The 72,089-nt window shown below is 35.1% G+C and overlaps 4 protein-coding genes across 4 annotated transcripts; all 4 read right to left on the bottom strand.

Annotated features, from left to right (window-relative positions):
- Positions 1 to 29,660: 29,660 nt before the first annotated feature.
- LOC115230026 lies at positions 29,661 to 30,204 on the bottom strand. Its single transcript, XM_029800267.2, has 3 exons — positions 30,016 to 30,204; positions 29,807 to 29,981; positions 29,661 to 29,776 (listed from the first exon to the last, which is right to left on the bottom strand). The coding sequence occupies exons 1-3, from the start codon at positions 30,121 to 30,123 to the stop codon at positions 29,661 to 29,663; spliced, it is 399 nt and encodes a 132-aa protein (XP_029656127.2). The 5' UTR covers positions 30,124 to 30,204.
- A 4,067-nt stretch (positions 30,205 to 34,271) lies between these two features.
- LOC115230025 (E3 ubiquitin-protein ligase pellino homolog 3-like) lies at positions 34,272 to 34,969 on the bottom strand. Its single transcript, XM_029800266.2, has one exon. It carries the CDS (start codon positions 34,904 to 34,906, stop codon positions 34,487 to 34,489), a length of 420 nt encoding a protein of 139 aa, XP_029656126.1. The 5' UTR covers positions 34,907 to 34,969; the 3' UTR covers positions 34,272 to 34,486.
- Positions 34,970 to 36,387: 1,418 nt separating this feature from the next.
- On the bottom strand, positions 36,388 to 40,299 carry LOC115230024 (tigger transposable element-derived protein 6-like). The gene is made up of 2 exons (XM_029800265.1): positions 39,744 to 40,299; positions 36,388 to 36,731 (listed from the first exon to the last, which is right to left on the bottom strand). Exons 1-2 carry the CDS (start codon positions 40,297 to 40,299, stop codon positions 36,388 to 36,390), a joined length of 900 nt encoding a protein of 299 aa, XP_029656125.1.
- A 6,401-nt stretch (positions 40,300 to 46,700) lies between these two features.
- On the bottom strand, positions 46,701 to 47,586 carry LOC115230023 (radial spoke head protein 3 homolog). The gene is given in 3 exon segments (XM_029800263.2): positions 46,701 to 46,946; positions 46,949 to 47,149; positions 47,180 to 47,586. Coding segments are annotated over 3 exon segments (759 nt in total). The 5' UTR covers positions 47,492 to 47,586.
- Between the last annotated feature and the right edge of the window lie 24,503 nt (positions 47,587 to 72,089).

Genomic DNA, 72,089 nt, shown 5'->3' with positions numbered 1-72,089 from the left:
CGTTAGGAATTTTTTTCAGAAACAATTTTTTCTTGTCAATAGTATCAAAAGCACTGAATATTTTTAACCAGAGTATTTTGAAATCATTTTAGCGGTCTCTTGCTCTTTCCTGGTTTATGAAAAGGGATTAAAATTCAATCACCAAGCTTCAAAGGCGAGTGTGCTTCAAATACCATATTGAAAATCTTTGTATTAACGGCTTTCTCCCTGTATGTTGTCTAATTCAGTTGCCCTGTTTTTGTTTGATTTTTTGATAGCCAAGTTAGTTTTCTTAGTGAAGTTCGGTAAATTCAGACTTCTTGGTGATTTGTCGAATGGTTTCACGTCTGTGGAATCATTTCCATTCAGAAGTCATGAAAAATGTTTAACAATAATTTCAGTCTTTTCTTTATTGTCCAAAACAGTTCTTCCTAGGCTGTTATGAATACAAATATTTGTAGGTTTTGAGCTGCTTTCTACAAAAGGCGAACAGCACGAAACATTTGCGTTCTGTGCAATTTCACTGACACGTTCGTCAATTTTCTTAACATAGATTTCTTTTCCTTCTAATCTCTTAAACATGCGATTTTTTTCTCTTCTTAACTCGTTATAAGTATCAGGATTTGTGCACGGTCCCATTCTCGATCGTAATTTTTTTGTTTAATTGATATTGGTTCAATTCCGTGATCAAAGACTCCTTTGAATCCGACCGGGTTTTTTTCCTCAAGCAATCAGTACTTGCTTTCTTTTTGCTTCAGCCGTAACCAGTGTTCCCTCTAAGCGAGTGGTAGCTATGCGCGCTGGGCACATTGCATTGTGCAGCGTTATAAAGTGACGTGTGCAAAAAATTTTTGGGGGGGGGGAAATTTTACAATTAAAAAACCAATGGTTAAAAAAATAGGTCTAGTCAATTGGATATTCTCTTCTGTTTTTATTTTGTATCCAAAATTTGTATACTCGATCAAGATCCACTGTATTCCCACTTGTTAAATAGAACTTGATTCGCATGATCATCTCCAAATGGTCAATCTCAAGTCTATTACGTAGTTTAGTTTTGATACAGTTCATCAAACTAAATCCACGTTCAGCATCAGCACTCGACGCTTGAAATGTGCCACAAATATCCACAAATGTTGCAGTGGCTGAAAATTTTTTCTCCGCTAGTATATAGTAAATTACATCTTCAAATGTTTTCAAAGCACCAGAGTGCAGTTTTTCTTTTAAAATAAACTTGAGATCTGTATATTCCGACTGCAGTTTTATGAGTGGGACTTCTGAAGAGAGTAAATTTTCATATTTTTTCGCTAATTTAATTATCTCCTCTTTTCCAAATTCAAAGTTTGTCTGATTTTGAATTGCTTGAGTGTCAAATGCTACCCATTCTCTTAATTCGTCAGCTGGAAATCTTTCTTGTAAATGCAGATAAACATGCTCGATAAAGCATAGGATTTCATCTGTATTTGTATCTCCATAACCAGTTGTTGATAACAACATCTTCACACTGTCACTCCAGTAAATTTCATTTCCATCCAAATATTGAGATTTCAGCTTCGAAATTTTTGCTCTGGCAAACTGTACAGCTTCTATGGTCGATATACAGCTTCTTTGGAAGACTGTGCACAAATCTGCTAATTCAGCCAAAATTTCATTTAAGGCAGTTAAAGCAACATGAATAAGAGGATTTTGAAGTTGTTTTAAGCAATATTTTGCAATCGGATCATTATCATCTTCAACCTGTTTCTTGAAATATTCAATTAAAATTGTGTAGTTTTTTATCAAAGCTTTAACAGTAAAATGCCGAGACATCCATCTCACTTCATTTAGTGGCTTAAATGAAACGACATCTTCAACAACAACATTAGCCAGGTCCTGAAATGCAGCTTTTTTTATACTTGATCGACTGAAAACAGTATAAACAGTCCGGAGTAATATTTCAATATTTTTCACAAGATTATTTTTTTTCCATGCATCATCGATCCCTAGATCTTGTCTGTGAACGACGCAATGTTGTTCAGTAAGATGAGGAACCTCAGCACGGATCAGTGATGCCACGCCATTTCTTCTCCCTAGCATAACGGATGCCCCATCTGATGTAAACATTACCATCTTTTGAAAATCAAGATTGTTTGTCATGTAGAATTTCTTGATTGCAATGAAAATAGATTTACTGTCACAACTTGTAAGTTTCATTATGCTAGAAAAAACTGTTTTGTGATAATTTGTCCCCGTAGGACGATATTTAATATATATAATAAGCATTTTGGTTACGGATATATCTGTGCTTTCGTCCACAATGAGTGTATGGAACCGAGACTCTCTAATTTCCTGCATACATATCTCTTTGACCACGTAGTCGATGCATTCAACAAACTCAAATGCATAATTTTTACTTCGCCAGCTATCAGGAAGTTCTACATATTTTGCCATATGATCATGTATATTCATAACAGAAAGTAATGAAGCATTCATGGAGAGAGCCAAAATAACATTGTCAATGAGAATTTTCACTTTTTCAATCTTACTTCGTGCACGATCACTCATTTTGAATCTCATCTGTCGGTCATCCTTAGACTCTGTGAGCAAGCAGCTGATTCCAGTTCCTGCTCGAATTCTTCTTAATTTTATTATTGAATCTGAATGAATTTTATGGGTAATATGTCTCTTCAGATAATCCAATTTCCATATATCCCAGGTTTTTCCACTCGCAAAATCACAAGTCGCTTTAGCGTCGCCACATATTTTACAAACAACTCCGCAGTCTTCGGAAAAACTAAAAATATCACCCAGTTGCACATGTTGGGGAATTTTTAAATCTGGTGTTAAGGTTTCGACGTACTCTATCAACCATTCCGGCTTAAAAGAAGGAGAATTTTTCTTAAGTCTCATATCAATATTATAGACACGTTTTCGTTTTGAAATGAAAATAAGAATATATAAATTCATATAAAAAATTAAAAAAAATAGCAATTTTTAATATTATACTTTCTACTGCGCAGAAAAAAATTTCGCTGCGCAGCAAGGTGCAAACTGCTGCGCGGCCGCGCACGCGCGCAGCTTAGAGGGAACACTGGCCGTAACATCCAAAATCATTGCAGGGGGATTTTCCATATTTATGTTAATAATCTCTTTCTTAATTTTAGAAATTACTTTATTAAATCATCAAATTTTGGTTTTTGAAGTTTGTTTAAAGTTTTAAATACTAATAATTTTATGAATCATAATATTGGTTTGGCTATTAAATTAGTTTAGTATATCCCAGTTGTGTTTAGGATCAGATTCGTCCAAATACTGTTTAAGCTTTTTGATGTGATCTGTGTATATTTCTTTAAGTATTGCGTCTCTTGTTCTTTCCAATGACCTTTTTATCTACTAAATTTATTTATTCACTATATATAACAGAAAGAAAATTTTTATTCACTTTTCTTTCTAAGAGTCTTTGTTGTTCTTGAATATAACATGAATAGTCTTTTAATTCATTTTGCCAATTCATTATGTTAATAAAACTCTTTGATGTTTCTTTTACGTCACTTTCTCCACTTTATATAAATTTTTATATTATGTGGTCACCAATTGTAATGCATTTCTGATCTATCATAATGTTCGACTTCTTCAAAAGCAAAATTTTCAAATAAAATGCGGTAATATTTAATCATGTTTAAACACAGGTTGTAAACAATTTTGATTTGGTTGTTATCGACAGCGACTATTCGCTTTTTACTAATTTTACACAGTTCTGGGGATTCAAGCATATTTATTATGAATTTAAATATTCTTTATTCGTTTTATACTTCTGTATCAATCAAATATATCTGGGGAATAAAAGTTCATCATCCATTGAGAGTAGAAAGCAAATTTATCAATATTCTTCGAAATATATTATATTTTTGATGACTTAGTTCAATTCATTAAGCATTTCAGTTCAACACTAATCAAGATATTTTTTACTTAAAAGTGTTGGTACGTAAACAAGATTAGTGAGTTAGTTAGTTATGTTACCCCGGCTTCACTAACACGTAGGAAGCCAGCTGCAATCAGGTAGCGAGACGCGAAGATCGGACGCTCCCAGAGATCCCGAATCCCAATAGGCGGAGACAAGTGAGGCGGTCCAGGACAGGGGAAACAAGATTATGTCCCAATAAATAATAAAACTTAATTCGATTCTATTTAATGTTATAAAAATGATTTCCTGGTTAAATTAGCATTTACTGACCTTATCTTTCCAGGATTATTTCAGAATAAAACATTAAACTAACGGACAACTCCAAACATTATGAGTCATACTATTAAATAGTATGATCAAAAATTTCTTGAAAATTCTCATACAATTTGGAGTGTTTAACTTGCATGAGGCGGAATTCAATAATCTCACTAAAGATTATTTGTTCAATTTCGCCCAAATTTTAACAACTTCTCTCACCAGTCGAAGAACACACGCGCAGGTGTTGGCATCATTAGCATCATTCGTCGTCAAAATCGATGCAGAGACGGGCAAAGATTTTTTTCATACTGTTTGGATAGTCATACTATTAAATAGTATGAAAAAGGAAAGAGTAACCACCAGAGCCAAAATTAGATACATTATGGATTTGAAATCAAGTAACGAAACAATAGACATATAAAGAAAATTGAGTCTCTCGAACATAATGCAAAGTTTTGAGGCCGTTCATCAAATCAGAGCCAAGTTACTATAACGAGTCCTGATCTTAAAGAAAGACTCTTAATACCTATCCAGGAACTACAGAAGTCAACAGGTAAGGTCGAGAACTTTAAACATGTGATCGACAAGCACGCTTCGAAAAATACTAACCAATATCCTTCTCAAAAGAATGGAGAGTCACCTAGACTGGTACCTTCGCCCTATCAAAGTGGCTTCCGCGAATAAAGATCGACATCTGAAATTGCGCCGAAAGCAACATTGCCACTTATTCTTGACGAGAGCTTTAAAGCATTGGTAAACACCTTAAAGCCTGAGAAGATCTCGACATGTTACGCAAAGGAATAGAACGAAATAGAAAAGGATATGATCTATTGCGCTGTACATGCTTTGTCATAGCGATTTAAAGTCATATCCAATGTAAAGTGTCGTAGTGTAAACGATAATATCTTTAAATAGACGTAAATTTTTAGCTTTTTCAGTGTCTCAAATATAGGTGGAACCGAAAAAATAATGTAGAAGACAATAAACTAAAATTTTTTTAAAAAATGAAAGAATTTCCCAAAATAGATTTTATTTGTCATCCCCTACTCCAAAATCAGCCTTTATCCAGACAGGCTTCTGAAATACAGTCTCTACAGTTGGAGTATCTTCGACAATTAAAGCATCTTGCGTTCCATCGTCCAGGATCAGTGGACTCCCGACAAGAGAAGAAGAACACAACTGAAGAAATTGATCAGCTAATTGATTAGATCTATCTACGGCCTTCTGGACAAGTAGTTCCATCTATAATAAAGACTGTGAATATACCAGAGAGGGGGATACATTACCTGACATTTCACAGCCGCAAATCTGGCCAAGCCTAGTGGCACTGACCATAATTTTACCACTACTCAACTCCTCCTCAGCAGTAATTGGATCAACCAACAAAATATCTCTACTCAGTCAAGTAGAGAAAATACCCAATACATACAAATGTAGTACAGAACGAATAATTTGTAATAGGTATGCCAACCGTCTCAGATTTTGAGTACTACAAACATAGTGTCAAATCAGTACCTCAAGGACGTCTCCATTTAAAGAAACAACTCGTCTCCTGGAGATATTAGTCAAAACCACCTGAATGTGCGAAGGGCTGCTAATACACAAATACTACTCAAATCAGAGATATTTCCATCATTACATAAAACTGATACATCCACAAATATTTTCCACACCTGCACTATTATGTAATCGCTTACATGCTGGCCTGCTACTAAGCACAGTGACTCCAAGTCGACACAATTCGTGACAACGCCTTCTAATAAACGGCTAATTAAAGACCACTCAACATTTTGTCTTTGATAATTAAATGTAGAAATACCTTGGACCGTTGGGAGAGACGTTCAAGTAAATCATTCCTTGGTTAGGTTTGTAATGAAGAGGTGGCACCAATTCTGCGGAGACACACGCAAGTACTGAGGTTTCTCCAGCACAGACCTTGCATGTGGACGTTTCGGAGTTTTCATCGTTCGTCACCCACAAGCGAACTTGCCTGAATTTATCTAGGTCCCTGCCATCTAAACGCTAGGACTTATGAGGTCAATACTACTTTCTTGTTTAATAAACATTTGTTAATAAATTCCTTTTGCAGACTACAAATCATACAAAACGTGATTTATAAAAGAAAAATTTAGTAATTAAAAACTATAAAACATCAGAAGAAAATTAAACAGAAAAATCGTGAATTACAATTCTGAAAACATCCTTCTCAATAAGAACAGAATTGTTGATATTTTTGAGTGTGATCACTTGGGAAAACCCGAGAGGTTTGTCATCGTCGGTCTTTAAACTAAATATATAGACAAACTTTGAGAAGCCCTGTAATACAGACCATTACTCCGTTTTCGATTGGGACATTATCGACAGAGGATACGTTGTATTCCAGACGTTGAAAAGGAAGTGACTAATATTGGAGTTTTTACCCCTTACTTCAAATTTTTTCTTTATTTCCTCATGTCCCTCGTGTCTGGTGCCTTGATATATCATTATTGCATGTCCCTGTGTAATTAAGTTAGAATAAAACTACATGGTAAAACACGTGCATATTAGCTTTATTCGCGTTGATTCCCGCACAATAATTGTTCCAAAATTGTTGAATAAAATTCTCCATACTTTCCCACGTCAGGAATAAGAAATATCTTATTACAAAAATTAATAAAATTAATTTAAATTAGTAAAACAATTAAAGTGAAAAATATCTTATTCAGATAATATTGATTGCAGCTTCCTTCTATTTGTTTCTGATCCGCCTCCTGCTAGACTCATGGATCGGGATACAGCGTTTGTATACTCGACAGGTTCCATGTTTTCTTTGATCCAACGGCCTTCAGGATTCTATCTCTCCTAGAAAAATAGTAAGTCTTTAATGTGCTTGAGAAATTCGATAAGTATTCGCTCGCTTTTATGCACCACGAAGACCAATCCTCTTCCTAGTCGGTCTCTTGGAAGATAAAGCTTTTTTTTCCAGGTTTCATGTGTATCTAGCGCATCAAGATCCATCTTCCTGCGAGCGGTAAGGAGACAGACGACTTTCAGGAATTTCGATGTTGAGGGTCGAATTCTCCGGAGGGCTCAAATGCCAGAGGAACAAATAAATGTTGGGCGGCGAGTTTTTGTACTTCTCGGTTTTGAGGGCTTCCGTCAAAGATGCAGGCGATTCAGGAGAAGATATGGATAAGAGTATCGCGGATGCGGAGCAAGTGTCTGTGCACGTTGCGTCCCAGATGAAGCATTTTCCACTGCGGAATGAGAAAGCCGCCCCCCTTTTCAAGACCGACTGGTTCAAGGAAGCCGGTAACATTAAGTGTTCTCGAGATGACGTTGTTGAGTGCCCATGACGAGGCAAGCGGCCTGCGCTCCCGCGGCACAGGTGCAAAAATTTCACATCCAGCATACTTTTGCATCGACACCGGTGGGGGATGCAGATGTCAATACCCAACCGGAGAGCAACTCTAATCGTGAGGGGACCGTCATCCAACCACGAGCCCGTTGATGACGACGGAAAGGCGACGAGCCAGGAGCCACTGTTTGTGTGTTGCGGAAAGCAAGTACGTTAGGCAGTGTTGATCCAGTAGCATGGAAAGGGAGTGTGCTGCCCAGATCTCGTACCAATCCCTCTGTCTGAACATCTCAGAAAGGATTGGCTGTAGTCCAAAATTATTGCAGGTCATCAACCGGTAAATCCAGAGAGAGTTCTTTGAAGACCATTGACGACTTCTGGAAACTGATGAGAAATAGGCATGCGGCCAATGCCTCCGAACCTGACAGGAAGTTTGCCTTGGGTTCAGCCAATTTAGTCGAAGGCAATGTTCCGAACCGCTTCCGTGCACAATTTCAGAGAGATTTTCATGGAAAATACCAGTAGGTGAGAATCCTTTGACATAATATATTCTCGTATCCATATGTTCATTTAGAGAACGCATCCGCGTTCCTTTATTATTGTCGGTTCTAACTCTTCGCAGAACATTGTCCCCAATTTTAAAGACATTTATGGTTCAATAAACATTTATATTATTGCAATTCATTTATAGTTGAGGTTCTCAGACAAACAGATGGAGGACAACATATTTCAAGGATTGGTTTAGTCTTTCTACCTGCCCCTGCACCCAAGGGCACCTTGTACTACCTGTCACATGCTTTATCCTATACTCATCACACAATCGGGAAATCCTTTCGTTGTTAGACAAATTCGTTCCCATTGTCCGTATGGGCTTAATTCCGGTCTGGTGTTCATAATCTTTCTCACCTAACATTAGCAGCATGATTTAAGAACTGACATAATCTCACTTCGACAAAATTTATAAACAGTATCTTTAAGAAGAAAAAGCAGTTTGTCTCGACCAGGATGTCCATTTTTAGATGGAGATTTTCGATAAAACCGCAAAACAACGTTAGTAAAGTTATCTCGCTTGTGCCACCCTCTTATATACGATTTTCAAGTCAATTTGTGATTACAAACTTCAAATATCAACCGCCAAACTCAATTTGTCAAAAACTCAATTTATATATACGTTTTGTTAATCGTTTCCACTCTCAAATTAACTAATTTTGATAAAAAATTTTACGAGACATATTAATAATTTAAAGTTTATAATTATCCTAATGATTTAAACTATTAAAACAAAAAATCAAATTAACTAATTATTACGATGTTAATCGACTCGTTATCTTTTCTGCTCATCAATTTATTCCCGGTCTAAAACCGCTATTTTCTACGAGGGGACTAATTATCTACGCCGACGACATTTTGGTTACTGATGTCTCGATGTGGGGATTCCGAAACGGGAGGAGGTTCTCTTGGAGTAGATTTGAACCGTACCTGGAGGTACTAGAAATGTGTTGTAGGGATAAAGGTTTGAATCGATTGGCCGAGACGAAAACTCACTTTCGAAGATTGTGGGAACCTAATTATATCGAGTAGCCTACACTACTTAAAGTAACAGTAGACATCACCAGGTCCTACAAACTAGGTATGGACGCCAAGCGTAAACAATATGCGAGGATTCTAACAGGATTGAGGGGTTTCCGCCTTAAAACGGAAGCGTTTCTTTATGTTTATCGAACCTGCGTTCGGCCACTACTATTAGATGGATCAGAGGGCTATTATCGAACGGACGAAAGTAACAGTCTAATCGCCAAACTCAAAAAAACTAGACGATTTGCCATCAAACTGTCATTCGGCCTGAACCTCATCAGTCCGCTGGAGGACTTGGAGTATTGACACGATAGACGCGATCCTATTTGGACTAATTTTTTGTTATCTCTTCTCTCGCTATTGTGTCAATAAAACCATATTCTTTTTCATATCTTCTTAATTTATAAAAGTGACGTAAATTGCCAACGTTTTGGATTTAATCAATGAGTCGATATCCCTTGCGATAGTACGCTCTAACTCTTTCTCGATCGCGTCGGTTTCCCGCCCTTGAAGCTTTTAATTAATTAACTTGTAGTTATTGGTTGGTTTATTAAAAAATTACTTTAAACAAAAAATCAATGAGTTAATCGCATAATATTAATTATTTTTTTGATAACTGTATGAATTCTTATTTCAACTAATTCATTAATTATCAAAAGATATTTCTTAATTATCAAAAAGTATTCAGATTTTTTCCAACAAGTAAACTTATCAATGTTGTTACGTTGTTATAGCTTCCTTACGAGAGTATGAAAATCGTGACGACTATTTTGGTTACTAAAAATAGCTATATATTTTATAAAAAAATCTGTATGGACGTGTAATAAATATTTTTTTTAATGATATTTTTATTATTTTTCAAATTTAGGTGTTAAGTGAATTTATGATGTTAATTCTTTGAGTGAGAGGACGCGCGAATAGATAGGCAGTTTCCACGCAATATCGCGAGCGAAATGCGCTGAAAAAGCCAGCTAGACTCACGTCTCTCGTGACTTTTCCTCGAGACTTCAGAGAAGGTTAGCACTTGCTTCCGGAACCACTGATTGGCAAATAATTTTAGCAGCAAGGCGTCTGAAGATGTTGCCAACAGCGATAGGCCGTATACCACCATCACTTTTGTTAAGAGCAGTCAGATTTGCGGAAAAAAGTACATCCCTAGCGAAAGGGATGATCGTACCAGAGATGATTCTTGAGCAGAGGGAAGTGATGGCCAACAATAAGCGTCTTCCACCCTCAGCAGTTAGAGGGGAAATCAGATCTTTTATATGAATCGGTTTCAAGCCATCGATACCCCCACTGCTACTGAATGGAAAAGAACTGAGGGCGGCAGTTACTTCTGTCGAAGAGACGGGATATACATAATGGGAATCAGTAATCAGATCTGGGATTTCAGATAAATCATCCGAGGCACCGGGGTGTTTAGAGCGCAATTGGTCGAGGACTTTATCAGAAGGGGCGGCAATTGTAGTGTTCGAGGAATTGACACGTACTGCACTGCGAACGTCGCCTTGCATAAGCTTGCTGCGGACCATTCGAGTAATGTCCTGAGTGCTCTGAATTGGACGAGGGAGCCTTTCAGCAGCATGAAGGGAAAAATAGCTGATATCAAATTCTGAATTGTTGAAAAACTCGCAGTTTGTTTTAATTTGCTGCGAGACGGACAAGCGGTCACCACGAAGAGGGCCGTTTAAAGGGCTGCCCAGACAGATGGGGACAAATGAAAGAAACTTGCACCAATCGCACCACGAATTCGAGGCCAGAGCCGGCTCAATAACTAGAGCTAGGGATTAGCCACTTGAATCCTGGCCGATTTAGGAATGCGTGACGGGATAGACTTCGATTTCCGGAAACGAGACAAAAGTACAAGAAATTCACGAGCCTCGGAACAAGATCGGTCCTTAGATATTTTGGGAAGAGACTCGATATACAGCGGAGTAAGAGCAGCGAAAACATTTCCAGTTTGGGATGCTTGCCGAGCTGATCTTCGATAAGCCGACACAGGAGAGGTGGAAGTAGAGTTGGCACGAAGAACAATACCTTCCCTTTTTCCGGGGACACGTAAGTCTGTACTCGCTGCAGGAAGACATAGGATTAGATAAGTCGCACCACGTCGCACAGTGGATTTGACCTGATGCTAATATGTCACATGCCTCAGCGATTACTATGCCCCACTCGTTACCTCTGAGAAATATGATTTTTAATTTTTAAGAAAAATTAAAAAATCAATCATAATGCAATAAAATTCAAATTATATATAAAGTTAATTAGAGTATAATTTAATGATATACTAAAAGATGCTTTAAAATAAATAAATTAAATAATATTTTTAATACAACAAAACATTATGACTGCTACGGACATTAAAACATATTTTAAATGATGTGAATTGTGTGAAAAGCTTAAAGCAACATAATTTGATAGTTTATAAAATTAAAATTAATTATTTTGTCCTTTATTTGATTCTTTTCATGTAAACTATCTTTGTATCTCCATTCGAAAATTCTACATTAACGCGGTTATAAGAAAGATTGATTTGATCGTGACAGTATCACAACAAGCACTTTCAAATTTTTTCAAACCCTAACCCCAACCTTTGCCCTAACCTTTACCCTAACCCTAACCCCAACCTTTACCCTAACCTTTACCCTAACCCTAACCCCAACCTTTACCCTAACCTTTACCCTAACCCTAATCTTTACCTTAGCCCTAACCCCGACAATAAACAGCATGCTTAATTTATTGTTTTTTAATTTTAATGGTTAAGCATTGAAAAAATAAAAATCCATAATATTATTAATTTTTAAATTAATAAGTAAATATATTTCAATCGTCTAAATATTTTTAATTGAAATTTTAGAAATTTAGAGCAATGGTAACGCGTGGGGCATGGTAACGCGTGGGGCATGTGACATAATATTTGTAATAAATATTAGCTGTTCATATCAAGCAAACGATGTTTTGGCCAGCGGATTTGACCTGATGGAGTAAATTTAATGATTTATTGACTAAATTTAATGCTAAAAGTAAGTTTATGGGCACTGTTACCCATAATGAATGAGTCACGTACTCACATAAATTGTAAAATAAAATGACAGCCGTGATAGACACAGCTACTCAAATGGCACTCATTAATTTAATTACTATTGAATACTGCTATTTTAATGGATTATTAATTGCATTGTCTCCTTCACAGAATTCTATCGACACAATAACCTGTCTCGAAGATAATTCGATTCCTTTAATTCTGATTTTAAATAAATTAAATAATAACAGAAAACAGTTATAGGACGTGGAAGCACCTGCTAACACTGGTCTAAATCGATTGCCACCCATTTATTGATTACTGTCATTACTATCAGCAATATAATCACATGAAAGAATAGGAGTGATAAAGTGCGTATGGCGTTGTTAAGAGTATTCAATTATCCAAATACGCATCGTGAAGCATAGGTGGCTGCTTGATGACGGTTCCATGAATATAATGGGAGGAAATCTTAGTCTCCACAGAAAACAGGGAAAGTCTCATAGTTTTCTCCATTCAGTGAATGAGGACGATGACAAAGTATCGAGAAATATATCATCCACGACATTTGACGTTGTTATTGTAGTTGTATTCTGTTTAGATACCAGACTGTGAGCATTATATCAGCATGGCTAGACACAGACATGTTTATGAGTTTGTGACAAAATTCCATTACTATCTCCCAATTGAACTCGATGAGAATGATATTCTCTATTCAGAGACTATGGAATCATCTCACACTCATTACAACAGTTCTCCAACTTCTGATGATCAGTCCAAAGTTCATAGTAATATTGAAAATCTTATATCATTAGAAGACATTCCTAAATATTTTGAATCAGAGATTTTCTCAACTAATTTCAAGGTCACCTCACTATGCAAAAGTTTTGATCCGAAGCCACGATCTCGGTCTTTTGATGAGACTCTGTCAGGAGTGAGTATTCGAGATAGAAAAAAGCGTGCAATTACATCACTTGTAAGATCTATTTCTCTCTGTGATGTTTCTTTTATTCGCAACGGATCGTTTCGTTTTCATAGTTCTTTTCGTGTATTAACTTTATCTCTATGAGCCTGTAGGATTCTTTTCCAAGGACATCTACTAAAATCCCTCTGAACCCAGATATTACAATCATACAATTGGCGAAAAACTCGACCTCGTCAGGAGTTACTTTACCCAATGCCTGGTTTCCGTATAAATAATTGGTTTCGCCATATTATCTCTATTGAATTAATTTTCCACCTGAATATTTTCTTATTTTATGAACATTGTGTTAATTTGTCGGTTCTTTATTATGTAAATTAATTAAAAATCTCGTGTATATACTTACAAGGTCAATTTACGATTTTCAAAATGGTCTGTTTTAGTTTGAAGGTTTTTATTCAAATTCTTGACCATTCAACAATATCAAAAATTGATCTTATTCTAATCTAAAAAATAAAATTTACAGTGAAAAATAAGTTTCAGAATAACTAAATATTTAAAAGACAATAAAATATCTTTTGAAAAACATAATCCATACAAAATTGAAAAATGGTTTTGATTAAAAAATTTTTGATATTTATAGAGAAGGAAAGCGGTGTGAAATAGTTTAAATTATCGTATTTGTTTTATGTGTCTCAAACTTATATGCACTTTTTATCATTTGTATATCGGTCGAATAGAAATATATTTTCCTTAAGCATAAAATTACATTTTCTATTAAGTTTTTTCCTGCTGTTTGCTTCAGGAATTAGTCTAGCGCAGTGATTTTTAACGGGATGCTGGAATTTTATTTTTCTTTATTATAAATATTTGTATTAGTTTTTGTAAATTATTATCACGTGCTTTTCTATGAATTCAAAATTCAAATTGTCTGGTGTTTACCTAAACAAAAAATTTCTAAATTTAATGGTTGATTGCGATTCTGAATAAATAATTTCATCAATTCCTTTGAGTAATATTTCAGTCTCTTCCAGAATTGATGGAATGGCATCTGATATCGAAGAAACTTTATGTGCATTCTTAAGAACAACAAAATATTAAATTCAAATTGATGAATCGACATTTACCGATAGTGTTGCACTTTTATTAATTTACATACGTTTTATTAATCAAAATGATCTATTTCAAGAAGAATTCTTATAGTTTGAACACCTTGAACTCGACACAAGAGGGTTAACAATTTTTAAAACTGTCGAACAATATTTGTGGAGACATGAAATACCCCTTAGTTATAAGCTTGCAAAGAAACAATATTAATCTAATAAATGTAAAAGGAATTATCATGCCTTTTATTGAAAAATTTACATCTCTATGAAAACATTCAGTCCATTGTTTGAAAATTTTCAGGATATTCTTTAAAGAGCAATAAAGGACCAATTTACATTAAATTTAAAATCATTTTGGTCTGTTAAAAAATGTGGAGTGTACTGTCAGAGAATTAACTCCGACTTTACAACTCAGTACGAAACGTGAATGTTATGTCAGTCTGTTTCGATTTGACATTCTGCATTACATTTTAAATAGATTAGAATTAAAATTTTTAGTTTATTTTTGAAAGTAACAGGTATTTCCGTTCTATATAAGTGTTGAAAATATCGAATTTATAATTATTGTGTTATTTTTGACGTTTATAGATTATCTAAATTAATTACAAGTTATTTGTCAAATATAAAAGTTCATTAGACAAATATTATTGCATTTTTTATTTTCTTGGTTTCCATATTTTTTTCTTTTCAAAAAATCTATTTATTCGCAAAACAGGTTCCACTTTGGCCAATCGAGGCATCGTTCGAAATTCTTGGTTAAACAATATTGACTCGATTATTGGAGAATGTTTTTTTTCTAGCTTTGACGAGTTGACTGATTCAATTAGTTTATTTTTTTCCAAGATTTTTGTTTCCATATTTTGAAGTTTACTTGTCAAATAATTATTTTTAGTTTTGCAATTTTCTTTTTGTGGAGTCTTTGATTTACTGGAAAAAATGAAAAGTTTTTTAGACTCTAGTAGGTTACGCCTCCATGTATCTGTTTCGGAATCAATTTCTGGTTTTTTATTTAAAAAAGTCATTTTGAGTTATAACTTCACACAATAGATTATCCGCTCAAACAAACACGATTATATCAATAAATACTAAATGACTTTATCAATACACGATTTAGATAAATTTTAAACTAATAAATTTGAAAATTTGAATCGTTAGATGTGAAAGATTTTATATTTATCGTTCAGGATCAATCATAAAGAACTATACGAAAATATTTGAAGAGTTCGTTAGATAGATATTGTGTTTAAAATAACCAAAAGATAATTCTTAATTGTCCTCACGAAATGTACTTTATGTAAATCAACTCTTGCATATTTAAAATGTTGATAACATAAAGTTCGTGACTTGAAGGTTTGAAAATGTTAGCATTATTTGTCGCAGTCCGGAAGCGTTACGGCGCCGGAAGCGTTACGCATGTAAACAAAAAAAATTAAAAATACGTAAAACAATAATAATTTCATTTGAAAAGAACAAATATCTATAAATATTAATAAATTATGAATAAATTTTAATCATTTTATTAAGTGTGTATAATGCTTTGTCGCAGTCCGGAAGCGTTACGGCGCCGGAAGCGTTACGCATTATTATTATTATTTGCAACATACGTAGAATCATATTAGTTATAATTTTACTCGTGCAGCATTAAAAACAATCCTTTGAACCAGCCTCCTCCAACCTCCTCTGTCGTGAGCGAGTTTCCTCAGCTCGTCCAGATCCTCACCACTCCTTAGCCTTTTCTTCACACATTTCAGGTCTCCGTCAAGTGTTTCCGGCAGCGTAACACGTGGACGTCCACGGAAGCTCGATCCCTCTTTCAGGAAGTAGCCCTCCATTGCTATGTTAGCTGGGGCAAGCATGTCCATTCGTAGAATATGGCCAAATAACCTCCACCGCATATTGACGATTTCCACACTCAGAGGGCCAGTTCTGCATCTATTGTATAGCGATTCCTGGTTGATTCTTATAGGCCAGTTCAATCCCAGTAGGGATCTAAGTTGCCTGCGGTGAAAAGAATCGAGTCCACGTTGTTCAGTACTAGACATTCCCCAGGTCGCCGAATTATATGTCAGGATTGGTTTGACAAAGGCTTCATACATCCTCAGACGAAGTGACGTACAGAGTCGTCGTTTGCCGATCCACTCTTTCTTTATCTTGTTCATCGTGGCCCAAGCGAGAGCCTTTCTTCTGACAATATCATGGCCGTCCCCAAGTAGAGAACCGAGTTTGTTCGTTTTGCGCCAGGCTTCACTTGAGCTGCTCTCCATCCTCATGATTTCAACGATGTCGGTTTTTCCAACGTTCATTTTAAGGAACCATCTGTTCAGCTCAGCAGGTGCCACTTCAAGGAGTCGAAGTAAGGCCGATTTGTCGTCTGACACGAAGTCGACGTCATCTGCATATACAATTTCGACGATATTGCCAGCATAGAATTTTCGAAGGTCTCGTAGTGCCGTCTCCAGATAGATCACGAATAGCAACGGCGAGAGGGCGTCTCCCTGAGGGGTACCGACGTTGCACGTGAATTCACGGGAAAACGCCGTGCCGACCCGCACCTTGAGCTTTGTGTTCGATAGTAGTACTCTTATCATATTGACAGAGTCAGGGTCCAGGAATTGTTCCAGTATTTTGAGGAGTAGACCACGGCGTACCGTGTCAAAGGCCCTAGACAGGTCTATTCCCAGGACTGTTGTTGCACTTTTGTATCTCTGGGTGATAGCGCAGTACCACTTGTGGGCCCAGACAGCATCGGCGGTGGATCTTCCTGTCCTAAATCCACTATGACTCGGGGATAGATAGTTGTCCACTTGTTCTCTTATTCGGTTCAGTGTAACTAATCCCAAAAGTTTCCGTAAGGTGTTTAGCAAGATTATAGGGCGTAGATTTTCGACAGGCCCAGCCTGCTTGTTAGGCTTTTGGATCGGTATTAATAATCCGGAATCAAGACCGAGGAATTCCTTTTTCATAAACATACATTGAGTAGCTCCGCCAGTTTGTCTGTTAGTGCAGGCGGTCCGTATTTAAACAGTTCTGAATTTATTCCATCCGGTCCAGAGGAGCGGCCATTTTTAAGTTTGGCTATTGCAGTTGATACTTCACCGGTGGTGATAGGTAGGCTGAGATGAGTGGTGTATCCGCTGGTGTAATCGGATATTTCTCCGTGAGCGGTTAATATACTCTCGAAATACGAGGCTATATATTCAGCCTGCTCTTTGGGATTTGTGATGAATCTTCCATTGCTGTCATGGATTTTGAGTTTGTTAGTTTGTTTTTTCCTGTTGAGTAGGCGGATTGCCGTAAACATTTTTGAAGAGTCCTTTAGCTGTTCAATTCCTGCAGCTATTAAGTCGAGTTTGTTAGTGAAGTTTGTCTTGTTCAACATTTTGATTTTTTTCTGGGTAGATGAACGTCTATTCTGTAAGATTTGTTTCTTCTTCGGATCAGATGTGTTTTCCAGTTGTAGTCTTAGCTCCTTTTGTTCTTTGATGAGGGCAGGGAGATCAGAGTGTATGTAAACAAAAAAAATTAAAGCGTTACGCATGTAAACAAAAAAAATTAAAAATACGTAAAACAATAATAATTTCATTTGAAAAGAACAAATATCTATAAATATTAATAAATTATGAATAAATTTTAATCATTTTATTAAGTGTGTATAATGCGTTTAGTGCAAATAACAAAAGAATCCCTACAGAAAATCAAAGAATTTCAAGAAAACCTCTGTGATCTTCTTTCGGAGGATTCATCGTCTAAGATGAAAAGATTTAGGCTAGCAAAATTGGCTATGTCATTTGTTTTTGAAGGCGAAACGCCATTCATTTGCCACAATAATCTAAAATTACGTTTTTTTTGTACGGATGAAACTGAATTGAGACGCAAATTTGTTGATGTATGTATTTGAATACAATATCAATAGGTTGAACACAATATTAATCACTTTGGTAAAGATCGCTTATTTTCTAAGCTCAGATCACGCTACTATGGAATTATAAGAAACGAAATAAATCAAGTCATTTCCCAATGTGTCCCTTGTCAGGTAACGATTTTTCCTATATTTTTAGTCTAAAAAGGCATTAGCAACAAAGCCACCTATTACGCCGATAATTGCAAGAAGTAGAGACCGGTATATCGCCGATCTGGTCGATCTCCGAAGATATTCGGAAATTAATGACTCATTTAATTGGGTATTTGCCTTCTCTTAAACGATTAGATTCTTGTTATTGTTGATTCTTTTTCGAAATATGCCATGGTCGAGTTAGCTTATTCAAAAAGCTCCGCTGAAATTACATCTCTATTTCAAAAAGTCAAAGACATCATATTTGACTACAACAATACTGTTCATTCTACTACACGGAATATCCCATTCTACATCTTTATGGGAATGCAATTTCCAGTAAGAACGAGTGATGAAGAATTAGAACAACTCTACTGTGTCACTGAAGAATTTGATGATCTAACGAATTCAAGACAAGAAGCATACTCAAATATTTTACAAGCTGTGGAAAAAATGGCACAGAGACGAAGATGGAAGTACGACGAAGAACCTTTATGCATAGGAGAGGAGGTAATAATTAGGTTACAATATTTAAACATGTAATTTATGTAGACAAGAAAATGATGCGAATGTAAGGCAATATCCATTATATGACGGATTACACATGGAAAAGTACACGATCATCGAGAGGGAAGGCGACATATGTACGCTAGAAAGTGAAAGGGGAGAAAAAAATGGAGGGAATTCACATCTACCGACTAATTAAAATCGGAATGCACCCTACAAATACTTAACTTTTGTAAAGTGCGTAATAAATATAATTTTTGTTGATTTTTAAATCTTTAATTAATTTAACAAATTATTAATAGTGTTAAATGGCTAGCCAATTATTGAATACATTGTACTTACGTAGCGACGCCGTTCTGATAATTATGTCTGGTTGGTTTTCTGCCTCGGAGTGATTTACAAATAGTTGACGTCGAAAGAGTAAAAAGTATATTTTTAAATTTAAAATACCTTGTTTACTACTAAATATTTAATATTAACTTATTTATTGAATATTGAAATGTGTAACGCTTCCGGCGCCGTAACGCTTCCGGCCTGTGACATTATTTATATCAAAAATCACTAATTCAATATCAGCCAATATTATTGGATTAGCTGATACTATCTCTTCACATATACGACGTCATCCTTGCTGTTGAAAAATCACTTGATACCCACCTTGGGACCATGTGCTACCCAAGCTAATGTGAAAGGGTTGATCATAGTACAAAAAGAGTCTGATATCTTCAAAGCCTAGGATAATCCGCATGTTGACGTCAAGTCGTCAATGACTTGCCTAAGATATGGAAATGACTTCTTTTGACCCGATTATTTACTTATATGTACGATCAAAACTCTTTCTGGAATCAATCTAAGGTCTGTTCTCATTGTAAAGAAGTTCTTCCCGATTTAGGGAGCGAAAAATTTTTATGAGGTGCCAGGAATGATTTTAATAATTTAATTTTTTCTAATTCTAATTTGAAACCATCAAAGCTAAACAAAGATTTTATGTCTATGCAGGGATAATAAAACGTTCAAGAAATGACTGTCTAACGTTTGAAGGCTAAAAGGGTCCGATACGATATTAAAGCAACGCCCCCGAAGCATGGATTTACCTCCATTGACAAACCGCTACTTTCAATCCAAATAGCATATGAAATTGCAAAACCGAAGAAGCCGCGTACTATTACGGAGACTTTTATTCAACCGTGTGCATCGGAAATTGTGAAAAGACTTTTGGATGTATTCAAGAAGATAATTTTGCCAATTTTTAACACTGGATCAAGTTGCTATTGATTCCGACTTGACTTTTGATAAAAATAAGCTAGACATTTTAGTACAAGATAAGGTTTCTGGCGAAATACTCATGATAGAAGTTGATTAAAATATTTTCGATCATGATTTTTTGAAAAAATTTTTTGGAATATGTTGTTACTTTGGAAATTTTGCCGACCGTAAAAAATAAGAATTGAATTGTGTAGATAAAAGGATTTTAAATTATTTTTAGCTTTTTATAAAACCCGTCTATCTTTAAGAAAACAACCAACTCATAAACAATAAAATAATAAAACGAATGGTTTATCTTCAAATAATGTCTCAATTTGTACAACTGATGTCAATTGACTAGTACATTTTAAGGTCAAAATTATTTTGCAAAAGAAATACTTTCTAAAATTAATTTTAAAAAACTGTCAAAAGAAAGTTTTCGTAAATTTAGTAAAATTATAAATCCTGTGCATATGAGCCAAACAAAAAAACCAAAATCTCATTTATAGTATCGTTTAGTTCCAAACTGTAACTTTTGTATCAAATTGTGAGTTTGGGTTTCAACAGAGTTCGCTTTCTTTTTGATAAAATATATAATCCCAATAAAGCCATTTTTTGGATGTCTGCCTCGATGAATAATAATTTTGATCTCTTGGAATAGGAATTTGTAAAGAGAATTTTATTTTGACTCTAAAATATTTTTGTTTCATTATTAATAATCAATTAAATACTTCCAAGGAAACAGTTCTCAAAATGTCACTCGAGTCTGCTAAGCCTCATCATATTTACGGAATCAACTTTGCTTTAAAAAACAACATATCATTCACAGACGAACAGACTTTAGTCTTTCCAGCCGGAAACAACATCGTTTTACATAATAAAGATACAAGAGAACAAAAAATAATTCAATGCTGTGAGAATTCTAAGGGAATGACAGCTGTGGCATTTAGTCCAAATAAGCGGTATTTCCCAGTCAAATGAGATTAGATATGTAGCTGTAGCAGAGAATTTGGATAGAACAAGCATTTGCATTTACGACCTAGTTCTTCTTCGACGCAAAAAAGTTTTGACGAGTGCAGAATTGATATCTGTTCCTGTCGTCTGCATGGCCTTCTCTTCTGACTCAAAGTATTTGGCGGTGGTTGGAAGTGGTCCCGATTGGACAATTCTGTATTGGCTTTGGGAAAAAGCAAAAGTTCTATCCATCACCAAACCAATTTTGTCAAAGATTACTGCGGAGATATCCCAGGTTGATACAGATTTTATTTCATTATAGATATCATTCAATCCTGAAGACAACACTCAAATATGTGTCAGTGGAATAAACATGTTTAAATTCTTCCACTACACCGAAGGAATACTACAAATCTTTAGTTCACATAAACTCGACTCTCTAAATTACACTTGTCACACGTGGATTTCTGAAGACAAGATAATAGCCGGGACGTTAGAGGGAAAACTCATTTTTGTGGAATCGGGCGAAATGCAGGGTGAATTGGTTCCCTACGATACTTCAGCGTTTTCTACTAATATTCTAGCAGTAGAGTGACCTTTCCAGTGACATCAATCTGCGCCTACTCAAAGGGAATCTTTTTTGGCTATGGAACTTCCCTGGTTCTTAACTATGAAAAGGGAAAGGAATACACTTTTAGTAAAAAAATAGAGGTTCTGTTTTCAATCATTTTCAGGTTGAATTTGACGAATTCAACGCAGAAAGTCGTCTCTCCAACCAGACATTTCATTCCTTGGCAATTAGTTCTGCAGAAGAATCCTTAATCTGCTCGACCAGTATGGGACAAATATTTTGGTTTTCACTTAATTCGACGACGATCGACAAAGTGTTTAACCTGGTTTATCTGTAGAAAGACGCTTGTCACTTTGAAAATTTAGGACAATTTAATCATTTTGAGGCAATTAAAGGTCTTGACGTTTGCATTCGCAAGACTCTCGTAGTGACCACCGGAAATGATCGATCTATTGCAGTAAGAAACTACGAGACCGAGTTGGTAGCTAAGAAAATTACTTTTCCAGCAATTTAGAATTCGTAAAGGAATTCAGTCAGGAAATACATTGCGTATCTCTTCATCCGTCAGGGTTGTACATTTTGGTGGGGTTCACCGATAAACTGCGGTTGATGAGTCTACTTATCGATGACATGAAAATTGTGAAAGAATTCCTTGTTAAGTTATGCCAAGAAGTTAATTATAATTGTTAAAGTATTCAGTGTCGCTTCAGTAATGGGGGACATTTGTTTGCAGCTGCAAACTCGAATGTGATTCAAATATTTTCCTCAATCACATTTGAAAATATGATTAATCTCAAAGGCCACAATTCAAGAATTACCTCTTTAAAGTGGAATATGAACGACCTCAGATTGCACTCCTGTGGTTCGGACGGCGCTGTTTACGAATGGGACTTAATTACAGGTTGCTCGTTCGATCATACTTTCAGGAATTCGAACCAATGAACATGTTCTCAAACATTGCAATTATTATGACTTGACTACTTCTGTAGATGGAAAATGCACGTGTGTTGTCGGGTCGGACAATAAACTGAGAGAAATATCAAATTCCAATGTGCATTCATTTATTACTGGATTCTTAGGTCAGCCACGAGGCTGATTCACCAGGAGTGCCATTCACGGCAATTGTTATGTCACCCTCTGGAAGGTTTTTGTACTGTGGAACCAGCTCTGGACAGTTTTCCTCCATAAAGTTCCCGATTATGGGCACTCCTGAATACACAATTCAGTCGGGACACTCCACAGCAGTTACTCGAGTAAGTTTTGGTATATTTACTTCAAGATTAGACTATCATATGACGGTACATCAATATTTACAACTGCGGAAGACGGAACTATGATTGTGTGGAAAGTGACTGAACCAATCATCAAAAAACAGTCAATTGAAATTGAATACTCAGAAGAGATTTTGATTACCAAAAGTGATTTAGAAGATAAGGTAGAATAATAGCATATCATTCAGAACGCATCAATTGTGGACCTCCAAACAAGAGTTAGTGAACTAAAGATGGAGAATGAATATCAACTCAGATTAAAAGATCTCATGTACGGAGAAAAAATTAAGGAACTGACCGATAAATTTTCTACTGAGACTGAAAACTGGAAAGCAGACTACCTCAAGTCTTTGAACGAAAAAGAGTCGTTAGAAAATCGGTATAAAGATATTATGGGAGTGAACGAGGAGAACCACATGAGGGAAATACAAAACATGAGTTAAGCCTATAGTTTTAATAATCAGATGATTCCCACAGCCAAAAGTTGTTGCTGGAATATGAAAAGTATCAACTTCTACAATCCAAGTCCCAGACAATTCAGGAAAACTATGAAAATCAACTAAATTCAAAAGAATTCGACAAGGAAGAAGCTCTTCACGAATTGGAGGAATATTACCAAGTCAGATTGGACGAGTTGCGGCGACAGAATGAGCGGGTATTCCAATTTGAGTGACTGTAGGCTGAAGGAGTCATCGCATCTCAGCAGGAAGAACACGAGGAAATGAGGAATCAGATCGAAGAAGACGCGGATCAGGAGATTCTCGAACTGAAGAATAACTTTGAACGCAAACTCAGAGACGAAAGGGAAATGAACACAAAACTCAAGAGTGAGTCGGGAATAATGAAAAAGAAAGTACAAGGTGATTGTAATTTTAGTTCTCGAGTCTCACTTCTGAAATTGACGATTTGAAAGACGAGCTGAAAGTTCTGCAAACTGAAAACGGAAAACAAGCAAATGTGATTCGCAACCTTGAACGAGATATTCAGAGTTTCAGAAAAGAAGTAGAAGAGCGCGATGACGTAATTCAGGATAAAGTAAACTTTTTTGATTACATATATTTTTATAGGAAAAAAAGATCTACGACATTAAAAAGAAAAACCAGGAACTTGAAAAGTTCAAATTCGTGTTGGACTACAAGATCAGAGAATTAAAGAAACAAATTGAGCCCAAGGAAAATTATATCAAAGCAATGAAGGAACAAATCCAGGTGAATGGAGGGGCACTTTGACTATAAGGAAATGGAAAGTGAGTTAGAAAAGTTTAACAAACAAAACGCTCAACTTGATCTCAATGCTGCTAGTCTCACGGAAAAATTAAAACAGACTCAGAAGGAAATGCTCAAAGAACGTCAATTCGTTAGCCCACATTCGTTAGTTCACAGGTGAGAGATAAGGATTTCGTCATCAGGAAATTCCAAACAGACTTACATCGTTGTATTGCCTACATACAAGACCCAAAAGAATTAAAGAACAGGATCAGACAACTCTACAAAAAACACGCTCGTGGGAACATTGTAAGTTTAAGAGATGACGACATTGACAGTTGGAAGTGGCGACGCTTGATTCTGACTTACAGAACGAGTACAATAGGCAAAGAGAACATTTGGAAAAAACGGTTCATTCATTAAGGAAAAAGCTTGTTAAAGACGTGCAACTCAATCGAGCCGATCATGTCAAGATAATTCAAGTTTTCTGTTTTCCTTTAGATTAAGGAAAATGTTTGTCTCATCAAGGAAATAAATGATTTAAGAAAAGAACTTAAACAAGCTCTTACTCAAATTCATGACCTTCATGTTGCTCTCGGAATCCATCGTAATCAGGAAAACAACGATTCTGCACAAACGCTTGCAATGATAGCATCAAATACGAAAAACGCAATTCTTGAAAAAAACCTTATCGAGGCACAAAGGCAAATTGATTTGCAATATTCTGAGCTTACTCGACTTGGATCTATGCCTCCTCAAGTATTATTTAATCCGCCATTCAATAGGAAGCAAAACTGCCCAAAATAATTCCTACTGATTGAACAGTAATTATTAATTCTAATCTAACAATTTCTCTTAATATTGTTCATTAAGGTTTTCGGAACTTTAACGTCGAAAGCACTAGCATTAGTGTTCACGTTTCAAGCATTAATGTCGAATTTCTACACTTTTGCTTTTACAATCAAGCATTAACGTTTTACGGGAAATTCTGTTTTAGATCTATATACAGTGCAACCCATTATTGTTGCGACCCCGGAAGTGGGGGACTTTCGGTTTTCGGGGCACTTATAGACTATGAATCAAAATTCAGGCCATTATCATAATCGATCTTGTTAGTGTAATTATAAGATTTTAAAATACCACTTGACAGTTAGCAGATTTTAAAGTACATAATTAAATACAAACATTCAGCTAAAGTAAAAACATTAATATTAGAGTAAGATTACAGCAAGCCAGGTTGTTTATATATCTACATAAACATATAGTTGTTTGATTAAACAAGCCCTGAGCTGCCGAATTAATAATTTAATATTATATTAAGGATATCTTAAACTGCGATGAGACTGGATTATTTGTAAAAAAATTTTTAATCAAATCAAATCAAAATTTATTCCAAAGACCACCGTTAACCAAAAGAAAAAAAAACTAACTAGGTGATCCCGACGAATTTGATCATTGCTCTCAGCTTCGCTCTGTGCTGCTCTCTTGAGCCCACACAAGATCGTTGAGGGCGGATCGTTTCTTTATACCATTGATGCCCTTTTGTATTCTTCTCAATGAGAGTTTCGAAAGAGATTGGTGGTTTGATAGCTTCACCTGTATACCACCTTTCGGTAAGTGTGAAAGCTCTTTATATGTAATAAATGTAATAAATGTTATATGTAATGAATGTTTATACAGTAGTCATCGGTTAATTGCATATCGGTTAATTGCATAAATCGGTTAATGGCATAAATTCATGTTTAAAACCATAACTTATATGGTTTCCATTGAAAAAATATCAGCTAATTGCATATCGGTTAATTGCATAAATCGGTTAATTGCATACTCTCATTGGGAACATTTACTATTTTTTCTTATAAAAATTTTCGCATAATTGCATAATTTTTTTTTTGAAATAAAACTTATCAATTCAAGAAAAAAAGCAAAGCAGTTATTTTGAACTGCCGGCGCATAAGATGGCCTGGCAGTTCCCTCGGACTCTTTGGAAAAGATGACGAGTCTCGTTGGGATCCTTGTTTCGTCTAGAATTTGTAATTATAATTATAATAATTATTGCATAATTATAATTTGTAATTTTAAAATTTAATTATTATTACACATGTCCCATACCCGTGAAAACAACCAGTTCGGAAGTTATGGGTACATGCAGATTAATACGCCAGTTTCTTACTAACAGCGATTTAACAAGTGAAATGGATATGGACAACTTCTATGAACTAGAAAAAAGCGTCCTACGCCTTTGCCAGAAGACTAGACAGTCCAAAATTAATGATTTTTTTAAACGTTTTTGATTATTTTCTTTTCTTGACTACTAAAAAAATTATTGATTTTTATTAAAACATCGGTTAATTGCATATATCGGTTAATTGCATAAGATTTTCCGTGGACAAATGTTATGCAATTAACCGATGTTTACTGTATGTAATAAATGAACAAATAAAAGATAATAACAGAAATATTTTATTAATTTTGAGAATCCAGGATGCCATAAGGCAGATTATTATAGGCACTTTCGCGATGCCATAGATCATGACAAAGCTTGTGCAGCACAGGAAACAATAAGAGTAATTAGTTTATTCCATTTCCCGCGATCTTGGGCGACGTCCCGTAGTGCATTGAGATCGTCCCCGGCCCTCAATTCTTTATTAACCCTCTTTAGGTCTCTATCCAGCGTACCCGGGAGAGTATTTCTTGGTCGCCCACGAAAACGATAACCCCCAGCTTCGAAATAGTCCTCCATAGCGGCGTTTGCCGGTGCATCTAAATCCATCCTTAGAATGTGTCCAAACAACCTCCATCATAAGGCAGACAATTATTCTAATATAAATTTTTTATGTTTGCCTAAAAATAAAATTAACGAGCAGCTTACAAATGATGTTCTAAAAATGTAATCAAATAAATGAAGAAAAAATCTAAGAAACTGTCAAGGAAGTTCGGTTAATCTGCATGCCCTTAATTGAGCCTTCTCAATTTTCCTCTTGTTTGTTGAAGAAAGAAGCGATTCCCGTAAAGCACAAGCGTAGGAAAAGCATAGTTTGATGTATTGACGATATTTGATTGCCAAGATCGAGTAAAAACCACTCTTCCATATTCCCAATAAGCTTTTCATCACGTTCATTTTTTCGCATTTCAGAACTATGTTATTTACATGTAAAAAAAGCAGAGATGCGTATAAAGAGTCACTCCTAAAATCTTCTGACTTCTGTTGGAAGATATGAAGACATTGTTCAGCTTCAAAGCAACTGTCTTCCTTCCCAATTTTCTATCAGGTATGAAGAGGGACGTAGATGACTTCTCAGCATTCACAACTAGCCAGTTATCTATTAGCTAAGTATTGAGCCGATCCAGGTTAAATTGGATCCTTTCAGTGACCTTCTGGATGTCTGATCCTATGAAGCCAATACAATGCCATCCGCATAACACAATAAAACATTATTATCGTCTAAAAGGTACGGGAGGTCTACCAAAAATAGATTGAATAGATCAGAGGATAAGGGGGAACCCTGAGGTAATCCGTTGGGTAAAAGACGTGACATAGATTTTAATTATCCAGGACACATTCTACTCCGAATCTGATTCTACAAATATGGAATATTTAAGAAGAGCTTAAATTGAATTATAATATAAATGATGATCGAACGGCTTTCCCTCATTGATGCCCACCTCGGGTTCTTTCTTCTGCGTAACTATTTCTCAACTCCGAGGCTTTTGTACACCCTAAGGAGTTCTCCTTGTTTTCGCATGCCTAATCTGTTATCCGATATCGATTCTATCTTGAAGTCTGGAGCCGAGTATCTGTGCAACATCCATTTCGACGCTCTGGGGTGGCTTCAATCTTCCCTGCCTGTTAATCTCGGGGGGATTGGCCTTCGTTCGCCCGTTTATCTGGCTCTTCCTGCCTTCCTCTCGTCCCTGGCATCATCCCGTGCCCTCACTGACATCGTTCTCAGAAACCTTCCCGAACGAAAAATGTCAGTTGATAACGTGGCCGCTCTGGACCTTTGGGATTCATTGTACAACAAAAGACCCAGTGACCCGTGTATCCAAGCTCAATGGGATGCCATTTCTTGTGAAGCTCTTGACGTACATCTACGCAAAAATTTCGATCAGCACAGACTTGCATGTCTCCGCGCAGGCTGCTGCACAGGGAGTGGGGCCTGGCTGGATGCTCTCCCTGTCCCTTCCACCGGTAACCTACTAGACAAAGATTGCCTACGAATTGGTTTATCATTGCGTCTTGGATTGGAAATCTGCGAAATACACAAATGTCGTTGTGGTGCTGTCATTGACCGTTTTGGTCTACATCCCCTTTCCTGTCGTCGCAGTGCAGGGCGCGCACCACGCCATGCAGCACTTAACGACGTTATTCAGAGGGGGCTCACGGCCGCTGGGATCCCATCAATCCTCGAACCCGTCGGGCTTGCGAGGGGAGACGGAAAAGACCCGACGGCCTATCGACTTTCCCGTTTGAGTTCGGCAAGTCTCTGTTATGGGATGCGACGTGTTCAGACACTTTCTCGGAGCTCAACCTTCCTTCTTCAGCTGTCGAGCCTGGCTCAGTCTCTCGCAAAACCGAGAAGATGAAGATTGGAAAGTACAAGGAGCTCTCTGAACGGTATCTGTTCACTCCCATCGCCGTCGAGACTTCCGGCGTCATCGGCGAAAAGTCTCTTCCTTTCTAAAAAAGCTTGGCCGCATGATCTCCCATAAACGGGGCGACCCACGCGAGTCCAAGTGGCTTTTCGAAAGGATTTCCTTGGCCATAGTACGTGGAAACTGTGTTTCCATTTACGATGCCGGGAATTTAGTTAGTTAATAACTATTTGTTAATTACATATAATATGTGAAAAAAAAAAAAAAATATAAATGATGTATAGACAATTGAGTAATTAAGTTAACGCACACTGCGTCCTTGCCGCTGGCACGTAACTTTCGCCTTTCATATTTTCTTAAATAATGTGATTATTAAAAAAGAAAAAAATATGTTAATTATAATTAACGCCTTTTTTCGAAAAAGATGAGACAATAACTTAAAATAACTTAAAATTGTTAGTCAAAACAAAAATTCGATTTTTTTGATTTTTAAGAGTTGCTAAATTAAAAAAAATTTCTGCATTGTTCATATTCAAATTAAGAAGCAATTATATTAATGACTAATCAGTCCCAGGGTTTGTCCACAAATTTTCGTCGTCCTCGATATTTGCTAGTGAGTCGAATTTAATGTTAAGTTTATTTGTTGGAGTATCACTAAATTTATTATTTTTGAATTTACAAAATATCATAATACTCTCCATCACATCCCAATACTACATGAAAATAAAATTATACTTTTTTTCCGAAGACTCTTCATTTGTTTAACTAATTTTTTCGTTGGAATAACAGGGTTTTTTTGTTTCTAAAAGCTGAAAAATAAAAGTAGACCTGAGAATCTAGATTATCTGTTTCTTCGTATATATCTGTAATAAAAGCTTCAGAGTCGTTTCTAGGTAGAGTCGAAAGTCCAAAGTCAAATTTGTCAGAATCTGCGTCAAATTCTGATATTTTCCAAAAATCAGACAGAATTTCGTAATCTTGTTGATCTTTCATTGAATTATTCGACATTGATAGGGCGGTAGCAGGCTGAAATCAGCTAATAATTAAATACAGATTGTGGGGCCTTCATTTTAGGACTTTTTAGAACTTTTAATTTAGCAGAATTGTCACAACGCTTGTTCTTAGGCAAATAATATTAAACTATAAACTTTTTGGTCGTCAACAAAATTTTCTAATCGAGCCTTTTTTTCATTTAGTTGAGTTCTAAAGGCTTCCAAACGGTTTAATAGTTTTGATTCTATTACATAACGACAATAATCATTTGTACGCTTATTTTTTTCGATGACGACCTTGTCGTTTTGGCTTTCTTTTTGAACAATTGGAGAATTATGGGGACAAAAAGTTGAGACATCTTCATGTTTGTAAATGTATTTCTTTTTGTTTTCAAAAGCATGTCTCCTTATTTCTAACTCGTATTGAATGTTCTCTACTCGTTTCCTTTCCTGTACGTCATTATTTAAATATTAATTAGATGACTTTTTCAAAATGGATTAAACGTTCCTCTTCTTCCCTTTTCGTGATTTTATCATGATATTCTTTTATTTCACGCAATTCCTTCTCCTCTTCAGCCTTTCTTTTTTCCATTTCCAATCGCTTGAATTCTTTCTGACCTGCAATCTGTCTTTCTAGGTCGATACGATATCGTTCCGCTGTCAACTTCTCCAATTCGGTCTAAAGGCTTAATAAAAAAATCAACTTTTGGAGTCCCAAAAATCGAGTTTCCACCACGAGCAAACGTCACTTCTCCGTAAAAATTAGTTTGTTGTTTTAATGGTTTCGTTGGTGGAGCATTTTCATTTTCACTAACTGGATTGTTGTGCTTGTTTTTATGTAGATCGTCTTGAATTTTATTTCTTGGAGCTCCTGCCCCTTCTCGACCCCACGGACTTTTGTTTTCATATTCTATTTGTGCCAAGATTTGTTCTCTAACATTGATACTACTCACTTACCTGATTTCTGTTTCCATCTGCTTCCTTTTTCGTTCATTGTTATTATGAATCTGAGTTATTGTGAATATCTAATTTATTTACCTGATTGAGAAGTTCGGTTTGATACTTTTTTTTGTTATCAACCTGCTCGATTTTAGTCGCCTGTGCACCTATTCCAGTATTCAGGCTAAATAATCGAGGCATGGAAGTACTCATTTGGTGATTCTTTGTTTGGATTTGTTATCTTATATTTCGGAATGGAACTTTTTTCTGCGACAAGAGATTCTTCTTTGGGGACAACACTGACACTAAAAGGGGTACTTATAAAGTTAATTTGGATATATACACGTTAAGTAACTCTGGAAAATACTTAATTCGATGTGGTCTATGTAGAATCGAAGAAAGTGAATTGGAAATCTCATCTCCTTGACGACATACTTGAGGGTTTGTAGATTCGAAGGTTTCAACGCGCAATGAATCCAATTCTTTTAAATTATTTCCATTCAGTTCCTCATTTCTGGTAGAAAAATCTTTATTTCCCTCAAATAATTTTATTTCAGCTGTTGACTCATTTGTCTGATATGGGTGGTTAGCCTGATTCGAATAATTAATTGGATTCCCTAAAATCCCAAGTCTGTTTGGAGATTTTTCAGGATCGACTGATCCTGTTAGAGCAACATTCATCTTTAATTCCTTCTCTCTGTTAATTACGTTTCAAATATATAACCTTCGCTTATTATCTCTCTGAACTGCAATCTGTTGCAATAGATAGTCGCGATATTCCTTTTGGTCTAATTTTGTATGAATTTTTTTTTCTCCGGGCACTGCAAATTTAATTATGTTTGTATTACTTGGTAGACTAGTGAATTGGTATGAGGTTTTTATTGTAGGATCCATTTTTATTACTTGCTGTTATAATTATATATGGTCCATTTAATTTTCTATGGCGACTATTATATTGGTGTATGTTTAATCAAAAATACAAATAGTATTATAAATAACTAAATTGAATATAAATATACATAAATAATCCTACAATAATTTTAAAAAATTAGCAACTCCCCAACAAAACCATCATTCTTTCTGAAGACAGTGTTTGGACAATGATATAATTGTCAATAATCTTCAAAATGTAGCTTAACGAACATCTCAGGACATTGAAATTTGTTTTCATAATTTTTTAACTGTCGATTTCATTTGTATTTTATGGGTTTGATAGTATTCTTTTTTTCGATTTTCTAATAATCTGTGTTTTGTTCTCAAACATCAGGTGAAGTAGTTATATACGTGTCAAAAATTGCTATCCATAAATAATTTTTTTAATATCTTCTGTAATAAATTTAGCTAAATTTTACGGTCTACTCATGAATTAGAAAAGTACAAACTAAAATGACTGTTCCGGTGATTTATGACGCATTTAGTATTTAAACAACACCAATTAAAATAATTATAGATTAAATCGACTGACCAATTGATGAAAGTTAAGAATAAAAATTTAAAGAACTTTGAGCTTTATACTCTCATTGAGATATTTTCCAAGTGGGCGAATCCAAGAAGTGGAAGACGACAGATTCAAAATCTTATGGATATAATTGAAGACCAACACGACTTAATAAAGATTCTATGGATATATAATCAGCGTTATGAAAATATAAACGGTAATAATTGAGTCAGTTTATAAACAAGAAAGTGTAGCAATCAAAAATGACTATCTTCGAACTAATTTATTGACAAACAAGGTAATTCTTATAATGAGTATGGTGTGCACGATTAAAAGAAAAAAGTGATTTTAACGATACAGAAATACTCTCCCATCTCTATCAGACTGAATTAAAATTAATTGAATTGGAAAACATAGTGCACGTTTAATTAAAATTGTAGATTTCTCGATATGGAGTAAAATTCAGCGACTTTTGGAAAATATGAAAATTAAAATTTTGTATTTTCTAAATAAAATGTTACTAATAACGATTTTATTTTTTCTATCGATAGAGATACCTTAATAATTTGATGCCTTCTGTAAGTAAACCTTGAAATTGAATGCCGAGTGTGGGCATTATATTAAAAATTATCATGGAATACGAGTAATACTCTTCTTAAAATTTATTTTCATTAAATGAAAAAAAATTTTCATACTTTAGAAATTTTTTAAAGAACCAAACTATCCAAAAAGAAAAATTACGTGTTCAGAGAGAATTGCTTGACTCCCGCGGGAATGGCAATTGAAATTCTTTTTAAAAGGCACGATAATTTGCGTGCCTCACTCCTAAAGATAGCAATTCTTCTCTAATGTTAAAAGTGAAGGACCTCGTATCAGTGGTAGCCGGCGCGCTGCGCCGGTAAGAGAAAGAGCGAAGTTTTTTCTCTACTACCGTTCTCGTACTGCTGTATAAATGCCTTGTGGATTGATTCAATCCGAGCCGTAGGGCGACGCCGGTTCTGAAAGAGCTGTCGTTGATTAGAGCCCCCCTAATGCATTTAGCCAGGTAACGCTGTTTGGTGTGCAACAATGAGGAGAAAGGCAAAACAGTGCTGGTTGAGTGCAGACTTCAAACTCCCGAAAGATGCTACGGTCGAGAGTTTGTCCCAGATCCTTTGTATCGATTGGTTCGTGGGATGCGGAAAGTTTGAGTTCATCAGACATTATATTTGGTAATATTTTAATAATATGATAAATTTGAACTACCAAATGTTCATTTTAAGCGCCCTTACGTGTTTTCTTATTGTTGTCTGCATTTTTTTATTTATTTTATTTAATGACCAAAAGACCGAAGTAAGTCAGTTAATTATAATCCCCGTGATCCCCGATTCAAGCGAGGGAGATCCTTCTGAAAGGTTCGATCCTGGCCACATGGTCGGAGTAAGACGACGATGTCCCAGGGTCAGAGTTCTAGAAGTCCTTTTTTTGGTAGGTATTAAGTGCCTCCTGAGCGTTTCCATATCTGATTGAATTGGCCAAAAAAGCTTCCAATTTTTGTCAAAAAAATGATAAGTATTAATCTTTTTTAATTTAAAGACTTTATTTGAAAAGGAAATTTGAAAAATTAGTCATTCCTTTGGACTGTCGAGCAGAGATGGAGACCCATGCTCGTTCTCTACATTTGATGTCTCACGGAGGCATCAACAAGATTGAATTTCTCTGTCGCCGTCATTACTTCATCGTGAAAAGTGATGTTGTAAGAAAGGTCATATCCGAGTGTTTCTTGCAAGTTTGAAAACTTGATGTCTGCAAGTTTTCTTGCAAGTTTTCTCTCACATAATAACTAAGTATTTTTAAATCTGACGGAGATTAATCAATTTACGGCACAGATTATTGATTTTTACGGCGTTTAACAGCAACGGTTTGTTGATAATTATTATTGACAAAATTTTTAAAATATTTTGGTTTCTCAATTATTTTATTAATCTATTCTAATTTCCAAGATTTCAAAGTGTCCATTAGTTTACGCGTGAATTTAAAATTAAGGATTTAACTTTTAAGTAGACAAAGTTTTAGCTAGGCTTTAATGTAAACAAAAACGCTCAACTGTCTTATACATTTTGGAATGCTCATCCTTAATTTTTTCAGAATTTTATTATAAAAGTTCCGTTTGGAATAACTTATATGGTAAGTTTAACAACTATCATTAAACTATAAAAATTGTTTATATAATGATAATTTGGTCAAGAAAGTATAAGAGAAAGAAATGCAGGGCCCTCTAATGGAGTACGACAAAAAGGACAAACAGCCCTAAAGTCTTGTTCACATGGTAATTTAGTATTAGCCCAGAACCTAAAGTTTTATCACGGAACTATAACTTTGCAGTCAGGTGAGTGGTGACATGTCCACATGCTGTAAAAAAGTGTGTCAGTTTATTATCATCGACATAGAAACAAGTCTGAGTTCCAAGAAGAAGTGGACGGATAGGACTGATAATCGGACACACCTGGCATTTATCTTCATTGGAGACATGACCACATCCAGAGAATACATGGGAAAAAGTGGTCGGTAATGCGAGTGATTGTGGATCCTAAAATAATTAATTAATCAGTACGGGAGTAGTGAGTCGTGCGAAGGGATTCCTCCAAATAAAAGTGAGGCCACCCAAATCAATGAGTGAGCCATCGTGGAGAGTGTTGTCCCCACAAGGTTCCATTGACGTTCGAATCGTTCGATGAGGAAAGACACCACCTCTTACGGACACTTCCTTCCATTCCTGAGCAGGCCCGGCATGCCTGATGAAAACTCCGTTGGTCGTGAATCCATCCCACGACCCGAGTCTTTGGAAAGATTGGTTAAGTGTGAGGAAGTGTTCATCGTTAAATCCTCCCGCATATAATTTCGTAGTGTGAGGAGGGTCGCGGGAGACGAGCAGACGACAAGCAAAACGAGATACAGTCAAATTATCTTCCATAACAATGTCGTTTGTCTCTCCTGGTGACCGACCGATCTGGAACATGTCCAGGGAATCGTCTGCCTCGTATTCCCAAATTCCCTCGTTAAATTTCACCGAATAGTTTTTGTTACGCTACACAGTCACTACCTTCATTTACAATTTTAGTTCTTTCTAATAACATTTCTCCATTAATTCCGTTTGCCACGTTCCTTCTGAACAATGTTTGTCGAGGGCGACGTCGCAATGACTCCCCAATCTCAAGGCCACTCCTGGTGTTTAGAATTAATCTTCATTACCCAATCACACATAATTCACCGTAGATTACATCATAATTGTTTTTCGACTTTTTTTTGCTACTTCCAAGCCATTTCGGCATTGACCTGATACCACCACACAATGAATAACTATAAAAACGATTAATATATAAATATAAAATTTCTTTTTATGGAGATCGCCTAGTTAAGCTTTCATCTATACTTTAGTCAGGATTTTATTTATTCACAAAAATAACAAAAAAATATTGGAAAGCAGGATTGTCTGATATCGGTGCGGAATCGAACAATGGTAGACAAATGCCGAGGCGAACAGGAGGATACCAGATATCATCGCACTGACTTTACTCAAGTTTCCCCTTTACCCGCGGATAACTCTTATGCAAATAGATGGGCACGCATTCCTGATGAAGTGCATGAAATCTCCGAATATAAAGACAGACTCTAAAAAGACGAAAGAGTGCTCATATGAGTAAGAGTTACTCGAGTAGCATGTAGACTCGAGGAAGAGTTTATTAATATGATAAACATGAAATGTTTAATATTTTATTATAATTTCATAAAAATAAAAGTAAATAAACGTGATAATAACCAAAATAATATGTCACATCGCGAACGCGTAACTGGGCGTTATCATAATTTATTCTTCTTGTAGCTGATGAAGCTGATTGCTTTTCCTCCCAAGATACCGGGAGATCGGGTTTCGGGTAATCTCCAAGTTTCGACCAAGTATAAACCACAAGAGAATAAATTATTTAAAATTTTATTAAAATAATTCCTTGTTAGAAATAAATAATTAATATTAATAAATTAAAGAAAACACACATCGTCAATAAACTAACAAATATACCAACCACCTACTCTTTCAACCGTTGTTTCCCGCCAAACTTCTCATATAATTAAAAAAATACCTCAAAAACGTGGAATGCAATGGCCAACATTGAATAATTTTAAATGGGATTGTCTATTGTTGATGCGGCTGCAATTTCTGCTCCTAATAGTTTACAAATAAAGTCTTCCCTCTATTGCTCGCCATTTTTGGGACCAAGCCAAAATTGGCGACTAAGAGAATTTGGCGAGTAAGAGAAATAATCAATATCCTATTTTCTATCAACAAAAAATTTCTATAATTTTTAACTATCTAAACATTTAAATAAATAGCCGAAACATTTATTTAAAAAACCAAAATTTTAAGTAAGCAATCATTTATAGTTTTTTTGTATGATCTTTTCTCTATATTTTTTTGCATTTTTAAAAAACTTTCTAGCATATTCACATCAAAATTATCGTCATGTGAAAAATACATTTTATCGCATCTCGATGTGTAATACAGTTGTTTCTTTCACAATCTTCAGTAATTGAACTGTCTAAAATTGCATTTTCATCGTTATTTTCATAGTTATTGTTTTGAACAAATTCATGAAGTTCGTCATTTTCAGAGTACGTAAAGTCTATAAACTCCTTCTCTTTTATGGGATCTGTGATCATTAATTTTTCTATAATTTGTTCGAAATTTTTTATTTTATGGTCTCCCATAATAGGTTCTTCAATTCTGTTTTCCCATTTGGCGTGCTGAAAACATTTTGATATTTTATCCACTGACACACCTTTCCAGGCTAGATAAGAAAATAAGACTGCATCTTTCAGGGTTAATTTTTTATAGCATTCAATAGTTGCGTTATTTGTTCAATTATATGTTTAAATTTAAATTTGTTGAAATGAGATTTGAATGATTTTGAATGATTTGAATCACTTAATTCGATTGTTATTCTATGTGAAGGACAATGGTCTACAACCAAAAGTATCTTTTTTTGTTTTTGTTTGAGAGTCTTGTTCCAATTATACAACCATTCGTTAAATATTTCCATGTTCATCCAAGCCTTTGAAGAATTCCGGTATTGTAAATATTCATCAACGTTCAAGTTTTTAAAACACCTTGGTTTCTTAAACTGCCCGATCATCAAAGGGGTTCTTTTATCGGATCCAGTCATATTTGCCCAAAGCATTAATGAAAATCTGAAAATTAGCTAAAAATGTTAAACCTATCTTTAAGTAATTTTTGTCCTGGTTGGCGTTTCCTGCAGACACTTTTTGATGGAATGGTCTTGTAAAATACGCCGGTTTCGTCGGCATTATAAACATTTTCTGAACCATATTCATTTATTTTAGAAGAGATAATTTTTTTAAAGTCTTCGATTTGGTCTTTGAACTCATCCGCAGTATATTCCAATTCACCATGAAAAATTCTTAGTTTTACATTGTGCCTTTTTTTGAACTTTTCAAGCCATCCTTTACTGGCTTTAAATTCGAAGAGATTTAACGCAGCAATTTCAGTTGCTTTCGACAAATTATCTCATCATTGAGGCAAACTCCAATAGATTCCATGTAATCTATCCAGGCAATAATTTCAGAATCAATTGCTGAATATCTAAGTTTCGAAAAACGAGAACTTCTCCCATAAATTGGATTAATTCCAAGAATCTTCTGTTTGTTCAATTTAAGATCGTTAATTGCACGTCTCGAAATTGATTTTTTGAAACGCGACGAAAAAATTTCTGAAACACGCCTTAGACTTAGAGAAGAATTATCAATAAGATAATTTATAATTTCTCTTTTTTGATCATAAAATAATCTTGAGCACTTCCTCATGTTACAAAAAAAAACACGCGGTATAAATATTTGAAAAAATTATTTTTTTTAATAATAAATTTTAATTTTTTAATACTAAAACGTGGCGAGCAATGGAATTTCCTTAGTAAAAATGGCATTTTTTCCAAAAAAGTGGCGAGTTATAGAAATGGCGAGCAATAGAGGGTAAACTGTACGATTTTTCGGCTTAATTTTTATTCTTAAAAAATATGAAAATCCAGACAATCCAATAGACAATCCCATTAAAATCAAACTAAATTAATAAATAATGAAAAAATAATTAAAATCTATTGCTTATACGTCGAGATTTATACTTGGTCGAAACTTGGAGATTACCGGATTTCGGATGTCTATATTCACAGGCGACGCTCGCGAGTCGAGATGGTTTTTTGAGCGGATATCTCTTGCGACAGTACGCTCTAACTCTTTCTCGATCGCGTCAGTCTCTCGCCTGGAAAACTAGACAGTGCAAAACTATTAAGTTGATAGATAATTCCTAGTACAATTAATTGGTGAATATATAGATTCAGCAAATCTTAATCGCCGTGTTTCGCAGATTTAAATATTATAGAGATTTATTTTTGTCATGGAAGCGACAATGTATAGGGGGTATGTAAAAGATGCGGGAGAATACGAATGTAATATTCGGAATTACATTGCCGCCTCCTCAAAAACTTTTCAGACTATTTTGACATTTATAGAACTTAATTTTTTGCCTCATCTTTACATTTATTGAGGACTATTATAACACTGAGAAAATATACTTAGAAAATCCCGAAGAACATATAAATGGTTTTTACGACTATATGTACTAAGACCAACAATACTATGAGCATTTTCTCAAAAAAAACATACAAGTCACATTCTCACGACAATACCAACCCCTGACAGGAACATCAAAAACATACCAGGTAGATATCGGGTGGATGTGTACAGCTTGAATTTATTACACATTAAAGAGAAAACGCCACATTTCCTGGTGTTGATTTTATTACACCCATGACAAACGGAGGGATTTCACCCCACTATCCTGAGAGTTTCCATCGTCTTGGAGTTTTTTTCTTTCATTTTATCTTTCTATAAGGAAGCATACACAACCTGACTGCCAAAAAAACACGGAGTTGGTTTTTAGTTGCTTTTTCATAAATCTGGCAAAATAAAAAAAAGTTTAATCCTATTGAAAAATAAGCATTCTTTGACTTTTCTTAAACACTAATCAAAATTTGTAAAAAGATAAATTTTTCTAGTTATCTAATAAGATTTCATTTGATAACTAAATTGATAAATTGGATTCAGCTACAATTCAAATTAAAAATCGATCTCTCCAATAACCGTCATCCTCTTCAAGTCCTTAACATATCGGGAGTATTTTTGATACTAGTTTAAATTTGTTTTACTATTCTACCTCACTGGATTTGGATTATCCAATATTAGAAACAATCTAATCCGAATCATAGTCGGTTTAATAAGTAATGTGGATTCCAAAACCGAACGAATTATTTAAAGTAAAAATACTCTATTTTACAATTCGTGTACTCAAATATCACCTTAAACTCCTCCAGTGACACCTTAAAAGCCTACATTTTGGTCCCATACTAAACAAGCTAGATGCTACAAAACCTTTTCTCTTGCTTCATTCGGATTTTCATTTTTTTAATTAGTGAAAAGTAACGACAAAAAACAAATACAGTTGTATTTTTTGGCAAAAATAAAAACTCAATATTTTAGCATTCAATAGTTTTATGACATCCCGCATTATCAAGCAATATTAATACTTTTCTGTCGATTGTATAAAATCTTTCATTTATCCGAGTCAACCAGCTCATAAAAATATTTCCAGTCATCCATGCATTTTTAGATGATGAGTATGAAATTCCAAAATCTTTCACATTGAAATTTTTGAGACATCGAGGGTTTTTAAATTTTCCAACAATCAATGGCTCAAGTTTTTCTCCCATAGAATTGCAACAAAGAAGTACGGTTAAAGCCAAAAGTATCGTCATTTATTCCGACAAACGACTTTCTCGGTGTCCTTTTTATATAAAGCGCTGTTTCATCACAATTAAACACATTTTCTCTTCCATATTCCGCAATTTTCTCGTCAAGGATTTTAAAAAACTCATTTATGTAAGTTAGGTCAGATGAATTTTTCTCTCCACAAATTAATTTGAATCTCAGTTCATGACGCTTTTTGAATCTGTCAAGCCAGCCGTTTGAAGCTTTGAAGGAATCAAATCCAATCTTTGAAGCCGTATATAAGGCGATTTTCTTTATGAAAGGACCTGATATTGGAACTTTATCTTCCCGTAGTTTCTGAAATATTTCAAAAACTTGATCACCAAATTTCGATTTCTCACAATAAGGCATAGGATCTTCATCCGTGTTTACAGTTCCTTGTTCAAGAAAAGGCACAATTGTTTTTTTTATTCGTGAAATCATGCCTTTGCTAGTTTTATATTTTTGAATTATCTGTCTTTCAGATAATTTTTTCTTCGATATCAATTTAGCAATCTTTAATTTTGTTTCGTAGTTCATAACCATTGACAACAAAAAAATGTAAATAAACGTGAAATTTAAATTATGTATTTATTAATAAAATATGTCACCGTCCGTTGAATGGACACGCCCTTGAGTGGACACTTTCAAAATGTCATTTATTTCAATTTTGCTCATATAAAACATATCTTAATTTTTTCCAAGTCCCATTTTGAGCCTATTTTCGATGAATTTGGTGAGTTTTGAGAAAATAAGAGAGCTAACAAAACCAACCACACCGTTTTTTCTACGATTATTGATTAAAAATCATAATGTTTATTATATTTCGAGGTTTACCATTTTAAAATAATACTTTTTAATAGTTATAAAATCGAATTTATTTGTAAAATTTATTTGATCCTATTAAAAAACCTTGGCGTCGAAGGTGTCAGATTTCTAACAGCAATCTTCAACCATTCTATTAACAACAACGTAATTCCGGCTTTATGGAAACAGGCCTTAATAAGACCGATACTGAAGCCTGGAAGACCAAGAGGGGATCCGGCTTCTTTCAGGCCGATTTCCCTGTTATGCTCGATGTCAAAAATCCTAGAAAGACTGGTTCTTGGCAGAATAGAAGCTTTCTTACCCGAAAGACATTTTCAACATGGTTTTAAGAAGGCGAAGTCCACGTCTTCGTACCTCCAATCCTTGTCAAACTTCATCTATATCGGTTTTTCCAGCAAACCGAGGCACCAAAAGACCGTGCTCTGCTCCGTCGACATCCATAAAGCCTTCGATTCCGTCTCGAGGAAGCTCCTCTCAAGGAAGATATTCCAATCCGACTTTCCTCTGAAGCTAAAAATATGGATTACCAACTTCCTAAGTGGACGAAGGGGAAGGGTGTGCCTCGGTGGTCTGAAGTCCAAATCTCGTCTTCTACCCAACGGAGTACCTCAGGGATCCCCCTTATCCCCGGCCCTCTTCAACCTATTTTTGGAAGACCTCCCTCACTCCCTCGACAACAATGACATTGTTCTCTCATACGCGGACGACATCGTGCTAGCCTCACGGGACCGGGACATCCAGAAGGCCTCTGAAAGGCTCCAAGCTAACTTGGATCGGCTGAACCTATGGCTGACGGACAACCGGCTCGTGGTAAACGCGGCGAAGTCCGCCAAGTCCCTCTTCACCTCGGATAAAAGATTGGGAAGGACGTCTGTCGACTTAAAGCTGAACAATATATCCGTTCCCTTCTGCAGGAGTCAGACGGTCCTAGGGGTAACCCTCGACATGCACCTCTGTTTCTCCCCTCATGTGGACAACCTCCTTCGCAAATGCGAACAAAAACTGAACATTCTGCGAACTCTATCTGGTATTTGGAAAAACGGGTCGCACCCGGTACTGGCGAATATCTACCGCCAGTACTTCGAACCCTGTGTTGCGTACGCTTGCGGATCATGGGGTCCGCGGCTATCGTGGTCCAACAGGAGGCGAATCGAGGAGGCCCAACAAAGGGCCCTCAGATTAACCGATCGTTGGTCACTTGATAGCCAACGCCCCGGTCCAGCCTCTCTGGAAGACCTCATCAAGCTGAACCTGGGCCCGTCAGCGACTGCTCCGCCAAAAACGGCCTGCCGCCCTGTGCGATCTTGTGTGGGCTCGTGGAAAGACCACCGAGCGAGGATGAAGTCCCTGGTTGAGTGCATCGGGATCACGTGACATTTGTTCGGTTTTTAGCGTGGTCTTGGTGTTTTAATAAATAAATTAAATAAAATAGACGTTGGTATTCTAACAGCAATTTTAGAGATGACCAGTACAGATTTCTAAAGGGAACCCTAACCAAACCTTAATTGCTGCACACGTATTGTTTCTTATGCAGCCTTAGACTAAACCCCTAATCGTTGAAGACGTATTTGATACAGTTCCCTATGCGGCCTTCGGCCGCGGTGTGTTTGATACAGACTTTTAGAAAGCTTAAAGATGTGAGATTTCTAGCAAAAATTCTAAAAACAATCCATGGACGGTCACATAAGATGTTCGCAATTTACTAAACAATCTATCTCGTCCGAAATGATTGTAGTTATGCTCCGCCAAAATTTTTTTAACTTTTTTGAATACCTCTAAGGTTTTTTCCCTTAGTTCCACTTCGTCCTCACAAAAAAACGTAACCGAAGGCCCTTGTGTAAAATATACACTTTATCTTCATTGAATATCATTTTTTGGCCAAATTTTTGTATCGAAATCTTTTCTTACGGTCGACATTCCCATTCGGCTCATCAATTAACTGGCCGTCTTGAATTTCTTTGCTTATTTTTAGATCCGAAGCTTTCAGTTTCACAAAACCCATTTTGCACTCTTAAAAAAAATAATTAAAAATATTAACTATTAATATTTTAATTAATTAAAAAATGCATTTTCAATCAATTATTTATAGAATTTGCTATTTATTTTGCTTTTTATGCTCTAGTGTCCATTCAACGGCGTGTCCATTCTATGGACGGTCACAGTAAATTTAAAAAATGCGATCTTTGATTTTGTCTATCAAATTTTGACAACTTGAAGGAAGGATAGAAGACTCATAAGAATCCTCTTGACCACGATCTGGATGGTCCTAGAGAAAATTTGTGTTGGGTAATTATAATCGGGGTTAGGATGGAAAGCGACACTTTGGTCCCTTGTCTTTATTTCCCCGATAATGATTTTTCCTTTTTCTTTGAGTTTTTAGTTTTTGAAAAAAAAATTCAATTCAAATTTTGAGATACTTTACATGTCTTTTATGTTATTCCGAATATTTTAAGAGATAATTCAGTAGATGTTGTGAAAAATTAAATAGGTTGGACAGAATAAACAAACACTTTTACACTTCACAAATTAATTTGTCGGTAAACCTCAAATGCGGTCAGGTATGCCTATTTAAACATGCCATTTGTTATTTGTGTTTTGATGGACTATTATAACACTGATGGAATATACTCAGAAAATCCCGAAGAATATATAAATGGTTTTTACGACTATATGTACTACGACCAACAATACTATGAGCATTTTCACGAACAAAATATGTTGTATAACCCATATGAAACATACAATAATTATAATGACATAATCTTTGACCCTCCGATTACTCAATACTGCAAACAATCCTTTCAAACATATCAATCGATACTTCCCCAGGCTAAAAACACAACTAAGAAGCTTCATCCTGATAAAAGTGAACAGAAACGCATATTTAAATGCTCATTTCAGGGGTGTTCCAAGTCTTACATGAAAAGTTCACATCTTAAAACACATTTTCGAAGTCACACGGGTTTCTTGACTTTAATTACAATTAGGCGAGAAACCATATTCTTGCACTTGGCCAGGATGTTGCTGGACTTTTGCAAGATCGGACGAACTTCAACGACATATACGAAAACATACGGGTCTCAAACCCTTCAAGTGTGAGATTTGCCATCGAAAATTTTCCCGTTCTGACCATCTACTTCTACATCATAGGAAACACGGAGACACTGTGATCAAGAAATAAACTTTAACTTTCATATTTATTTTTAACAATTATTTTTTATTCAATATTTCTGATAATTTCCCAGATAGTTCTTTCTATTCTGAAAAATATTGAAGGAATATTATAAACTAATTGTTTAATAAAATGCAGAATTGCGTGGAAAACCTCAAACCAAAATAAAATATAACGACTTTTAGATAAAAATGGAAAATAATGATCCGATTAATCATGGGCGTGTTGAGTTTTTGGAACAGTTTTCTAAAAAAACAAACATTCAAAACCGCGTGGTCACACAAAAATATAATAAAGATCAATTAAATTTGGCCAAAAAAGTGATTGACTTTGAGAACTGGATCACCCTCAAAATAAAAAAAATGCAAAAAGTAATTACATTTTATTATTTTACAAGGATCTACAACTTGAACAACTCGATTTCGAAGCTAGTAATATGTGGGAATTGTCTACCGTGGAATCAAAGATGGACTTCTTCAAAGTGTATTTATTTTAAACATGATTGCTTCAGAATTCAACAAAAAATATTTCTATTCATCACAAATACAAGGTTATTTCAATAATAAAGATTTTTAGAAATTGGAGAGTAAAGTGAATGCAAAATTAAAAAACATTCTCAATCAGGGATTGAATAACAACTCGCCATAATTAACTAGTTGGTTTTGTTTAACTGTACTTAAAAATTTATATTACATAAAAATTTTGGTTTTTCCAATTAGTGAGGCGTGACAAATCGATTCTTTGTTAGTTTCGTATAATCTATAGAACCTGACAGCTTAAAAAATATGTTAATCTATTTTGTGGCATATTAAATCAGTAATCTGATATAGACCAGCATCACAAAAATGTCTGGCATTACAGGAAATGTCCTATGGCAAAGAAATTTTTGCTCTGAAAATTAACATTAGTTAAAATAAATTAAATCAGCTTTTCCTAATCTTTTTATGCTCGCTAAGCATCAAAATAAATTTAAAATAATCGGCATGACATTTTTGTCTTATTTTAACAAATCTTTAACTAAATTATAGAGCTTAAAAATCAACCTTCCGATTTTAAGAAGGGTAAAAATATTTATGTAGAATATCCCAAAGAATTTTCAAATACTCTTTTGTAAATTACGTGAATTACCCGTAACTTGCAAAAAATTTTGACTAGATCACCACACACAGGGGTGTTAGTCGACGACTTGTTGTAATTAAGCTCCAGACCCACGGCCTTCATAAAACCTTCCAAGGCTTTGCCCATCGAGTGAAGGATCTTTGAAGACCGAGCGAACAGTTTGAACATGAGAGGATCTCTGTCGTCTATGAACATTAGATGATTGGTGCTAAAACACCCTTCATCATGTTCGATCGACATATGTTCAAATCGGACAGTGAGGACTCTAGTCTGCGGTTCTAGGCAGAGGACAAACGGAGCGGAGAGATACTGTCGCCCTTTAATATGCCCCTATCTAGCTTAACCTCGCCTATATCGCATTTGTTGTAGTGTAGATGCACGTTCCACCTGTCCATACAGTTGAAACAAATTTGATAAACCACAAAGGAAACTTGAGCCTTCGCAGACACTCAACAAGGTAGGCATGATCAACCGAGTCATATGCCTTCTTCACATCCACTCACATCGACACTAGTGAGTTTCCGTGGCTCTCGCGAGGCATTTGTTGATCAGTGCCTGCTCCTTAGCTCCCTAGCAATCCCGCCGAGTACTTTACTGGTTGGTTTGCAATTTTTTATAAAGAAATTATACACCTTATCGACCCAGGTGTTTTCTAGTCAGAGAGACGGTTTACTGCCTCATCGAACTTCTTGCGGATGTCAGAGACACCACAAGACTCGGTCATCAAGGGAGCATCGGATCTACAAAACGGAAACGACACACCCTTTCGAGGACGTGCTTTCCACATACTACCCCATGTGTCAAGCATTTTGTCCTTTTGCTGGGCACCCTCCTTCGTCTCTCCGTGATAACACCGATAGAACAACCTGCGATTAAATTCAAACAGGTTGTTCTCTCGCCTGCGCTGACACCGAGACTCATGAGTTGAGAGTTTCTTCTGATAAACGAGAATTAGCTCCTCCCTCTCTGCTCGGACACGCCTCAACTCGTTGATAAATATATCCTTAACCTGCAAGAGTAGCGATAACTCGCTACTTGGTACTCGTGTTGTTCAGAACACGAGGGGCATCCTTACGGCGTAACCACGAAAGCCAGGAGGAAGGTCTTGGCCAGCTTCTTTGTGCATCTAACGATAGGTTCGAGCTAAAGCGTCGATTGAAGCACTGAAGCAGGGTAGGCCACCCATTTCTGGGCATCCTGGAAACTCTTCCTAACACTTGGGAAAGAGCGGATTTAACCCAGTCCTCGCGGGTCGTGCACTCAATCCCTTCTGCAGTGGCAAGAACGATGTTCTGTAACGAGATGAGATTAAAAATCTCGCGACACCCCGGTTGGGAATTGCTGAATTAAATTATCAAAGTTGGGTAAATACATTTGATTTTAATTACTAAAATTTAATTATTATAATTTATTCATTAAAGTTAACCAATTGTATTTTATATTAATAAAAAATTAGTAAAAAATCATTTTTTGAAACAAAAATTTTAAATCGAGGTTGATTTATCTATTTATTCGATTATCTATGAATGTCCCTATCTTGCATTTGTTGAATTTTTTTCATTTAAGTAAAGAATTGTTAGTTTGTTTTAATATCAAATTGTGGTTTTATTTAAGTCGACACTGTTTTCTGATAAAGTCAACAGAACTTCCGACTGATCGGCCTCTTTCAAAGGTGCGTTCTCCTGATTAAAGCGTAGAGACTCGTTAGACATTTCTAAAGAATTTTCAACTTGACTGAAAAGACTGCTAGCATCGATTATGATTTGGTCAATGATTCCACAACCTATATTGACGCAATCCAACTTATTCCGAACAAGCTTCATCAAGACAGGAATGCAGACCCGTTCAAGCTCTTAACAAAACAGTAATTAATTCGACCTCTCTCGACGGGGTCATAGAAATACCCACTTTTCCGAAGACCGTCAAACACGGAAGGAACCAAATCAGTTAAGTAACTTTTAGCCAATGCTCTGGCCGCCATTTTCCTAGCAGTTTCCTTTTCAACGAGAAGGGTGGCCCGTTGCTGGCTAATTCTGTTCTCCTTGCAATCCAAATTTTGCTTTAAACCTTTTCTTCTTTTTGTCGTCTATCATGTTCTTCAAGCCTTTGTTGTTCGACTAATTCTGCACTCCGCAGTTCCTCAAAATGTCTTTGTTGTTCGCGGAGGTTAGCTAACTCTTCCTCTTCCATAATCTCAAGAAGTGACTGCTCGATCGTCTTCCCCACGATAACTTCCAAGATAGGCACGACTTCGATATCGAAGTCAAACAACTGACTCTAAACCCGAATTGACAATCGTACATCTCCCTCATAAATTTGGGTAGTAACATCGAGGCCAGTTTTTGCAGGAATAAACAGAGGAGTTTTTGGACGGTCAATAAATGTGTCGGTCTGTATTTCGGCCTCAATTTCTTCTACTCGTTCTGACAGTTCTTCGAGATAGAGTTCAGTCTGAACTTCGATATGTAAGCGTCCTTTCACTGGTGAGGGAGATGCTGTGTTAGCTTTTCTTGGAAAATTTTTTCTCTTTGGTCTTTGTGGTTCCTTGGGAGCGCAGGTTTGAATGAGTGGAAGAGCATATGTATTTCCGCGAACAACTCTTCTGTCACACATTATGTTGGCATGTCTTGTCCACTCCTCTTCTTCTTTAAGCTTTCTCAAACTGGTTTGCGAACTAGGAGGTGCTAATTTACTTCGTGACAGTTGGGACATTCCGTTGCTTGGATATATTTTAATTAAGTATTTGCAAAGAAACTAATCTGCGTTAAAGGGAATATTGTTGTTACATAATTCCGGTCACACGTCAAGGTATGACACTTGCAGCAAGCAGAAACAACAGGACCTTGGAGGGGTAAACATTAAATTTTCTACGGATAGGAAGAAAACCGAGACAGCGAAAAGAGTGATCAGTTGAATGCTCGTCAACACAGCAGAGGTTGCAGAGCGAAGAGATTGAGACTCGTCCATTTTGTGAGCGTAGTGGTTTAATGAATGGTGATACCCAGAGCGGAAACGAGCAAGATTAATTGAGCGCAAGAAGCATGTCGGAGGGGTGAACATCCGGTAGAAATTTATTAAGGACGGAGTTAGGCCTCAAACTTAGAATTGTCGACGTTGAAATATAATCTTTAATTTTTTTCATTTGATCTGAACAATAGTTCAGGCCATTGATTTTAGCAAGGACCCGAGAGTATTGTTTTGGAGACGCATTCTTCAGTTAACGACCATTGTCATTTAGCACATTTAGAGCAATGCAAAAATAGTAGGATTTACGTGAGGGAGTTGATCAAACTTTAAAGAAAATCCCTAATTAAAAATTTAACTTAAAGTCTTTTACAAAATTCTCTTTAGCAATCTGGACAGTCCGCACGTCATCAACGTGGCTGAAATATGCAAATAACTCTCTCCGATCCGAGGGGTTATTCTCATATTTCAATAGTCAATGAAAACAGTTGTAACTCCTGTAAAAGAAAGGCGACGACCGTTGACCACTTAGCCACAAAGTGCAGAAGTATGATTTACTATGATTACACATGAAGACATAACGAGGTGTTGATGTCTCCTCATCTCCTGCTCTGCAATAAGTATGGTTTGAGGCGATCAGAAAGTTATGAACCATCGAGTTTAATCGTTGTGTGAGAGCTCGAAGATGTGCATTAAGGTGGATACCCAAATACGTACCTTGATTGTTGTCCAGCACTACAAACCCAATATTGTGGTCGAAATAACGCCATCGAGGAGATCGTCAAGGTAGGCGCCACGTGCCTAGATCGTTTGCAGATAGTGGAAGTAGAAAAGAGAAGGAAATATAACTTTTTCATGAACGAGCTAGTGCTGATTTAAAAATAACGTATTTTGAAAGCTGATGCACCGGTATAAAATCCATGTCATCCAGTGTGATGACATGGGATGGACTTGTCATTAAATACCATAAGAAGTACTTAAAACAGTTGGAGTTTGATAAATCTCTACTGCTTATATGCAGTCAACTGTTTTTAAGAAGACTCTGGAAGTATCTCATTTGATGCTTCCCGATCCAATCAATTCCTGAGATTTAGTCAGCAAGAGGCGCTGGACTGCACCTTCTCGAACAGAGGAATCCATAGATATCAGCAAAGTTCTTTATAAAAAACGTTTTCCAATTTGGAGGAACTTTTATGATATCAACAATTCCTTCGTTTAGGAACTCGTCAAAAGTATTTTCAGACCCAATAACTCTTTTCGTAACCGGAAAACTGCTTTTCTTCAGTTCATGTTTACTCCAGATTTTGGTCCAGAACAAAAGACATTCCTCTTGATTGAAATTAATTACCGCACTCTTATTATTCCAACTAACACATCTAAAGAACCGTCTTCTATTTAGTTCATATCATCAATTCGCTTTTCTGAATTCCTTCCTTAAGTCGTAGACCCTCATTTTTTCCACGATCTTGATCTCATCTTGGAGTAAAGAGGAAATCTTCTCAAGCATTGTCCTCCATAAATAATAGATGATCAAGATTGGTCCCCAGAAAATTTTCTGTTGACATTATCAAAAACTAACATGTTCATAAAAAGAAAATGAAAATTTTTAATTTAGTAGATTCTCTATTTTATTTTTAATTCATACAATCCGAGCATTCCTTTCTCACTTTTAATATTTAATCCAACCAATCTGAATTTTTATAAACAATCTCATGCTAGCAAGCTCGGATTTATACCCTTTTTAACAAAAAATTAATGTTAAAAAGAAACAAAAATCTTTAGGTGCAGGGAATTGCAATTTTTTTACTCTTGGCTCAAAAAAACACATAAATACTATTAAGTATGATAACTCAAAATAATTTAATATAATGATTATAAAAATCCTAATTTAAATAGATTTTCATTAGTTTGAATGCTTTAAACAATAATTGAAATAATAAGAAAGATAATTAAGATAATCCTATTTCTTTAGCATGGTAATTCTCATTCTCTAGCCTCACCAATTTAGAATAAGCAGTATAATAATATTGTCAAAATATTTGCTGATCAAATCTCAAAGTTAGAATTGGAATCTTCCAATTTAACTTCAATCACCAACATTACAAAGTAAAGTGGGGTTCATTTAGAGTAATAGAAACTACTTACTGCAATGTTTAGCCGCACAGAAAAATTTTTATCAGGTTCATTAATGAACTATAATGTTATAAGGAAACGAAAAATTCTACGGCTCAAATGGTTAAAAAATTGAAAGAATTTGATTCAAGGCACAAATTATAACACAACACCTAGGGGAATTGCCGAAATTATGATTAAGGCTGGCAATGAGGTCATTAATTACTACAATGGCGAGTTAAACGAACTAGACCACCGGATCACCAAAGTCGATGAAATAGTGGATGCAACCAAGGACATATTGGACAAAAGGAAACGAGTGAGATATTTATTCTCAAATTATTTAGGTGATAGACGCCGCCTCAGAAGACCAGGGTGCACTATTCAGTGGATTTAATAATTTAATATCAATTGAAAAGAAATTTGAGGAGACTTCGATGACACTAAATAGTCTCAATTCTCGGATAAAGTATCACTTTAAATTCTAATAAGCACAGGACAAGCAATGTTAGCAGTCACTCGTCTTGCGGTAAAACTAAGAAACATTACAAGGTAATTTGAATTTTAATTTTGTCAGATGATCAACAAATCGACAGAACTTGGAAGAATTCTTAAAATCACTCAAAACAACTATCTTATTGAACTACATACTATCAATATTCACCTAGAACTGCATTACAATAATCTTGAGTTGAACGTAGAGGTTATGGTGAAACTATTCAAACTAAAGGATTTTTTTCATAATGACAATACGTTTCTAACTACAATAGATTGTCTATTTAAAAATATTTTTCAAAAGGAAAGTCTTCTTCTCAGAAACACCAACACAATATTTTTTTCTGTGAATTTTTATAAATTTTAAAACCTAGCAAAACCATGCAGAAAATTGTCAGCGGTTTTTAGCCGACAAATCAAATTTCAAAACCAAATTTCAGTTCACAATGACACAATCTACAGTTAATATAAATATTTTGATATGACCAAGAAATAGAGGTTGGATATAATTGATGACGAGGACACTTTTGTGGATTTGGACAATCTTATCGTCAAATGGAAGTCTGTTCTTCAACAAAGCAAAAATATCCTCGAATTAATTAAAACAAACCAAAATACCGATCCAAATAATGAATCTGTTAATAAAAGGAACAAAATTAATCTGGTTTAATAATTTATGTCTATGTTAAGTTGTTTAATAGACTTGCTAGTTCCGTTCTTGAGTATATTGGTCATCATGTAGACCTCTCAAAGTTTCGAAGTTCGGCCATGTTTGGAGCTACCTTAACGACTGAGACACCAATAAAAACAGAAGTTTTACAGGTGACACCACAAGATACAGAAAACTATGATTGTTATGGAAATACTTTTGTTGAATATGCTGTCTGCTATGTGTTAATTAATTTGTAGGAAGAGATTTACTGCGGAATTTCTGATCCAATGAGCCCGATTTCTATAACTGTAGTAGCCACACATGGATATACGGTTTAAAATGGTATTGGTTTAATAACAGCCTGACGGAAATAATCCAAACATGCTTCCAATCAAACAGGGGGAGATTCTTGAGATTTCTGAAAAACTTGATCCCAACAAGTGGCTCTTTGTTTTAATCGTTATTTGTGATTTTGACAGGCAAAAAACAATAATGGAGAATCTGGCTATGTTCCGGGAAGTTATCTTAGTATTCGTTAATTATTTACTAATAACAATACTTAACATGATAAAGTAGACATGAAGTGTTAGTAAGAGTGCGATTATTGTGTTAGGATGAGCGTCGAAGAGTATTCTTAGTGTCCATTAGTGCAGCCCGGAAACAAACCGCCTCTTCGTTAATACTTTGATCTCTTTTACTTAATTATAATATGAATACTTTATTAAAATTCTGTTAATTTTTTTCAAGACTGGAAGTACACTACAAAAATAAATACTCAATTAATACTATTTTCCGCTTCTATTGCTAAGCCTGCACGTCAATTCGTTTACCTAGATCATTATACTATATTTTACTTCAAAGTCTAATTTACGAGATTTCATATGGGCCTCTAAGTTATCTTCTTTCATACTCTGAATCAATTTGTTCATATCTTTCATTCGAGTTTGCAGTGTTGCTAACATATTAATCCATATTTTTACCTTCATTCATTGAATTAAAATCTCCTCGAAATTGAGTGAGAAATCCTTCTACATATTGCCTCCTGTCTATTTCCTTTCGCAAAGCCTCTTCTTTGGCGAGTTGATGTACTCTTTGCATTATTATTTTCTAGAGTTTTTAGATTCAATCACACTTTGAGTAGTTGTCGTTTTTCTTGAGTAAGAAAATTTTGACTTTTTATTTTAGTAAAAGACTATATTTATTAAAAGATCGCATACACTGATAGGTGTCAGGGGTTCGTTGATAGATGGCTGATTTTCTATATTTTCTTCTTCATGTTTATTATACACCGGATCAAAAATTTTTAATATTGGTGTATTGTTATCTTCAAGATGTGAATTATCTGTAGTTTCACAAATTATGTCATTTTTTTCCTTTAATTGAAATAATTTACATTACCTCAACGGCTTTATCGCTTTCAACGTTATTTTCAGAACTTTGATTTTCACCGGGCTTTTCGTCGAACTTATATGTATAAGTATTTTGTCCTGGGGAGAGTAGAGATTCTTCTTCATTGCTATAAAAGCGTGATCTTGCAGAATCTTTTCGAGATAATCTCGAAGACTGATATTAGTTAATCAACTAAAACCGTTTCTTTACTCTTCCGCTGATTACCGTTCTCGTCATTATTACGAGCTGCGTTTTTCTGTGACCTTGCTAAACGCCTTGCTTCTCTTCGTTCTTCAATCGATGACATTAGAAATGAGCGCACTAAAAAATATATTAATGATTATATAAAATAGTCAATAACTGTCAATCCTTTATTGACTTAGTATATATTTACTACGATAATTATTTCGAAATTCGCTTATTTATTATTTGTCACCGGTTTTCGAATAAACCCGGTTTTTGAGCGGACCAGGTGCGTATATTATAATTAAAAATAAATTTAATTAGATTAAATTTTAAATCAAAAGAGAAATAGTCATTGGCAGATAGCCAGAGTATTGCCTCTGACTATAGATATTCTTTCGATTAAATACCGGTGCTCACACGGGTCGCCGGTAACCCTTTCGATTAATGAGGCAATACGCTGGAGTAGGGTCCGAGCAGAAGGCCCCTGTATTCCTGACGTCTCAACAGCCAGGGGGACAAACACTCTCCCATTCCCAATTCCAGCGTATTTCTCAGCTTTTCTTTTCTCAGCCCGTTCAGACGGGGCTCCAGGATTCTCGATGCATAATTTGATATTCTGATTGGAAAAGGAGTTCACACACGTGACGTCCCAAACCAGACACTTTCCCCTCTGGAATGGAAATGTGGTCATCCCATCGGGTCTTCTGCCGTCCTCTACAAAAATCACTGCAGGTTCCAATTGTGTGTGGAATCCCGCAGTTCGAAGAGATCGACAGATGATCTGGTTCAGTTCGGAATGCCGTGAGGAACGTCCAATTCCGTTTCGACATGAGAGGGAGTGATATCCAAACTCGTCAGTCCACACGCCGCACAGGCATTGGTGTTTTTCATAAACGCGTAGACCGAGGCGCAGACAAACTCCAATTCTTACGGCTTCATCATTAAGAAGGCAGCCAGTTGTATTACAAGGGTAACAGTTTAGCCACGCGCCGCTTAGGGGCTGGTTGCCCGCTTGTAAACAAGCCAACCTTCTCTGGTCCATGGTTTCCTTTAGGCATGAAAACGTATTGGCGTGGACTTTCGACGTCCACTCCGATTGGCAGGTCACATCAGATGGCAAATCATTAGAAAATAAAAGTTGGTTTTATTTTTTATTATATTATCGTACTAATTAATTAATTAAATACAACATTTATTTAACATTGGCTGAAGACTAAGCTATGGATAATGGATCTGGACAGTCGTGAGTTCGATTCCGAAGGAAGCTAGTTTCATCTGGGGGTCAATTCTCGTTACCCTGCCCGTGAGGCAACGAGTACTTCTGACACGACACAGTTGGAAAATGGGGATCTCTTACCTTCCTTGCGGTCTTAGCGTGGCGTTATGGAGTCCACCCTGTCAGTTGGAACTTCCAATCGGATATGGAAACGCTCAGGAGGCACCTAATGCCTACCCAAAAAGGACTTCTAGAACTCTGACCCTGGGACATCGTCGTCTCAGTCCGTTCATTGTGGGCAGGATCGAACCTTTCAGAAGGATCTCCCTCGCATGAATCGGGGGATCACGGGGGATTATAATTAACTGGCTTACCCTTGTCCTTTGGTCAATAAAAAGTGTAGAAAGTGTAGAACATTTATTTAACATGAGGAACAAAATTCAACTAAAGGGACAAAAAGAAATTGAAAGAAAACGGTGGAGACCTCAGGAAAAAAGTCCATGTTCGAGATCCCCGACCTTTTAGACAATGCGTTGTAGAACACAGAGAAAAGATGCGAAGGTTTCTAAAAGAGGCTGGGATCACCTGAAATAGTTAATTATGGTTATGACGGTGTTTTTGATCCTAATAAATAAATAAACATAAAAATGCGTTTCTTTGTAATTTAAAAAGCAAAAACAAAACTTCTAAAAATAATAAAAATCAAAGAGTTTGCAGACCTTTATTCATAATTAACGCAAAAAACTTTCCAATAATTGCAAAAGGTCCGCGTAATAGATGCATATCCGATCTTATTGACTTAAGGAGATATTCGGAATTAAACGAATCAAATTTTTTTTCAAATTCATCTTGTTATCATTGATTCGTTATCAAAATATGCAGCCGTTGAATTATCTAAAACTAAGACAGCAAAAGAAATATTCGGAACATCATTACCCTGATCGAAGTTGGGATTACTTCTCAGCAATCTTTGAAGCATGTGGAAGTTGAGAAATTACATAAATACGACCTTTTGTCAAGCGAATTGAGGTCAATCCACAATACAAATGTGAATGTCGTACTGTTGGTCCTTACATAGGATGGAATCACATCCAGATTTTACAAACACTACCAAAACCTCCTAAAAATCCACGACTCAACGGGTGCATATTTTCAGACAATCGTAATTAAAAAAATACTGGAGACCATGCTCCCGGAGTACAAACTCTTGCCTACAACGGCGTAGCATGTGATCAATGAACGAATAAATAAAGGAAACAGCCACAACGAGACTCCAGAGGAACCTGTCAAGCATACAGACGCTGTATTCCGGCCCATGAATCCGGCGGAAGGAGGAGTAAAGAGAAGGAAATTGGAACAAAAATTATCATAAGATATTTTTCACTTCAATGAATTTAATAATTTTGATTTGTTTAAATAAACTATTTCTTATTGATTCTCAATTATTTTGCAAACCGACAATGGAAAAGAGTTTAAATTTGATATAAATCACGTATGTGAAAGACCACGCGCACCGTGGATACAAGGCCAAGTGGAGAGGTAATTACTAACTTAATAATTTTTAGATCTAACCAATCAATTAAAATATGCCAAATACAAAACAACTTGAAAGTATAATGCAGGGGTGTCAAACTCATTTTGCTTCAGGGGACACATTTTTAAATAATTTTCCTTCGAGGGCCACATCTTAATAATAAAATGGTATGGTGTGTGTCTGTCTGTTGTCTGTTCGTCTGTCTGGTGTCTGTCTGTGTGGCTTCTGTCTGTCTGTCTGTGTGTTGCACACCAACTTCAAATTGGCAATACGATGTCCTCGACTTACATGATGAGGTCCTTAAAACCTTCCCCCCAAAAAAATTAAAAAAAATTTTCTGCATTTTGGTAAAATGAACAACTACAATGTCCTCGACTTACATGATGAAGTCCTTAAAACCTTCCCCCCAAAAAAATTAAAAAAAAATTTTCTGCATTTTGGTTAAAATGAACAACTACAATGTCCTCGACTTACATGATGAAGTCTTAAACCTTCCCCCCCAAAAAAATTAAAAAAAAAAAAAATTTTCTGCATTTTGGTTAAAATGAACAACTACAATGTCCTCGACTTACGATGAAGTCCTTAAAACCTTCCCCCCAAAAAAATTAAAAAAAAATTTTCTGCATTTTGTTAAATGAACAACTACAATGTCCTCGACTTACAATGAAGTCCTTAAAACCTTCCCCCCAAAAAAATTAAAAAAAATTTTCTGCATTTTGGTTAAAATGAACACTAACAATGTCCTCGACTTACATGATGAAGTCCTTAAAACCTTCCCCCCCAAAAAAATTAAAAAAAAATTCTGCATTTTGGTTAAAATGAACAACTACAATGTCCTCGACTTACATGATGAGTCCTTAAAACCTTCCCCCCCAAAAAAATTAAAAAAAAATTTTCTGCATTTTGGTTAAAATGAACAACTAAAATGTCCTCGACTTACATGATGAAGTCCTTAAAACCTTCCCCCCAAAAAAATTAAAAAAAAATTTTCTGCATTTTGGTTAAAATGAACAACTACAACTGTCCTCAACTTACATGATGAAGTTCTTAAAACCTTCCCCCCAAAAAAATTAAAAAAAATTTTCTGCATTTTGGTTAAAATGAACACTACAATGTCCTCGACTTACATGATGAAGTCCTTAAAACTTTCCCCCAAAAAATCAAAATATTTTCTGCATTTTGATTAAAATGAACAACGCGAATGTCCTCGACATTCATGATGAGGTCCATTAAAACCTTCAAGGCAAAAATCTCACGTATTAAGAATATCCTTGATGAAAACGACAGCGAGAATATTAACAATGATGAACTCCCAATTATTCGCGATAAAGAAATTCAATTCATCCTATGTTTTTCTCTTTAAATTAAATGCATATATCATTATCGACCATGAATCAAAATTAAAGCTATTATCATATTTGACTTTGACAGAATGTGCAATCACAGATTGCACGACTTTGAATAGAGTGTGCAATTACAGATTTTGAAAAACCACTTTGATAGTTGAAACCACATTAGCACAATCATTAACACAATTTACCACCAATTGACGCACGACCTTAAATAGAGTGTGCAATTAACAGATTTTGAAAAACCACTTTGATAGTTGAAACCACATTAGCACAATCATTAACACAATTTACCACCAATTGACGCACGACCTTAAATAGAGTGTGCAATTAACAGATTTTGAAAAACACTTTGATAGTTGAAACCACATTAGCACAATCATTAACACAATTTACCACCAATTGACAGCGCAATCAGAAGAATTTGCGTAAAAATATTAACTATTTACTTGAGTTTTTCGTAAAGATAGAATTTATTTTCGGTATGCCTCTTTTCCTAAACTTTTTTATTATTCAAAAATAATTTTTTAAATAGATAACCGAAGGAGGAAAAACGAAGCTGAAGAAAAAACGGTCAGCTTAATAAGGTAATTAATTAAATCTTTTTTGTGTGTCGCTTTCTTGCCTGCCGCATTTCCGCCTGCCGTCCATCCCCCTGCCCCATTTCCGCCAGTAAAAAATAAAAAAAGAAAAAAAAGAAATTACAAAGGAAAAATGAAAAAATTAAATATAAAAAAATAAACCACAAAAAATGAAAAAAAAGTTTGCAATGACAATAAACAAGGCCCAGGGACAGTCATTAAAGGTAGTTGGGTTATTTTTAGAGAGTGAGTGCTTTTCACATGGACAGCTGTATGTGGGATGCTTGAGGGTAGGCAGAAGAGAAAATTTATTCATATATGCCAAGGAAGGACGGACGACAAACATCGTTTATCAACAGGCGATAGAATAGGGTTACATTAAACCAGGTAGTTTTATACATCTACATAAACTTATAGTTGTTTGATGAAACAGGCCCTCCGCAGGAGCTAGGTCGCGGTGAGCGAAGCGAGCTGCCGAGCTAGTTCATAATAATTTTCATCAAGGAAAGATTATTTATTTATTTTAGTGAAAAACCAAAAATAAGGAAATCTAAATGTGTAATCACTATCTTTTAATCGTGCTTAGATCTACTTTCGGATGATTGACATATTTTTTCCAATAAGATTTTTGATATGTCGGGCTCAATTATTTTTGTAGTCCCAACTTTAATTAAAGCCGACAAATTTTTGTCTGTAGTCGTGTTCTATGAACAGTTTTTGTTAATTTTATAAATGAAAAAAATTGTTCATACAAGTGGTTGATATTTTTCGCGTACACTTCATTCCGAGTAAGCTTTTTAGTTGCCTTCTATGGAACGAATCCAGTTTCAATAATCCGTTGAATGAAGTTTACATTTACGCTGAGAAACCATTTTCCAATTCTCGATGGTGCATTTTCTAGTAGGTGTTTGAGTGCGGTCACGTTCCGTGATACGAAATCCACATCATCAGAATAAAATGTCTCTTTTATTTCTCCTGTATAGCATTTACGGAGGTCGCGGAAAACAAATTCAAGATATATGGTAAATAGTAAATGAGAGATGGAATCACCTTTGGGTGTCCCAATTCTTGTCTTAGTGTTCGCTAATAATAGTCTGATTATCCTAACCGACAACTCTTATTTCTGATTCTATTTTTAAAAATGATGAAATTAAAAATTAGCAAAAATAAACTTTTTCGTTTGAGAAAAACAATATTTATTAAACAGAGAACCTTTAAAAGTTGTATAAAATTCATTATTTTTTGTTTGTGAATTAAAAATAAAAGTTAACAAGTCATTTAACGATTCATATTGATATATTTTAGATCATCATGCCATCAATCTTAGTGTATAAAGAAATAAAATCGAGGGGTATGCTCGTGTCAATGCCAACAATATGAGTGTCCATTTCTGACATTTAAGACCTCTGATAGAGATCATTTGCACGAAGCCTAATCAAAAAAATGAAACAGAATTCATAAGTTTTTATTGAGAAACTCTCGTAGGTTATAATTAGAGGTAAACTGCTGCTACTTTGAATTTTAAATTATATTAACATTATTAAAAAAATATACATGTCGCCCGCTTTAATTCATTTGAAAGATTCATTATGCTGAGCAATATTGTTAAGAAAAAAAGTCCCGGCCGACCGTGACTTGATGGCTATCAACAGTAGAAGTCGCGGGATTGCCTTTATCAAAGCTTCTTGAAACTGCGAATGACTGGGAGGGGCGGAGAAAATTGGCTTATGAGATCTCCAAGTGTCGGACACAACTTAATTATTATTTTTATTAAATAGTTTAGCTTTTAATGAAAAATATCAAGCTTGAATTTTAAGTTGATATAAATAAAATCACGAGTTTGTTCAATGATAAACACTACCACGAACCAGCCACATAATAAATTTAATTCCATTCGATGCTTAAAATATAATCGCAAATCTAACAAAATTGAGCTCATCCTAATGACCATCGACCTTTATCAAATTGCATGTATAAATGCTGACAAGGAGGTATTCATTGAATATACTGTTTAGTGTATATGCTTTATTGAACTGACTGACATTAAGGATGTTGTGGAAAAAAGACACATGGAACTAGTTTATGTTTAAATTTGTTTTATTTAGAATTTTGGGAATCTGACCTCTTGTAGAGGACACTTGGTTGAAAAGTTAAAGGGAAATGTAGTCACAATATTCGTTGGGAATTCATATGCGAACACAGAACAATTAACATTCACATTCTTTAGTCATAAATACGTTCAGGTTTACTGAATCTGATAATTATGTAGAAATTAATTAATATTATTTTCAACTTCATGAGTTGTGCAAGTAATTATTATCCAAGCCCACTTAACATACTTGAAAAAGAGTTTAATAAATTTTACATCAAAATAAATGCACATAAAAAAATGAAAATTAAAGAGTAATACAGTTCAAAATTATGTAATAGATTTATCAAAAATTACCAGCATTATAATACTAATAAATTAGTTCAATGTCTAAAAGAAGCGCAGTTTCCCTCAAATCTGGTATTTGTGTATTTTATATTAAAGAATCATTTTTTATATTTGAAGGATTTTACTCTCGAAAAATTCATTAATTTTCGACTTCGCTTAATTGATTGGCTGAATATTGAAAAAATTCTTATCAAGTACATATGTTCTCTCTTGCTACTAGTTATTTTTCAAATGGCATAATAAAACATAACAAATTAAACTTATTTCTTCAACGAATACAAAAAATGCAACCGACAGAATGTATGGCCTCAGAAATTATAAATTGGTTTGAACCTGACCATTCCCTCCAAATGCAGGGTTCTAACGGTAAATAATTCTATTAGATAAACTTTCACTAAGTGGTCTTACCAAGTATTTGTTAAGTGGAGAAAGCAGTTTTATTGATCGAAAAGCTCTAGAGAGAAGAGTAGATGACGGATACCCCCTAAGTCATTACTTTATTAACTCTTCACACAATACATATTTATCCGGTTGCACGTTTTTTATACTTTGCAGGAAATCAACTAAGTGGGAAATCATGTGCAGATATATATAGAGCATGCTTGTTAGGAGGTTGTCGTTGTGTAGAAGTAGACTGTTGGGATGGCGATGAGCCTGTAGTGACCCATGGAAGAACCATCTGCTCGTCACTACCATTTTCTTCTGTAGTAGAGGCTATTTCAGAGGTAGCATTTGTAACAAGTGATCATCCAATTATTCTATCAATTGAAAACCATTGCTCGTAAACTTTTAATTAATCATTCTCAGCACACTGTGTCAAATGAAGATGGCACAAAATATGAGAGCAGTATTCGGTCAAAATTTATGGACTACTCGCTGGTTAGAAAGCCTTCCTTCTTTGTGGGAAGTTCGCAATAAAATTATTATTAAATGTAAAGACGATTTATTTAAAGGTAAGATTCAAACCACTTATTTTATCGCACTAGAAAATAAATTTATAAAAAATTTTGAAGTTAAAACAATTGACAATGAAATTGGAGCGAATTACAATTCCGAAAATTCAGCGTATGGATCTAAAGGTTTTAAATATACTTTAATAAAAGCTATACAAAAAAGAAAACAGTCTTTAACTCACTATATTCAAAAAAGATTTAGTCGGTCGATCAAACTAAACAAAAAAAGAGCCCCGTCAAACAGAGAGGAAAATACCAATTTTCCAGCAAGAGAATCTTTATGCGAGATGGTCAATTATTTGGTTACCTCCAAACTATCCATGCTAAAATCAGAAAATGGTTTATATTTATTTCCAGAATTTAGATTATAACATGCCCTTTCGCCTTGTTTCAGTTTCCGAATCGCAAGCAATTTCTCTTGTGGAGTCATCTCAAGATTCTTTAATAGAGTAAATAAATTATGACGCTTTTAGGCGATCGGCCAAACAAATATTTCGTGTGTACCCAAAAATATCCCGTGTAGATTCTTCGAATATCAACCCCTTTGTTTGTACAAATTTAATAATCGATAGCCTTTTTGGAAAACTGGAATTCAGATGGTTGCGCTTAACTTCCAAACATTCGATCAAAATGTCCATCTGAACTGCGCAATGTTTGACTACAATAATCGGGGAGGTTATATTCTCAAGCCCCGAAGTTTACGTGGACTACCATCACTAAATAAGAACAGTAGAATTGCGATAAAAGCAATGATCATATTTATTTACATTAAGATCATGTCCCTTCATTTAAACGGATCGACAAAACGAAATGTGACAATAAAAGTTTCTTTAATATCTGGGAACTGTTTTACAGAAGGACATTTAAAGTGTGCTATCGAGACTGAAGGAAAATGCTATTTGAACGATTGTTTGGAAAATTCAAAAATAGTTTTGGAAAAAGCCAGCATTAAAGAAAGTGTATCTTTTATTCTATTTGTTGTGGAAGAAGAAAACGGACAAGTTATTTCACGCAACTTCGTGGAACTCAAATCTTTAAAGGAGGGACTAAGAGTTATGCCTCTTAGAAATGTATATAATCAATTGCTTAATTTCGATGTCATGGTAATTTACACTGACAAATCTCCGTTCTCTAATTAATTACAACTTTGCTTTTTTGCCAGCTTTTGAAATGTTTAATAACTTGAAATTAGTTTTTAAGACTGAATCGATGTCGGGATTGTATATCTTTTAAATTTCTGAACTATAAATCCGCACTACTTAGCGTCTTCATAAAAAATACATAAAACTCTTGTTAACGCACTTTTATTAAACAAAAAACAGAGACAATTAAAAGTTAATTAAATTAATCCGACGACTCATTTGCTTCCGAAATCTGAGGACTAGACTCTTTTGCTTTTGGTCAAGAAACGCCACGGAGAGAGTGTTTTCCAACCGGTTCCTGTGGCCTGAGATATTATTTTGTACTAAAATGTCTAACTTATTGCGCTGGACAATAATCGAAATGTAAATGGTAGTATCCACTTTAATGCATACTCTGGTGTTTTCTACCACAGATTGCACTTTATTTTTTTTGTAACTTGACTTTGTATTTGTATAAATAATGATTGGACTTTGAGCTCGCAACTTTATGATACCATACAGTGAACCCTCGCAAATTGGCCATTTTTGGTACATACAAATTTTATGGCCAATTTGATAAAAATTCAATACTGAAAAAATAAAATAAACATGTTTAAATTTTACAGTCCAGACGTGAGTCACGCCGGACGTGAGTCACTTGGTCAGATTTTGGATATTTTTATATTTTTTATATAATAAAATCATTCAAAAATCACAATTTCTTAATTAATATTATATATTATTGTATTTTATTTTTAAATTTTGCACGTTATCAAATGTTTCTAATTACACTATCACAAGAGGATTTATTGAAAATAAGAACTTTTAAACAATTTGGATCATTTGATGACGGAATCAGTAGAAGAGAACGTTTTAGATTACGTAGGATTGCTAACCGAATACTTATTGAGGAAAATATAGCCTACATATACCAAAAGAATAAAAAAGTCAGATTATTCTGCATAGAAGATCAAGAGTTAAAGCTGAAATATATAGAAGTATCAATTTATTTAATTATGATTAGTGTGAGCACAATTATGTACATTTTGGAAGAGGCTAGTCACAAGGCAGGTTATCACTCCTATTATTGCAAAAGGCCCAAGAGATAGATACATTGCTGATTTGATAGATTTAAGAAGATATTCCGAAATAAATAACAACTTTAAATGGGTATTTATTACGATTTATCCAGATTCTTGTTTTAATTGACTCTTTTTCAAAATATGGGGTTGTAGAACTTGCGAAAACCAAATGCGGCACAGAAATAGTGCCTATTATTGAAAACATTTTTATGATGATTGGAGCTCCATTAATCTTGCAAACAGATAATGGAAAGGAGTTCAAAAACAATATGATGGAGGAAATGTGTACAAGGTTTGGAACTAAGCACATATGTGGAAGACCACGTGCCCCATGGATACAAGGTCAGGTAGAACGGTATATTTATTTTGTTAATTTTAAAATTTAACCAATCTATAAAACGATGGATCTCTTCTACAAGCGCTTCAAATGGAATGTTCGGAGAATATCATACAATTATTAAAAGAATTGTCTACCAATACAATAATTCTAAACATGACACCACGAAGCATATTCCGTTTAATATTTTTATGGGAGTGGGATATGAAAAAAAAACTAGATGATCAGATTATGCAGTCTTTATTTGCTTTTACTGGTAATTATGAAATTATTTTACGATAAGGAGAAAATGAATACGAAGAGGTAGATTTTGTGTATGAAAGCGAAGAAGTGAATAGAATGCAAGAAGATGTACTGAACAATTTGCAAAGTGCGGGTGAAAAAATGAAAAAAAAGGAGAAGATGGAGATTTGATGAAGAGGAAATATCAGTTGGAGATCACGCACTTTTACGGATGGATCAGGATGTAAATGAAAACACAAGAAAATATCCTCTGTATGACCAGATAGATACATCTGCATACAGAGTGATAAAACAGGACGGAAACACATTGGACTTAGAAAATGAGGAGGGGGATATTATTGAGAAAGTACATTTTAGTCGGCTAAGGAAATCAAAAAAATAATTTTTAATATTTTAAAATTTTTTTTAAATAAAAAAAATTGAAGTTAATCGATAAAACGTTATGCCGAGTCAAAAATGCGTTATGTTTGTTTTTTGTGGGTGAATAATATGAACTTTTATCCAAAAAAAGACATAAAAAACACTAATATGGTAAAATTGGAGTAAGGTATATCTATTTAGGTATTTTTTATTTATTTTTATAAATTTTTAACAAGTGACTCACGTCCGGCGTGACGCACGTCTGGACTGTGACAAATTTTATTAAAAAAATTCAATCCAATTCCTTTTTATTGGCTCTTTTTAACTTTGCTTTGTAATTTCTTATTGCAGTAATGAGTAAAACATCATTCTCAGTTTCTGCATTACAGTAAACTTCCCTTTCTATTTCAGTTAATCTTCTTGCAATATCTTTTCTATCAAGTGGATATATGATTTTTATCTCTTCGTCGCTACTTTCAGACTCTTGATCCTCTTGTAAACAATTTTCGTTTATATCTTGATCTTCTGTGCATTCAATACCTAAAAAATCTTCACTCATTAAAGGATCGAAAATATCAGTTCTTTCAATTTCAATGTCATAATGTTCAATTAATGAATTTTCGTGACTAGATTTATTTAAAATCTTAAAACAATTTTGAATGGTTTCAGTAGATACGTCACCCCAAACCATATCAACAAACAAAATTGCATCTTTTAATGTCAATTTTTTGTATGAATTGAATACAGAAATATTTTCAGTCTCCAGCAAATCAGTTAAGTACTGTAGCTTTCTTCTCATGAAATAAGTCTTGAAAGTTTTTATAATTCCAATATCCATTGGTTGTAGTAATCCAGTAGAATTTTTAGGAAAAAATAAAATCTTAATATGTCGCGAGCGCAGCGAGCGACCGAGCGCAGCGAGCGACCACTCAATTTCTAGATCCGATCAATCAAAAAATCTATAAATTGACAAATACCCAGGCTTGTATTTGGGATTAAATATATTCGATAACAAAAATTAAAATCGATGCCAAAGCAGAATGAGCTTTAAAACCGATTTCATAAATAAAAATAATATTTTAAAATTCATAATTGATATTTTAGAATAATGAGAAAAAATCTAAATGCTTCATAATTTATAAAAATGTCAAAACAAGAATCTTCTGAAGGAGCAAGCCTGTCTGCACAGTTCATTTTTGATTGGAAGACCTAATTTTAGAGATTAAAACGAAAAAATAGCAATGAGATCTGTCAAATTATTACCCCCCTCACAACCTAAACCAAATTAGCGTTCAGTATTCATTGATTTTACTTTTTCTATTAAGGTCTACTTATAAATTATTTTATGGGATTCAATGGAAAACTTAAGTTATTTCAATTTTAATTTTAAATCATGTTAAAATTTTAAATAATTTAATAAATATATTTGTTGATGATAGGCTTGTTAGGTGTCAAAGTCGCGTCTAGCGCTCGGTCGCGCGCTGCGCTCGCGACATAATACAATCCAAGTTTTGAAGAAAAGAATGTGCAGGACACTGGTCTATTAGCAATAAAATTTTCTTCTTTTTAATTTTAAGCTGGAGATCAAAGCTAATAATCCAATCAATAAAAATAGATCCAGTCATCCAAGCTTTCTGCGAGCTATAATATGAGACAAGACATTCATAGTCAAAATTTCTAAAACATCTAGAGACTTTCGGTTTTCCAATCATCACAGGTTTCAATTTATGACTTCCGTTCATGTTTGAACAAAGCATAATAGACACACGGTCTTTAAAATTTTTGTATCCTTGGAATCGGTTTCAGCATACGCTTTTCGATAGAATAAGCTTGTAGTATAATACAGTTTCATCCAAATTATAAATTAGATCAAGCTTATACGATTTAGAAATTTCTTCCTTTAAATTAATGTCAACTTCTCTATCAGTTCGCATCTCTCCATGTAATTTTAGCATTCTAAAACCGTGTCTCTTTTTGAATTTTGCCGAAAATCCATTAGAATTTTTAAAGTTACTAAGTTGTAACTCTTTGGCAAAATGCGAAGCCTTACACCGGGGGTGTCAAAGATACGGCCCCCGGGCCAGAGCTGGCCCGCGGACGATCTCAAATGGCCCGCGGTAAAAGTTTAAAAGTGTATTTAAAATCTAAAATTATTGTTTAACACCAAATAAAAATACAAGAATCTAGATTCTAGAATATAAATAAAAAAATTATTACTTAAAAAATAATTAATTGTTTAATAATTTTATTTAAATGAATAGAGACAAGGTATTAATCAAAAAGAGTTCTTCAAAATAGCTAATTAAGTGTCGGCAGTGGCTGCACCTCGGATTGCAAGCGAGTTACCTCGCAAGATTGCGATCGATATCCTCTGGTACAGCCAGCCGATTTGGCGGTGGTCCTTCGTGCACTTGTGGATGGATGCACTTCCCGATTTAAATGAATATATTTTTAGATTTATATTATTCTAATTGTTTTTCTTGTCTTGTGCTGATGCCTTTTTCAACATAACGTAAGGTTGATACAGAATGCAGATATTTTCAAAAAAGTGGAAACTGGAATATTTCTTTGCCGATTTAAATCGGAAACCTACTTGTTTGGTCTGTAGACAAGAAATTTCAGTTGTCAAAGAATATAACATTTGACGACATTACCAAACCCACGATGATCATGAATAATTTGATGGGAAAAATTAGAAAAAAGAAGTACAATGCACTACTTGCATGTTTGCGGAATCAGCAATCTTCTTTTTCCAAATTTCGAAATGATAGTGAGGCAGCTGGTTAAGTCGAGGTTTGTTATTGAAGAGATTTTTCGATTTAAAAGAAGAAATCAAACACTTCATGTTTGCAAAAAACAAACCTTTACCAGAATTGGAATCTCTTGATTGGTTGCTAAACTTGGCATTTTTGGTGGATATTACAGAACACCTGAACACACTTAACAAAAATTTGCAAGGACGAAATAAAGTTGTTACACAATATTTCGAATGCATACAAGCTTTCACCGTGAAGCTAATGTTATGGGAGACACAATTGACAGTGGGAAACACTGAGCATTTTTCTTGTTTAAAAAGTGTAATTTCCACCACATCGAATGTTGATATGAGTCGTTATAAAGTGAACATAACAGGATTACTTCAATAGTTTGAGACACGTTTGTAACTTTTTCGTGAACTTGAAAAAGAATTTACTGTTTTTCGATCACCATTCACTGCAAATATTACACATCTTGCAGCTAACTTACAATTGGAAATTATTGATTTGAAATGCGACTCAGAAAAGATGTCAAGTTTCTGGAACATATTTTAATTATAAAAATTAATAAATGTGTTGTTAAATGATTTTAAATTAAAATTATAAATTAAAAATCATAGTATGAATTTTGTTAAATCAAAAATAAATAGTCTGGCCCGCGGAGCCTAAAATTTTTTTAATCCGGCCCGTGTAAGGCTTACACGATATTAAGGAATCATTCAAAAAACCACCTAGAAATTAGTTTTCAATTAATACTTTCTGACTCTATTGTATCCATCCATTCAATGAATTTTTCTTCAAGCGTAGGAAATTTTGATTTGTGAGCAGCTTTAAACGAATTTTGATAGATTTTCGAATCCCGTAAAATAGACTCTTTATTAAGTAGTAGATTATTGATCGTCTAAATAAAAAAAATTAATTCAAAAATTGTGGCCAATTTGAGGAGTTCCCTAGCGGCATTGTCAAAACTTTGAGGAGGGTTTTGTGAAAAACTATTAAATTGATTATGTTTATCAAAGACTCTTTTTGTACTATTATCAATCCCTTCACATCTACCACTTGTTCATTTGTGAAGCCGTAATTAGCCAAGAAATACGCCTTTATGGTTGCAAAATGACTAGCTCGCGTTTTTTCCGTATGCAAGATCGCGTAGATTTTGTTTGATATTCTGGCATCAGACACCAGGAGGTTATCATGCATCTTTAGGAAATTACGCTCATTTAAATGGGCGACTTCAAAGAACCCCTTTCCGAACGAAGCAGGCAGTAGATACAATCTTTTTTTATTGACTGTCAGCAAATAGACATGTTTTTCCCTTATTACTCTACGGATCATAAAATCTATATCAGTGTAGTAATGTATAGCTCAAACTCCACAATACCAACATAATAATTTCTATCTTGTAATGTCGCATTATAATATTTTTCTTAATTCAATCCTTATCCAATCCTTATTAAATTATTATCTTCTGTCACAGCCCGAATAAAATACACGCCGAATAATCTACACTTGTCACAAATGGCCGAAAAAAATAGAAATTTAAAAAATTAGTCTGACATAATAGAATAGAATTTATTGACTGAAAAGAAAAACAAGGAAGAAATCATTAACGGGGAGATAAAAACAAGGCACCGAAGTGTCTCTTTCCATGCGTATCCCCAATTGTAGTCATAGTTGACAACAATTCTCCAAGACCATCCGGATCGTGGACACAGAGGATTTTTGTTAGTCTTTTAACCTTCCGTCAAGTTGTACTCCGTAAGCCAATTTCATAGCGAAACGTCTTGTCTTTTCCAACTGTTCGATCAGGTAGTCACTCTCCTCCGTACCATACCAGCCCTCGTAGCCATATGTGAGGACTGGCTGCACACACGTTTTGTATACGTAGATGTACGTTTCCGGATCCAGATGAAACCTGGTTAAGCTTTTGAGAATTCGCACACTCCTCTTTCTTTGATTTGCTATATGATCTGCGTACGAGCCACGACAGTTGATGGTTGCTCCCAGGTAATAAAGATTTTTGCTTTTCGAGAGATTTATCACATAACTACTCATCGCATATGCACACGACTCCGCATAGCGACTCCCTCTCCGCAACCATGAAATGGTGCCCTTCTCCGGTGCTAGGGTCAAACCCTTCTCTATAGTCCACATCTTTAGCGTTGCAATGTATGATTTAAGTCGTCTCCAAGACTGCGATATCCTTTTTGAGGTATCCATGACCAGGATATCGTCAGCATAGATGACGAGCTTGCCAGTACGTGTCGACGGCAGAGGAATGTCCGCCAAGAAGAGGTTGAACAGAAGTGGACTCAAGATAGATCCCTTCGGGACTCCCCTTCTAAGTTCCACACACCCCGATAGGCGGTTTCCACAGCGGACAAATGATTGTCTTCCTGACAAGAACCTCTCCAGCCATCGATAGATCCCGGCTCCGGTGTCATGGACTCTGGGGAGTAGGCCCAGGTGCCACACGCTATCGAAGGCTTTGGCCAGGTCTAGACACACCACAGTTAGCCATGCTTTATTTCTGTCAGCTCGAGATAATTGGTGCTCTAACTCTCTGAGGCAGTCCCCTGTGGATCTTCCTTCACGAAATCCCCATTGTTCGGGTAAAAGCAAATTTTGTGATTCTATATGACCAGAGAATCTGTTAAAGACAATCTTTTCCATTGTCTTAGAGAAGTAGTTCTCTGCTAGCAGTGTTGATTTACCAAATTTTGGAATCATTCGAACAATCGTATGCTTCCACGCCGATGGAAGGTGTCCGAACGTCCAGCTGGCGTGAAACAACATAGTCAGTGCTTTTATCAAGATTTCAGAGGCCTTCTTTAACAACATCTGATGGATGTAGTCGAAGCCAGGCGCCTTGTTTTTCAACCCAGCAATTGCATTTTCAACCTCTTCCTGTGTTATCGCCCCACATAATGGTCCCTCCGATAATTGCGAAGGACCAAGCTTCTTCACAATTTGGTCATAACTCCCTCGTGGAACGGTAGATTCGACCTCTTGAACCTGACAGAGTTGGTTCCTGAGTACTTCCGGGATACGATCAGAGGAGATATATTTCCCGTCTGGTTCTTTTAGTGAAATTTCAAATCCTTTGGGATCATTTCTGGTAAGGCATTGATATGCTTTCTAGAAATTAAGGTTTTGCTTATCCAGTTTTCTGCATTCAGACCTCCATTTACTTTCGATCTCAGTCTTGGCAATTTTTGCAATAGTAGATTTTATCTTGTCGATCTCCAATTCCAGGCGACATTTAATTGACTCAACCCGACATCTTTTCCTGCGATTTTCAGAGTACCTTTCGTTCTGATCAGAATGACAAGTTTCGAATTCATCCGCTTTTGCGTTCCTTTAGGTTTCCATACATTTTTTAATGCATAAACATCCAGGAATTTTATGATTGACGATCTAAGGTGATCATCGAGATTGTCAATATCATCTCTGCCTCTCAGAGGCTGGAACACAACATTTCGAAGAGAATCCCGCATATATGATTCGAATAAATAATTGTCTGACATAATAAATAATTGATTATTTATTGTCACCGTTCGCTGAATGGACCACGCCGTTGAGTGGACCGACAACTTTTTATTAAAATAAAAATGTAATTTTTATGAAATAGATGACAATCGAATTAATAGATAATATTATGTGACATGGTTTGCGCGATACCTATGGGCCGCGCGATACCTGACGTGACCTTGAAATGTGCAATTATGACATTGATGGGATTAAATTATAAATCTTTTAATTAGACCGCGACTCATTCTTATCATTTAATAATTTACTAAATTAGCTAAAGACTCTCTCATTTTGACAAAAAATTATATTTGTAGGAATTTAATTATCAGAAATTAATTTTTTTGGTGGAAAACCTAAATTTCTTGAGTTATTTCTAGCGTGCAAGTATGTTTTGCAGCAATGTCCTCGTACAAAGGTTATGTAAAGAATAGTTTGGAATATCAAATTTTAAAAGATGTTTTACAGGATAAATTTCCTGAACATCTTACAAAGCAAAAAAAATATAGACTAGTTAAGAAAATTGAAAATTTTACTGTAATTAATGAAAGGTATCATACAAATTGTAAATGTATAGATTGTATCTTAAATGTGCGAATTCAGATCACAAGCTAGTGATTTGTCTGGACAATGAACCCGAAATGGAGATCGTTGCTAAAAGTTTGCATGACTTCTTGCATGGAGGAGTTAACAAAATTGAATATGAATGTCGACAACGATATTTCACAGTTAAAAATGAGATTATTCGAAAAGTCATTCGAAACTGTGAAATTTGTAAATTTGCGCGACCCTTAAAAGTTTTAATTTTTTTAAATCCTAGATTGGAGATATAAATAACCATGTCTTTGCATCTTGCCCAAATGAAAGATTTCAGATATATCTTATAGATCTGAAAAGTTTTTCTACTATAAATAAAAATTTTAAATGGATTTTAACGGTCATTGACGTATATAGCAGGTTAGTTTTTTTAACAATTTTTATAGATTTGCATTTGCGAGGCCGCTCTACACTAAGTCCTCAAATGAAGTTTGTGAAAACCTTATTTTTCTTAAATGGTCCGTGTCAATTTCTTCAGTCCGATAATGGGACTGAATTCAAGAATCGTGAAATGACCAATCTATGTGAGGAATTCAATATCAAACGAATTCACGGAAGGCCAAACAATCCCCGCTCACAAGGGATTGTCGAACGCTTCAACCAGTCAATTACAAGAAAAATGGCAAAAATGATCGACAATGATAATAAAAAGTGGCTGGAAAAATTAGAAAATGCAGTGTACAGTTATAACATTTCTGTCCACTCATCTTCTAATGAGAGCCCTTTTGAAAGATACCGGGGAATAAGTGGAATAAATACAATATTTTATGGTTGTAATTATAAAATTATTCCTTAGATAATTCAAGTAATGATTTGTTGAGTCCTGATCAAGTCGATGATGCAAACAATTGTCCGAGTCCAATTGAAAATTCATGTAATTTGAATTTCTATATGTAGATGATTGTAATTATTCGTTTACAAGTCCGAAAAGATTGCGACTGAATAAGTTTGAATCTCCATATTATCCATCTGCAGAAATTATCAGTATTTTATCAAACAATCGCGTTGAGGTAGTTTAAACATTCAAATTTAATAGATAAAAAATTCGATGAGCGAAATTTCGATTGTGCCAATGTCCAGACTTAAAAAATAATTAACAAGTTATTATTCTTTGAAGTTTAATATTAATTACAATAGTTAAGCTGCAAGGTCACGTCAGGTATCGCGCGGCCCATAGGTATCACGCAAACCATGTCACATATTATGTCACAGTCCGATAAAGAAACACGCCGTTAATGAAACGCCAACATCAAATTGACAAAAAATCATATCGAAAAAATGATAAATTAATACAAATCGTCATTGGAAATGATTAATTA

This window comes from Octopus sinensis, unplaced genomic scaffold (genome assembly GCF_006345805.1).
Source record: "Octopus sinensis unplaced genomic scaffold, ASM634580v1 Contig14125, whole genome shotgun sequence".
Taxonomy (NCBI): domain Eukaryota; kingdom Metazoa; phylum Mollusca; class Cephalopoda; order Octopoda; family Octopodidae; genus Octopus; species Octopus sinensis.
This window is presented reverse-complemented; position numbering and strand designations above follow the sequence as displayed.

Excerpts from the sequence above, each read along its gene's own strand:
- LOC115230026 (XM_029800267.2), bottom strand. The coding sequence starts at position 30,123 with ATGGAAAAAAGAAAGGCTGAAGAGGAGAAGGAATTGCGTGAAATAAAA. Across the intron at positions 29,982-30,015 it reads GTTTAATCCATTTTGAAAAA|GAAAGGAAACGAGTAGAGAA; the intron begins GTCATCTAATTA and ends AATGACGTACAG. Across the intron at positions 29,777-29,806 it reads CGTCATCGAAAAAAATAAGC|AATCAAAACTATTAAACCGT; the intron begins GTACAAATGATT and ends GTTATGTAATAG.
- LOC115230025 (XM_029800266.2), bottom strand. The coding sequence starts at position 34,906 with ATGTTCCAGATCGGTCGGTCACCAGGAGAGACAAACGACATTGTTATG.
- LOC115230024 (XM_029800265.1), bottom strand. The coding sequence starts at position 40,299 with ATGAACTACGAAACAAAATTAAAGATTGCTAAATTGATATCGAAGAAA. Across the intron at positions 36,732-39,743 it reads CGATACTTTTGGCTTTAACC|CCTGGAAAGGTGTGTCAGTG; the intron begins GTACTTCTTTGT and ends TTTCTTATCTAG.